The sequence below is a fragment of the Chiloscyllium punctatum genome, chromosome 31 (genome assembly GCF_047496795.1).
Source record: "Chiloscyllium punctatum isolate Juve2018m chromosome 31, sChiPun1.3, whole genome shotgun sequence".
Lineage (NCBI taxonomy): Eukaryota > Metazoa > Chordata > Chondrichthyes > Orectolobiformes > Hemiscylliidae > Chiloscyllium > Chiloscyllium punctatum.
The window spans coordinates 63,743,137-63,815,225 of NC_092769.1; the positions used below are offsets into that span (position 1 = coordinate 63,743,137).

The window sequence follows — 72,089 nt, forward strand, 5'->3', positions numbered from 1 at the left end:
ATGTTTTTGCTGGAAGGATTTGAGATCGGATTATGGTTTAGGGACGAGGTAACTGAACGAGGTCGGCAGCGGGAGGGGGGAAGGGCAGAGGCGTTCATGTAGATATTCGGAAAGCTGTTAAACCAAATCTGCAGCAGCACTTGCTGGATACACTGTAGGAATTCACCAAACATCCTGAGGTAATACCTTCCAAACTCTCAACTATTTCCATCCAGCAGGACAAGGGCAGCAGATACATGGGAATACCACCGTCTACAAGAAGCCCTCCGTGCCACTGGACACCCTGACTTGTTCCTTCACTGTCATCGGTCAAAATCCGGGAACTCCCTGCCATAAGGCATTATGGGTCCACCTAAACACATGGACTGCAGCAGTTCACTAAAAAAAGCAGCTCTCCACCACCTTCTCAAGGGCAACTAGGGACGGACAATAAATGCTGAACCAGCCAGCGATGCCCATGTCTCCTGAACCAATTTTTGAAAAGAAGATTTTAAAATATCACATATTGATGTGCTGGAGAAATCATGTTTGTTTTAAGCCAGATTACATCAGAACTGAGAAGAGTGGGCTATTAAACTCATGAGTACAATTTTATGAACGCCAGGTTTATTGCGTGCATTCTGATCTCTGTATGATGCAATCCCAACATGTATGGCCACAGTTATAGCCATCTCTCCTGTCAGGAACACGCTACTCAACTGGGTGTTGGTACAGTTAAACATGTATGGACCAATCGTCGGTTCAAGCTGACCCGTCAAAATGTAATCAGTTACATATATTTGTGACTCTACCTTAGAGGGATAATGAATTTCAGTAAACTTGGTTAACAGATTCTCGGGACCTTAGAACATCGAACTTTACTTATCATGCCTGGTACGTTCTCATCCAAATAACAAAAGCATTGGACCCTGCACCGATCCCTGAGACACTCCACTAGAACATAGAACATCACAGCGCAGTACAGGCCATTCGGCCTTCAATGTTGTGCCGACCTGTGAAACCAATCTGAAGCCCATCTAACCTACACTATTCCATTTTCATCCTTGTTGTGGGGAAAGGAGGAATCAACACAAAAATGAAAGAACTGTTCACAATATCAGTTCTCAGAATATGCAAATTACTTTACAGAGGATTTGATTTTCTGTATAATGCCATCCTACTGTTTCCATGACACTATCTCTTTTTGTTGTTGTTGGAACAGATCAGTGGAAAACAGAATAATAAAAATGCATTTGACATTTCTTCGCATAAGGATTAACAAAAGCAATCTCTTCTGCTGGAGTGAAGATGGAGAGATCCATCTGCTCCAGCAATGCTTTTCAATAAAGCGCCAGTCTGTTTCATTCCAGTTAGTAACTCACACTGTATAGCCAGATCCCCACAGCAGGCAAAAGCAAAATGCAGCGGGCATTGCAAATCTGAAATGCTGGAGAAACTCAGCCGGTGTGGCAGCATCTGCAGAGAGAGAAAGAGTTACATTTTTGAGCTAAGTATGATTCTTCTTAAGGCAGGTGACGAGCTGATTTTTAAAAGGTGTAATTTGACCCAGGAAGGGTCTCCCACTAACACCTTCCTTGCACTGAGGTGGGAACATGTACATGTTTACATGAGAATTCAGCCACCCTGTGAATGTCAATCAAAGCTTTGCCCACATCAGCTAAGGGGCAGAAGCACTGCTTGATAAACAGTGCACAGTTGGCACTGGTAGTCACTTTGAATCCAGCCAGGGCTACTCAGCTGCTTCCTGCATTACGGCCTTAGATTCATGGCCAAAAGATTCAAGCACTGGGGTCGAGTGACTACCCTCAACATCAAGGCAGCATTTGACCGAATGCGGCAACTAGTTTCTCTGTCAAAACTGAAGTCAGTGGAAATCAGACTCTACACTTGGAATCATGCCAAGCACAAAGGACAAAGGCTGTGGTTCTGGCCGGTCAATTATCTCAGCTCCAGGACATTAACTGCAGGAAACCCCTCACAGCATGGTCTGAGGCCTGAGTGTCTTCAGCTGCTTCAGCAATGACCTTCCTTCCTAATGTCAGAAAGGGAAGGTTCACTGATGGTTGCAAAATGTTCAGCCGCATTTACGACTCCTCAGAGACTGGAATACCCATATCCATGTGCAGAAAGACACGGATAATATCCACATGTAGGCTGATGAGTTGCAGTTCACATTTGCACCACGTGAGTGCTGGACAATGATCATCTCGGACAAAAGAGAGTCTAACTATTGCTCCTTGATATTCAATGACATTGCCATGAAGGGGATCCCCCCAGAATCTACATCCTGTGGGTTTCCAATGATCAGAAATGGAACTGGGCTAGCCATATAAACATTAAGGCTACAAGAGCAGGTTAAAGGCTGGGAATCCACATCAGGTAACCCACTTTAACAGGCACAAGTCAGGCGTGCGATGGAATACCCCCCATTTGCCTGGATGGGTGCAGCTCTAACAACATTTAAAAAACTTAACACCATCCAGGACACAGGATCCCTGTCGATTAGCACTTTATCAGTAAACATTAATTTCCTGCACCACCGACACATAGTGGCAGCAATGTGTATCATCTACACAATACACTGTACCAGCTCTGTAAGACTCCTTTGTCAACAGATTCCAAATTTAGAAGGACACAGGCAACAGACACATGTGACCATCATCACCTGGGTTAGGGATAGGGATAGGGTGAGAGATGGGGACAGGAATAGGGGTAGGGATAGAGGCAGGGATAGGGATGAGGTAGGGATAGGGAAAGGGTTAGGGTTAGAAATAGGAATAGGGATAGGGATAGGGACAGGGACAGGGATAAGAATAGGGATAGGGTTAGGGATAGGGTTAGGGTTAGGGATAGGGATAGGGTTAGAGGTAGGGGTAGGGATAAGGGTAGGGATAGGGATAGTGTTAGGAATAGGGATAGGGTTAGGGATAGGGATATGGATAGGGATAGGGTTAGGGTGAGGGATAGGGATAGGGTTAGGGTTAGGGTGAGGGATAGGGATAAGGATAGGGCTAGGGTTAGGGATAGGGATAGGGTTAGGATGAGGGATAGAGATAGGGATAGGGATAGGGTTATTGTTAGGGTTCCAGTTTGTGCCAGCTGTTGAAGATGACCACACTCCCATCTAAGCAGTCATAGCAAGAAATGCCGTGCTCGCCGTGGCCAATAAAACAACAGTGGAGAGAATTCAAATCATTTGGGTTGAGGAAATTATTCAATAAGTGGCTGCCTACCCTAATCCAATCACTCGAGCAGCCAGTAACATTATCAGTGACCAAGTAAATGCAGAGATCTGCTCAGCAGCCAGCTTTGCTCAACTACTGTCACTTACCAGGAGCACCAATGATAGCAATGACCAGATAATAGATCTTAGCAATGCTATAAAACGTCTCACGCATTTTCTGAGTGGAGTGATCCTTTCCTTTGTGCTTGCCAGCAACACTTAGTGTTGAACTCCAAGGAGACAGATTGCAAGTTCTATTCATTTGTACTCTGTCACATCCCAGTGGATATATTGAGGTTACGTCATCATTCCAAATAATTGGAAAAAAATAAACACATGACCTTGAGTCAACTCCTGCTGTCATAAAATGTATTTCCTTCGGATACTGAATTGGTAAACGTTTAAGAATGGTAAATTCTGAATGCATTGGAATCTAATGAGCACATTGTATAGAGATGGTTTACATGATTTAGTGCATAGTGGTCTGGATTTTAACTTTATTTATATAAAGTGGTCTCAAAATCCTTAAATTGCATGGCTATTAAGAAGAGCTTCTATGCCTGGAGGTGTTAACATTGCGGTCTCTAATTTGAAATAGCCTTTCCACCCATCCCCTTTCAGCCCCTCCTCCTCCCTTCCCTTCCACCCCCTGCCTCACTGGCTTCTCAATCTAGACGAAAGTGGGTACTGCAGATGCTGGAGATTAGAGTCAAGATTAGGGTGGTGCTGGAAAAGAACAGCAGGTCAGGCAGCATCCGAGGAGCAAGAAAATCAATGTTTCAGGCAAAAACCCTTCATTAGAAAGATTTTCTTGCTCCTCGGATGCTGCCTGACCTCTTGGCTTCTCTATCTCCCCACCCCAAATCTCATCCCTTACTCTCTTCCCCATCTCGTTGACCTGACCCACCTATCCATCTTTTATCCCACTTATCCACTCCACCCTTCCCACTGGCCTATCACATTAAGCCCCTGCATCGCGATCCCACCTCCCTTTCCCTAGCCCTACCCCCTCCTCGCTTTCTTTCTGAGCTCCCTTCCCCCTCCCCCATCCTGATGAAGCATTTTGACCTGAAATGTTGACTTCCCCACCTCCTGATGCCGCCTGGCTTGCTGTGTTTTTCCAGCTGGCTCTTTGTCTACCTCGAAATAACAATGATGTTGAGGTGCCAGTGTTGGACTGGGGTGGACAAAGCTAAAAATGACAAAACACCAGGTTATAGTCCAAATGGTTAATTTGGAAGTACTAGCTTTTGGAGCGATACTCCTTCATCGGGTAGCTGTGGAGCAGGATCATAGGACACATAGAATCATACAATCCCTACAGTGTGGAAACAGGCCCTTCAGCCCAACAAATCCACACTCTGAAGAGTAACCCACCCAGTCCCATTGCTTTACCCTATTACTCTACTTTCACCCCTGACTAATGCACCTAACCTACACATCCCTGAACACTACGGGCAATTTACCGCAGCCAATTTACCTAACCTGCACATCTTTGGATTGTGGGAGGAAACCGGAGCACCCGGAGGAAACCCGCGCAGACACGTGGAGAACGTGCAAACTCCACACAGACTGTCGCCCGAAGCTGGATTGGAACCCAGGTCCATGGCGCTGTGAGGCAGCAGTGCTAACCACTCAGCCACTGAGCAAAAGATTACACTGTAATGTTGTGTCATTTTTAGCTTTGAAATAACAAAGCAGTTAAGACCTGACTATGACTTTTAGTTCCGGTCCTAACTGCTTAGTTATTTTGAGTTGTTTTAGTTCTGTTAGGATTATAGTTTGAAAAGGACCAATTTAAGGCCGGAGTTTCATTTAAAACTGTGGCGTTCAGGTGCCGGTGTCAGACTGGGGGGTGGATGAAATCAGAAGTCACAAGGTACCTGACGAAGGAGTACCTGTTGGACTATAACACGGTATCATGTGACTCCTGACATTAAAGACTGGTTATGTAAGGTGTTGCTCGATATAATAAGATACACTTCTGTAATAGCAGAGCACGTGACTAGAGAAAGCGAGGACTGCAGATGCTGGAGATCAGAGTCGAGAGTGTGGTGCTGGAAAAGCACAGCAGGTCTGGCAACATCCGGGGAGCAGGAAAATTGCCTTTACGGGCATAATTCTGATGAAAGGCTTATGCCCGAACCGTCGATTCTCCTGCTCCTCGGATGCTGCCTGACCTGCTGTGCTTTTCCAGAGCACTTAGTAATACAAACTATATTCAAACAGAGTCAGATAGCTTAAAGAAGGGGGAAAAAACATGGTTGACAAATGTATTACATGAGAAAGCAGGACATATAAAGTGGATCCATTAGCTGTAATATAGACATGGATTTCAAAAAGGCATTTGAAAGAGATTATTGTGGTAGGTCTATGAAATGGGATTGCCTAACGAATAGAAGACAGACAGTTAGGATAAAGAGGCTCTTTCAGGATAGATTTCAGGGGTGTAAAATTATTTCCTACATATATGAATGACTTTGATAATAGAAATGAATTCATTGTTGCCACATTTGTGGGTGATGCAAATGGGAATGCAAGTACTGAGGATGACAGGTGGAGATTACAGAGGGATATAGACAGGTTAATAGTGGGCAAAATATCAGCTGATGAATATCGTGCAGTAAGATCTGAGGTGATGTATTTTGGAGGAAAGTTTAGAAGAGATGAATCATATTTACATTGGGCGAGACCACAGAAAGCTGAGGCAAAGAGGGATGAATCATAACAAAAATCGCATTCGTGCACAGTGGATTATGGGGAAGACAAGTTAAATGTTGGCTTTTATTTCACCCACGTGGACAGTCACATACTGACCCACACACATTGACCCATACACATTGACACACAGACACTGACCCATACACATTGTCACACACTGATCCACACAAACTGACCCATATGCACTGACCTACTCACAATGACACACTCATACTGACACACACATACACTGACCCATGTACACTGACCCACATACACTGGCGTACACACACACACTGACCCACTCACACTGACCCATATACGTTGACCCACACACACTGACCCACTCACAAACCCACACACATTGACACACACTGATCCACACACACTGACCCATATGCACTGACCCACTCACAATGACACACTCATACGGACACACACATACACTGACCCATGTACACTGACCCACACACACTGGTGTACACACACACACTCTGACCCACTCACACTGACCCATTCATACTGACCCACACACACACTGGCCAACTCACACTGACACACACACACACACACACTAACCCACACACACTGACACACTCACACTGACACACTCACACTGACCCACACACACACTGACCCACACACACTGACCCACACACACACTGACCCACACACACTGACCCACACACACTGACACACTCACACTGACCCACACACACACTGACCCACACACACTGACACACTCACACTGACCCACACACACACACACACACACACCCTGACCCACTCACACTGACCCACTCATACTGACCCACACACACTGACATGCACACACTGGCCAACTCACACTGACACACACACACACTAACCCACACACACTGACGCACACACTCTGACACACTCACACTGACCCACACACACACACACACACACACACACACACTGACCCACTCACACTGACCCACACACACACACACTGACCCATTCACACTGACCCACACATACTGACCCACTCACACAACTGACACAGTTAAAAATCACACAACACCAGGTTATAGTCCAACATGTTTATTTGTAAACACTAGCTTTCGAAGTGCTGCTCCTTCATCAGGTGGTTGTGGAGTATAAGATTGTGAGACACAGAATTTATAGCAACAGTTTACAGTGTGATGTAACTGAAATTATACAGTGAAAAATATCTTGATTGTTTGTTAAGTCTCTCATCTGTTAGAATGACCATGTTAGTTTCACTTCTTTCATATGTAAATTGCAAAACTTTTTTTAAACCTTACATTCTGAAGTGAACTTTAACAATTGGTGTCATCCCAGACAATGTATTGGGTATTAGCACCCCTCTGTGCCATAATGTTTAGAGTGATTCTAATCTAAAAAAATGAATTAACAGAATCTTACATGAATGCATGCAGTTTTTGAGCAAAGTACAATGTAACTGTGCAAGTACAAATTCACCCCACAAACTTATATGTGTATGTGTGTATGTGTGTGTGTATGTTTATGTGAGTGTCTGTGTGCGTGCGTGTGCATGTGTGTAGGAATGCCTGTGTGTGCGTGAGTGTGTGTGTGTGTGTGTGTGTGTAGTGCAATTGGGTCACCCATAATGTGACATGAACCAAAGGTCCCGGTTAAGGCCCTCCCGATGAGTACCGAACTTAGTTATCAGTCTATGCTCGGCCACATTTCACTGCTGCCTGCCCTGATGTCTGCCTTGGAGGATGGCCACCTGAAGGTCCGATGTAAAATGTCCTGGACCACTGAAGAGTTCTCCAACTGGGAGGGAACCCTCCTGTCTGATGATTGTTGTGCGGTGCCCATTCATCCGTTGTTGTAGCCTTTGCTCGGTTTTCTCAGGGCATCCTTGCCTGCAACGTATAAGATAGACAACGTTGGCTGAGTCACATGAGTACCTGCCATGTACAAGGTGGGAGGTGTTCCCAAGCGTAATAGTGGTATCTATATCCACAATCTGATACTTCTTGCAGCGACTACTGTGACAGGGTTGTATGGAGTTGTCCTGAAAGCCGGGCAGTTTGCTACGAACAATGATCTGTTTGAGGTTTGGCGGTTGTTTAAAGGCAAACAGTGGAGGTGTGGGGAAGGTCTTGGTGAGGTACTCATCCTCATTGATAATGTGTTGTAGGCTATGGAGAACATGGCATAGTTTTTCAGCTCCTGAGAATTAATGGACAATGAAGGGTATCCTGTTGGTTGCAGCACATGTCAGTCTCCTGAGGAGGTCATTACGGTTCCTTGTTGTGGCACGTCAGAACTGGCGGTCAATGAGTTGTGCATCGTACCCACATGCACTGACCCACACACACACATACACACTGACCCACTCACACTGATCCATACACACACTGACCCATGCACACTGACTCACTCACACTGACCCACACACATTGACCCACTCAGACTGATCCATACACACACACTGACCCACTCATACTGACCCACAAACACTGACCCATACACACTGATCCACTCACACTGACCCACACACACTGACCCACACACACACTGACCCACTCATACTGATCCACAAACACTGACCCATACACACTGATCCACTCACACTGACCCACACACACTGACCCACACACACACTGACTCACTAACACTGACCCACACACATTGACCCACTCAGACTGATCCATACACATACTGACCCACCCAGACTGACCCACACACACTGACCACTCACATTGATTCATACACACTGACATACTGAGACACATAAACTGACAGACAGACATACACTGCTACACACACACTGACCCAGTCACTGACCCATTCCCATTGACTCACACACTGACCCACTCACACTGGCCCACACGCACACTGACCCACTCACACTGGCCCACACGCACACTGACCCACTCACACTGGTCCATACACACACTGACCCACTCACACTGACACACACACACCGACCCACACAAACTGATCCACACACACACTGACCCACTCACACAGATCCATACAAACACTGACCCACTCACACTGACCCACTCACACTGACCCACACACACCGACCCACTCACACTGACCCACTCACACTGATCCAGACACACACTGACCCACTCACACACTGACCCACTCACACTGACCCACACACACTGACCCATTCACACTGATCCATACACACACTGACCCACACACACTGATTCACTCACAGTGACCCACTCACACTGACCCACACACACTGAACCACTCACACACTGACACACACACACTGAGACACACAAACTGACTGACTCTCACTGACTCTCACATACACACACACACACACACACACAAAACCACCCACACACACTGACCACACACAGTGACCCATACACAGTGACCAACACACAATGACTCACACATACTGACCCACATACACACTGACCTGCACACATACTGGTGAGATGACATTTTGGCTATAAGAGTTCATTTTGTCCTAGGTTTCTTGTAAAGTGAGGTTTTGAAGGAGAGGCACAGAACAGTCTCCACAGAAGCGCTGGACAAACAGTTTCTGAGGTTTGTTTTAAAATTTGGAAAGATAGTAGCGCCTGAATGTGATCAAACTCTCACAGAATGAGGATTTTTAGCATCTTTGCTTTTCAGTCACAGTTCCTGCTGAGATTTTGAAGAAGTGTTAGCTGTTTTTCCCCTCTGTTGGTGACATAAAAGCTGGAGGTTCTCTTCCTGCTGCTGGAAATCCATCTGAGACAATCTGATTTCGGAATTTGCCTTTTGCCACAGTTGTGTTTTTGGGGTGCTGCTATATTGGACCAATTACTGTCTGGTGACTAACAAATCTCTTATTATATTAAACATTTTAATAGTGTTCCAGAAAAGCCAATTCTTTTTTTCTCGTGCTTGTTTTGCTGTATTTTATCCAGAGTGTGTGTATAAAGTATATTTTGCTTCAAATCTGGCAGTTCGAGCCACCAAAAAGCAGCTGGAACACAGCACCTTTACAATAAGCAAAGTTTGGGGTCTAGACTATCATCACTTGTGGTCCGCACAAATTAGGTTCTTCAAGGGATCAAAATCTCTAAGTCCAAATTGGTCTCAATGGCAGCGAGTGGCAAGTGCTAGTGTATTTTATTTGGCTGTTGAATTCAGTTGGGTTACAACAAGGGGTAAACCCCTCTGCCAATTTAAACCAGCCACACAGAAAAGGTCCATCTCACGTAATCTGTTAAAGTTCAAGAGGCAAAGAACTATCCCACTATTGAAAATTAACAATTCTATTCTTTAAGTCCAACAGAGAATATTAAACCAACAACTATTTGCAACTCATTTCTCTCAAACCCATCTTTTACCTCCCACTCTACAAAACTGGTCCGATAAAATAAAAATCCCCAATTAAGATTTACAACAAAAAAAATCACATTTCAAAAAACCAGTCAGCTTTGTCAATTGTCCTTTGTAGCTTTTCCTCTGTAGATTTTTTCTCTCAGTCAGCTTCGATGTTCTGCTGCACAAACTTCTTACAGACAGGTACCTTTCAGAGAGCGCTTCAGTTAGCAGTCTATATTTGTGGCAGCTCTCCCCCTAACTGTTCAAACTGTCCAGTTTTATAATCCACAACATCGGATCATTTCATTGGTTTGATGTCATCCGAAACTGTGAAATTTAAATTCGATCAAATTTGGTATCTGGGGCGTATTTTAAACTGATTGGCCGAATTTGAACTTGTTTTTGTTATTTCATTCAAACAAGTGTTACATTTTTACTTTGTTCAGGACTCTCTGTGATTTGTCATTCCTTGCTAGTTTTTCAACTCTCTTAAAGGTACAGCACACACCCACACCTTCATAACAGTTGATTTAAACAGGGTTTAAGTCAAAGTTTCGAGGGGACGGTGGGGTGGCAAGGGTGGCGAGGTCACTTTGGGAACTCTGCAGAAAGTGAACACAGCAAAACTTTTGGAATTGGCAGGCAAACTGAATTTGTGGTTGTCTGGAGGAAAGGGAAGGGAATCGCGGCAATCTCGCAGTCATTATAATTACCCAGCATGCCATCTGAGTCATTGGAAATGGCTAAAATTCAATGGAAATGAAGCAGCTTTCCCATTAAAATGAAACCAAAAAGTTTGAATGCCGATTAAAATCAGCGGAAAAAGGATAAGAAAAGAATCGCTCCAGCAAAAGAAAGTGAGAGAGAAAGAAGGAAGAAAGGGAGAGAAGAAAGAAAAGGTCTTTGAAATGCCAAGGTTGGGACTGAGAACTCAAAAATCGACTTTAAACACTGGAGGCAGAGATGAAAAATAAGGGTTATGAAGAGGAGAGTAATGGAGAGTAATTCCATTGTACACAAAGGCTTGGTGGAGATCTGTTTAAATATGTCCAAGGTCACCAAAGTTAAATGAGAAGGATGTAGAAGCCGTTTTTTTAAAAATTTCATTTGAGCAAGTGGCTAAACAAATGGAATGGCCGGTGACCATGTGGGTATTGATTAGAGTGGTGCTGGAAAAGCACAGCAGATCAGGCAGCATCTGGGGAGCAGGAAAATCGATGTTTTGGGCAAAAGCCCTTCAACAGGAAAGCCCTTCTAATCTCGACTCTGATCTCCAGCATCTGCAGTCCTCACTTTTGACCATGTGAGTATTGTTGAGGCAAACAAAGTTAGTAGTTGGAGCTAGTAAGATGTGTGCATCACTATCAGAGGATGTACCTGGGCAGTGTAATGAGGAGAAAGTGCCATCTTAACTACATATGAGCTCGGAACCAAAAACTTTCAATGTTTCAGGAGAGATCCTAATCAAATGTAAATCGAGTTTGAAAGGATCAAACAAATTAATCTTGACAGGTGGATATAGGCAAGTAAGACCAAGCAAACGTCCCGTGCTCTTGCAGAGAGACAATTAGTTTAGAGGAGTTCAAAAAATCAGTTTCTGAAGTAGTGAGAACTTCATGTGGAAGAGCAGAGAGCTAAGAATGCGAGATTAGCAGTGGAAATGGCAAATGATTTTGAGTTGGTTCACAAATCATAGTTCGGCTTTCGATATCAAATTCAATCTGTGAGGGGTAGGAATTGAAGGAAAGCGAAATCCTCGGTTCGGAAGGGAAAATGACATCCCATTGAAGATAATAAAGATCATTTACCATGGGATAGAAAGGAAACCCATTAGGGGGGGATAAAGGACAAAAAAAACCTCAAATGTTTTCACTGTAATAAAGTCTGCCACAGGAAGTCGCAGGGATTGGTGGTTTAGAAAAAGCACAGGGAAGGCAGATGCAGGAAGACAGGAAAGGTCAGTCAGTTTTATTGAACTGGTAAAGGAAAGCGCAATGGAAGCTAAAACACTACAAAACATTACATAACCTGGTCAGGGACTTGGAGATAAGAAAGTGCCGGGTCTCTTTAAAAAAATTTGCGTGCGAGGGCAAGGCAGGAACAGAGACAGAAATTAATATTTTTAAGAGATTCAGGAGCAAGGCAAACTTTGATGAGGGGATACGCAATTCAGAAGGAGTGTTGCCAGAAGAGGTGGCTCTATATGGAAATCATAGTGACTAGGGCAGGGTCCCAATACACAAAGTGAAGTTGGAGAGTTCCGTGAAAAGTGGTAGTGATGGCCAGAGTAATAGAGAAATTCTTGGCTCTAATTTGTTCTTGGTAATGATATAGTTGGATCAAAAGTGGGAGCGTTGCCTCCTGAAAAGCGAATGGAAAAGCCAGCCACTGAGGTATTACATGACGTATATCTTGGGATTTGTCCTGACTGTGTGGTGACAAGGTTACGAAGCCACAAGTTGAAGCAGGAGGAGAATTAAAGTAAGGAAGTTGAAGTTCCAATATCAGAAACCATATCTGATCAGATGGTTGAGACAAAAAAAAAGGCAGGTGGATGAGCAAGTGGATGATTTTAGTTCAGAGAAATGAGCTGAAATACAAAAGAAAATTAAAAATTAAAACAGTTGTATCAAAAATCATATATGAGTGTATCCCAGAATGTTACTATCTTACTATTCTGATGAGGATATAGAAACAACCATATATTCAGGTAAATGAGAAATGGGCAGAAAGTTGTATTATTGGTGGACTACAGAAAGGAAGTGTTGTAGGTGAATTACTCAGGGGAATAGTAAAGAAAACTCAAGCCAAAACAGAGAAATATTTTATTGGCCTGCGGGAGGTTGTGGGTGAATTTTAATGTATGGGTCACATGTGTCAGCTAATTGGAAGCCCTCAGGCAGCAATAACACCAGCACTCCTAATACCCATTCCTGCATTTGAGGAATCTTTTACAAGGGTTTTAATTGATTGCATATGCCCCGTACCTAAAACAAAAAGTGGGAATCTGTATTAATTGACCATAATCCTCCGGACACCAGGTTTCCAGAGGCCATTCCATTATGCAGGATCACCACTAAGAGGATTGCAGAAGTGTTCCTCAAATATTTTACTGGATTTGGACTACCCACAGAAAATGGTCAAATTTCACATCAAATTTATTCAATAAACTTATTGATGGCTTAGGAATAAAACAATTCAAATCTCCTGCATAATATCCAGGATTCCAGGGAGTTTTAGAAAGGTGGCATCAAACTTTAAAGATCATGTGGAAGGCTTATCACCAAGATTATCCAGAGGATTGGGATAAAGGAATTCCGTTTGTACTGTTTGCAATTAGGGATGCATCAAATAAATCTCCCAAATTCAGTCCGTTTGAATTAGTTCTTGGGCATGAAGTGAGATGACCACTGATTGGTGAGTTCTAGTTCAGAGACCACATATTTGGACTTCGTGTCAAACTTTAGAGAAAAATAAAGCAGGTGATCAAATGGACCAATGGACTGAGGAGTGACAAATGGAGTTTAATTTAGATAAATGTGAGGGGCTGCAAATCAGGGCAGGACTTATACATTTCAATGGTAAGTTTCTGGAGATTGTTGCTGAACAAAAAGACCTTGGAGGGCAAGTTCATAGTTCCTTGAAACTGGATACACACTTGGATAGGATAGTGAAGAAGGTGTTTGGCATGCTTTCCTTTATTGGTCAGTGCATTGAGCAGAGGAGTTGGGAGGTCATGCTGTGGCTGTACAGGATATTGGTTACTTCTGGAATACTGCAATTCTGGTCTCCCTGCTATAAGAAGGAGAAACTTGAAAGGATTCACGAAGATGTTGCTAGGGTTGGAGGGTTTGAACAAAATGGAGAGGCTAAATAGGCTGAGGCTGTTTTCCCTGGAGTGTCAGAGGCTGAGGGGTGACCTTATAGAGGTTTATAAAATCATGAGGGGCATGGATAGGATAAATAGACAAAGTCTTTTCCTCAGGGTGGGAGGTGTCCAAAGCTGGAGGGCATAGGTTTAAGGTGAGAGAGGAAAGATACGAAAGGGACCTAAGGGGAAACTTCTTCACACAGAGGGTGGTGCATGGATGGAACCAATTTCTAGACAAAGTGGTGAAGGCTGGTACAATTACATGGTTTGAAAGGCATCTGCATGGGGACATGAATAGGAAGAGTTTAGAGGGAGATGAGCCAAATGCTGGCAAATGGGATTAGATTAATTAAGGATATCTGGTTGGCATGAATGAGTTGGACCAAATGGTCTGTTTCCATGCTGTACAACTTTATGACTCTATTAGTCTATGAGTTTGCCAGACAGCATTTGAAATTAGCACAGCATGTGATGGAACAGCAAGCAGACAAGAAATCATAAATCTGCAGTGTGCAAGTGTGATGCTGCTGCTCCTTTAATAAGGTTATGCTGTCCTTGGCTCTTTTTTCAGAGAGGTCATAAAAGAAGCGATTCCGAAAAGACTGGGGTTGAAGGGTTTTAGGGTCAGTTTGATTATAGCTAACAGATACTGCCTCAGAAAAAAGGCTTTCAAGTTTTAAAAAAAAACCTTGTATAATGAAAGGGGAGTGGGCAGTTCTCCCAGATCAGCTCTGCTCTGGTTTGGTTTGGTTTGGTTTGGTTTCTAACACTCTGACTGTTCACTGAACGCAGTCAGTCAGTTTTTGAGGCTGCTGCTAGTCCAAGAAACATCTACATGGTAGAAGATGTTCTATGCTGAATCCCTTCCATCTCTCTCTCTCTCTCTCTCTCCTTAAGACCCCGTGTTTGATTTTACCTTTTCTGCCACGCAGTGTTTATGGGGATTGTTGCAGGAATCTAGAACAGCCTCATTAAGTTGGGATAATCTGTTGGGTTTTCGGGAAGTTATTCGGTATTCTGTTCTCTTTTGTAATTTGGAAATCTTGTAATCAAATTCTGTTTTGTTTAAAGCTAAGTGGTCAGGACAGTTGCATCACTCCTGGAATATCTGCTTTACACTTACTTAAACCAACTCACAAAGTTTGTGTCTGGGCGACTTTCTTGAAATGTTTTAAGGTGGTTTGGCCTGGTCCATAACACTAACTGAGATAAAGTGTTAATCTCACTTCCAGTATGAATTTAACTTTTAAGGCAAGGTTTAGTGGATCATTTTGAATCAGAAGGAAATTGAGTGAGGTGAATTAGTTGATAAGAATGTCAGATAGAAAGAAATCTCACAGAATGTGTCATGTGAACAAGTTCAAACGTAATATTCATAGGGAAGGAAAGTAAAAGGAGAATGCGTTACCGGTTATAACACAGAGGGGTGAATCAAGTTCAGGTGATGCTAGTGAGACATTGCTCAAATTAAATTGGACAATAAGGAAGTTCTCAAACATTGGGATTAATTATTGTGTTGCCTTCTAGACGAACATTGAAATGACCTGCAAGAGTTATAAAAATGGCCATTCCTGAAGAAGGGCTTATGCCCGAAACGTCGATTCTCCTGCTCCTTTGATGCTGCCTGGCCTGCTGCGCTTTTCCAGCAACACATTTTTAAGCTCTGACCTCCAGCATCTGCAGTCCTCACTTTCTCCTGCAAGAGTTGTCACAATCTCATGTGGAGTTATGTGGGAATATGCCGGGAAGTGCTGATCTAATTACGTATGATTTTGATATAGGAAATGCTGTTACAATTGAGCAATACCCTTCTAGTCTTAACCCTCTAAATTTGGCACAGGTTCAAAAAGAGATTGCATGCATGTGTTATGATATGACAGTGGACTCCTCTGTTAATTGAACCAAATAGCCAGAAAACCTCACCTCACATCATAATCTGTTAAAATGTGAGTAACAGAGAACTCCCAAATTCCACAATTTAATGAAAATAATATCAATTTATTCTTTAACTCTAAAGGTGAACATTAAACAACTATTCACAACGCTATTCACAATGCTAACATTTCTCATAACTTATTATCTGCTTTCAACTCTATAACAATATACAGTTCCAATAAAACACTTATTTAAATTACATCAGTTTAGTTTCAAAACCACACAGCGACCGTTGTCTTTAGTGTCTGTCTTCTTCTGGCTAAAGATCTCTGTGGGTCATCTTCTTCCTTTCTATGGTGAAGACATTTCACATGAAAATGTATCTTTGATCGAAAGTGTTTCAATGCCTTGGATTTCTCTCAATGGCAGTTACTCTGTCTGATTTTCAAAATGCATGCCTTTTTTATATCCCCATCAGATTGTCTCATTGGTTCGATGTTGGCAAAACAGTAAATTCAAACTCAATTGGGTTTTGGTATCCTAGGGCACAGTTTAAACTAATTGGTTAAATTTGAATTGTTGTCAAAACAGCAACCAATTCAGATTTGAATTAGATTTGAATCCCTACAGTATGAAAGCAGGCTCTTCAGCCCAACAAGTCCACACTAACCCTCCAAAGAGTAACCCACCCAGACCCATTCCCCTCCCTATATTTACCCCTGATTAATACATCTGACACTATGGGAAATTTAGCATAGCCAATTCACCTGACCTGCACATCTTTGGACTGTGGGAGGAAACCAGAGCACCTGGAGGGAACCCACGCAGACGCACGGAGAATGTGCAAACTCCACACAGACAATCGCCTGATGCAGGGATTGAACCCTGGGTCCCTAGTGCTGTGAGGCAGCAGTGCTAATTTCACATCCAAATATTACATATTTTCAATTTTCCAGTACACTCTGAGACTGCTCTTGTAAGCTGTCCGTGCAGAACAGCATTCACTCTCTCTCAAATGTACAGTACATGCCTTCAACTTCATACTACATGCTCAAAGACAACATAATCAAAGTGATTATAATCCATACTAATGGTGCCAAAACCAGATGGCACCAAACAATTATGAGTGGACTACCACAATGTCACTGTAGTTAGAAAATCTGATGTATCTGTTATGGACCAAGCCAAACCCCTCAAAATATTTCAAGAAGGTAGCCAGACCCTAATTTTGCTAGTTGTTATTTAGCAGGTAGCACGTGGGTATTCCAGGAGAAATGCCTCTGGTCAAACCACTTCGTTTTAAACAAAACAGAATTTATTTACAGGTGTTTTTTACTGCCCCACAGAGTGAGGAATCAAATCCAGATGTTGTGGAGTTTGGTAAACCTCAAAATACAATAAACAATGAGGAACTTCTTCAGGAATGGAATAGGTTAGTAAACTATCAGTCTCAGGAGCAAAGGACGCAGTTGAAAGATTTGTTACAGCAATATGAGGACATATGCAGGAATAAGATTGGAAGGACTAATGCTATTGTGCATGAGGTAGATGTAGGGAATGCTGTTCCAATAAAACAACACCCCTATAGGCTTAATCCTTTCAAAGCTAGATCGGTCCAGAAGGAAGTGGAGGTGATGCTCACCGAACTGAGTCAGAGTGAGTGAAGGTTGTTGATCATCTTAGTTTGTGTGGACTGTTAGAAGGTCACCACTGTAACAAAATCAGATTCATACCCTATACCGAGATTGAAGGACTATATAGAGAAATTCGGACAAGCCAGTTACGTCACAAAGTTACCTTGGCAGGTACCTTTGTCAGACAAAGTGAAAGAAGTTTCAGCGTTTGTAACCCCAAATTGGCTATGTCAATTCAAAATGATGCCTTTTGGAATGAAAATCACACTAGCCACATTCCAAACACCCATGAACCGCGTTAACAAACTGTGCAGTCTCTCTGGATGATGTTGTTATCTATAGTGAGTCATGGAAAGATCACATGGTACAGTTGACAGAGTTATTTGAATAATTAAGAGAAACAAAGCTGGTAATAAACTTAAAGAAAACAGAATTCATGACGTCAGAGGTGATGTTCTTGGGACAAAACATCAATCACGGAAGGTTGACCCCCTCTTAGATTTTTGGAACAAGGCTGATTCCCAACTTTAGCAGCGTAGTGGCACAGCTAACAGATTTACTGAAGAAGAACATAAAGTTTCGGTCAACAGAACAATGCCAGAAGGCATTTGACAATTTAAAAGCAGTATTAACCACTGCACCAGTTATAGCTACACCAAACATTTTGAAACCATTTGAAGTTACAACCAATGCTAGTGACACAGGATTTGGAGCTATACTGCTACAGGAAGATGATGGTGGAATTGAACTGCCAATTGGCTACTTTTTAAAGAAACTCAACACCCACCAGAGAAAATACCCGAGCATCGAAAAAGAATTATTCAGTTTGGTACTAGCCTTATAACATTTTAATGTGTATGTCATGAACAATGTGCCGGAAACAGTTGCATACATGGATCACAATCCTCTTACATTCTTGGAATGATTTAAAGACGCGATTTTGAGACTATTTCATTGGAGTCTTGTGTTACAGACTTTTAATTTACACATCATACATGTTGCAGGTCATAAGAATGTGATAGCATTTGCATTATCACAGATTTGACAGATAAAGCACAGATAAGGTTGAACTGATACCAATGTTATATATCTCTGTGTGCAGAAATTAATATGAATTTGATTTCTGTCCTATGTATTTCATTGTAATGGATTAAGAATTAGAAAACAATGAAGCAAAGTTTTCATTGTGATGGTTCATTTTTTCTTAAGGGCATAGGTATTATTGAAGTTGAAGATGTGTACTGTACCTTTAAGAGAGTGAATGCTGTTTGCACCTGTCATGTGACTGACCAGCAGTCTCAGAGTGTACTGGAAAATTAAAAATTTGTAACATTTGGCTGTAAACTAGATGGTTTGACCACAATTTGAATTTAGCCAGTCAGTTGAACTTATGCCCCAGGATACTAAAACCCAATTGAGTTTGAATTTATTGTTTTTGCAAACCTCAGACCAATGAGACAATCCAAGGTTGGGGGTATAAAGAAGCAGACATTTTGAAAGTCAGACAGAGACCAAGGGACTCAAAACACTCTCGGTCAAAGGTGCCTTTTTCATGTGAAATACCTTCGCAGCAAAAGACAGAAGATGACCCAGGGAGATCTTCAGCCAGAGGAAGGAGAACACCAGAGATGACAGCCGCTGTGTGGTTTTGAAATTAAGTTGATGTTATTTTAATACAGGCTTTTAATGGAACAGTATTACTTTATAGAGTTTGAGGGAGGGAACAAGCAGTTAAGAGAAAGATGCTTAGAGTTGTAAACATTTGTTGTTTGATATTTATATTTACAGTAAAGAACAAATTTTTTTTTGTTCTTCAAATTGAGGAATTTGGGTAGTTCTCTGTCACTCACACTTTAACAGATTATGATGCGAAGTGAGCCTTTCTGGGTGTTTGGTATAGTTAGCAGAAGGATTCATCACCCTGTTGTAACAGTTTGGAGGGGATAACTAAAGAGTCATAGAGTCACACAACATGGAAACAGACCCTTCGGTCCACCTAGTCCAAGCTGACTCCCAAACTAAACTAATCCCATTTGTCTGTGTTTGACTCATATTCACCCAAACCTTACCTATTCGTGCACTGATTGAAATGTGTTTCACATGTTGTAACTGTACCTGCACCCACTACTTCCTCTGGCAGTTCATTTCACGTACAAACCACTCTCTGTGTAAAAATAAGTTGCCTCTCATCTCCTTTCCAAATCTTTCTCTGCTCACATTAAAAATATGCACCTGAGTTTTGAACTCTCCAACCCTAGAGAAAAGACTTTTCTTTTCACCTTACCTCTGCCCCTCGTGATTTTATAAACCTCTGAGGTCACCCCTCAACCTCCCATGCTCCAGTAATAAATATCCCATCCCATCCACCTAATCAAAGCTTCCAATCCTTGCAACGTCCTTGCAAATGTTTTTTTTCTGAACACTCTCCAATTTAATAATATCCTTCCTTTAAATGTTGCTGAAAGTGTGAAGATTATGTTTCCATGTATTGATTTTGCAACATGCTGCTGGTACAGTTGACTATTCCTGCATTGAAGGATGATATCCAATCAGTCCTGAGTTTTGACCACGTGGCTCCATGTGACTCAACAGCTTGTCTCAGGGCTTAGGTCTTTAAGCAGAAAATGTGCAGAATGTCCTGCACGCACCCTCGAGTGCAGGGTTTTAAGATTCTGAGGAAGTCTCAACCAGAGTAGAAAAAGGCAAATCATATATTGCGTTGACTTGCCAGAAGGTGTTCAGCAAGTTACATTACAGGGAGTTAAGTCTTCAGATAAGTGCTGTTGGTTATGAGGTAGTATGGTGACATGGGTGAACAATTGGCAGATTGGCAGGTAACAGCACGTGGGATGAGGGATTCCTTTTCAGATTGGTGAACAATGATGAGTTAGGTTCCACAAGGGTCAGCTTTGGGACAGCATCCATTTCAAATCCGTCTGAATGACTCGGTGGATGGAAGTTAACCCACTGTTGCCAAATTTGGAGTTGGCACAAAAACAGGTGGAAAGACAAATTCTGAGAGGTGTACCAAATGTGTGATATTTATATTTTAAGTAAGAGAGCAAAGGTTTGCCAAATGGAGTGTACTGTAGGAAAATGTGAAGTTGTTCATTTTGCAAATAAAAACAGTTGACCAGTGCATGAGTTGAATAGAGAAAGGACCCTGCAAAAACAAAGTGACTCAGTGTATAAGACTTTTATAAATGACTTGGATGAGGAAGTGGAAGGGTGGTTTAGTAAGGTTGGTGGAGTGGTGGTACATTGACAGGATGCAGAACTGGGCTGATAAGTGGCAGATGGAGTTCAACCTGGAAAAGAGTGAACTGATTCATTTTAGTATGTTGAATTTGAATTCACATAACAAGTTTAAAGGCAGGATTCTTGGTAGTGTGGAGGAGCAGAGGGATCTTGGGGTCAATGTCCATAGATCCAACAAAGTTGCCATCCAAGTTTGATAGGGTTGTTAAGAAGGCGTTGGTGTGTGGGCTTTCATTAGCAGGGGATTGAGTTTAAGAGCCATGATGTTATGCTACAGCTCTATAGACCCCTGGTTAGACCACACTTGGAATATTGTGTTCAGTTCTGGCTGCCACATTGTAGAGAGGAAGTGAAAGCTTTAGAGAGGATGCAGAGGAGATTTACAGGATACTGCCTGGATGGAGGGCATTGACTTATGAAGAAAGATTGAGGGAATTAGAGATTTTCTCATTGGAGTGAAGAATAATGAGAGGTGACTTGATAGAGGTGTACATGACGATGAGAGGTATAGTTATAGTGGATAGCCAGAGACATTTTCAGGGCAGAAATGGCTAACACAAGAGTTATAATTTTAACGTGATTGGAGGAAGGTTTAGGTGAGACGTCAGAGGTAGGTTCTTCACACAGAGAGTGGTGGGTGCATGGAATGAACTGCCAGCGGTGGTAGTAGAGTCAGATACATTAGGGACATTTAACAAACTCTTGGATAGACACATGGATGGCAGTAAAATGAAGGGTATGTGGGTTAGTTTGATCTTAGAGTAGGATAAAAGGTCGTTACAACATCGAGGGCTGAAGGACCTGTACTGTACTGTACTGTACTGTTCTATGTTCTATATTGTAAGACCATAAGACACAATTGCAGAATCAGGCTCTTCATCTCATTGAAGCTGCTACGTAATTATATCCCTTTGCTGGTATTGCTTAAACATGAAGAGATTGTCCTGTTTTCTGAAGTGGTTCACGAATTGGAACGATTCTTCAATTTTCACCTCAGCTAATGTTCAATCAGTTAATGCTTTCAGAGTTATTGATAGAAACTCCCACCCAGAATGGCAACTGTTCTTTCTGAACACTGGTTTCCTACCTTCTGCCCATACACATAACATCCCCTTAAGAGTCAAGAAACTATCTATCGCTGTATCACATACTTTCATGACTTGGACTTCATAGCATTCTGTGGCAATGAAATCTACAGGTTCATTGGCCAATGGGGCACTTGTGCACGAAACACAGAAAGTTAGGATGCAAGTGCAGCTGATGATCAGGAAGGCTGGTATGATTTTGCAAGGTTGCCCAGTGTCAATGATATGGGACAAAAGTTCAACACTGGGGTTGTGGAGGGTGTGGACAGCAAGCAGCAGTGATGGTGGGACAGGCTGGGGTGGTGTGGAGTGAGGGTGTTGGAAGCTATGTTGCTCTGTGATGTGAGATTAGTACGACCAGGTTGGCGGGGGGCAGGGGGGGAGGGAAGAGCGTTTTCACATTAACTGTATTGAATGATTTGTGTTACTCACAAATCCCTGCAACCAAAACTGTTCATGTGCATTTGTTTATTCAGTGGAATGTAACTAATATCGCTAGTCTTATCCTAAAGATGTCCGTGGAGACTTCTCTTTCATATATTAAGTGGCTGTGAGTGCATTTTGTATGAACACACAGAGAAAAAATACTTATCGGTGCAGATATTGGATTTTCTCACAAGAAATGGGATACCCCACAATTTTTCAGATTGATCTAATTTACTATCCAGTTCTGGCTGCTATCTGTATTCCAGGTGAGATCATGGTGCTGTCCAAGGTGAAAAGTGATGTGTGCTAACAAATGTAATCCATTCTCTCTTTGCTGGTATTGCTTAAATGTAAAGAGATTGTCCTATTCTCTGAGTGGTTCACGAATTGGAACGATTCTTCAATTTGCACTTCAGTTAACGCTCAATCAGTTAATGCTTTCAGAGTTATTGATAGAAACTCCCACCCAGAATGGCACTGAGAGCAGATCACCAGTGAAATAACAACTTCTTCAACTTGCCAGCATTAACATTGCTGTTATGCCTTTGTCAAGGTGATTTCTACAATTGTTTCTTTGCAAAATGATTTCATGTGTTACATTGCAGAGTCCTGCCTTGTTTACTTGTCATTACATCAGCTGTTTTTATGCATGTTAACCTATAACCTGGATGCTTAACTTGGTTAATGTGATTGGAGAATTGGCAATTTTCTTCTGTTGATGCACAATATACTTGTCATATTTTCTATTTTGCACTTTTCCCCTCCCCAAACGAACTAGCATTTGGTCCACTCATTAAATTTTGCATTCAGAGTTTTGTCCAGCCTTCTTTGATGCTTGGATAAAGATAGAAACTTTTCACCCAAAGTATTCATCCAGAGATTCAGCAATGAGTGGTACTGTTCTGGGCATGTCTGGTTAATTATACCAAATAGGAAATTTAACTTTGGATAGCTGTCCATTTTTTGCTGTTGTTGATCATTTCACATTGACACTGTCTGGAGAGTTAACGGTGTGATTTGGATTTTACTTGATACTGCAAATAAGATTGACAGTTTCAGCCTATAAATTTCAAGCGTGTTGAATGTTATTCTGTATAAACCATCACTTAATGTAGAGATGCATACAATCTAACAGGCTTAATTAGTGTTAGACACCCAACAGGTGAGTGTGAAAAGGTACATGGACACTATTTGTTTCATACATGCATTTATTTTATCTTATAATAACTTTACGCCTGCCTTGATTTTAAAAAATGAATTTAAATTACTGGCGTATTTTAATTTGCATTTTGTTATGTATTTTTCCTTTCCTATGGAAATACTTCATCCAATTATTCATTGTATTTCATTCATAATTCAAAATATGAGCATTCAGTACAATTTTGTTTATCAAGGTTCTTTGACATATTATCATAATAATTTACTGTAATAACTTTTCCTTTGCCTTGATCTCAAAAACAAAATTGAATGTAAATTTCAGACATATTTTAGTTTGCAATTGGTTATGTATTTTCCTTTTCCTCTACGAAGAGTTATTTCAATTATTCATTGTATTTAATTCATCAATCAAAATATAAGCATTCAGTACAATTTTCTACATTTAAAAGAAAGTATATAATGTTGTTTAAAAGAAAGTATATAATGTTGACGGGCTCGTGTTACATTCAGGGTCTTCTGTTTTTCACAGTTAACCTGATAGCAATTGCAATCCTTGTTCGAGGAAAGTGTGGTCTATCCAAGTGTATCACATGCTACCTGGTAGCCATGGCAGTGGCAGATCTAACAGTGGTTATCATCAACGTGATATTCCATAGGATGAATTACATGTATTGGCTAATTAGATTCCTTTCCTTGACTCCAGTATGTACTGTCAATCTTGTTGCATACATAGTAGCTGTAGATTGTTCGGTCTGGTTTACTCTTGCCTTCACATTTGACCGCTATGTAATGATTTGCTGTCAGAAGCTACAATCAAAATATTGCACGCAGAAAACAGCTGGCGTGGTTATCGCTATTATATGTGTGATGAGCTGTTTCAGGAGTATCCCATTCTACTATTTTATAGAGCCGGCTTTTATCATTGACGGCGTACCATGGCATTGTTTTCCACGCATGGATGATTTGGCTTCCTCTTTTCACAAGGTACATGAGTGGATTGATACCATCATTACCCCTTTATTGCCAATTGTGTTAATCCTGTTGTTCAATGCTTTGACCATCAGACACATTGTTGTGGCTAACAGATCCCGCACAGGCCTTCTGAGTAACAGCAGCAACCAGAAAGGTCCTGAAGGGAAGAATCGGAGAACATCCATGGTTTTGCTTTTCAGTATTTCTGCCAATTTCGTACTACTGTGGATGACATATGTTGTACATTCGGTAAACTGGCCAGTGATAAACTATTATTACACAGACAAATACCTCAGTAATCCGATGTACATCACCCAACAAGTTGGATTTATGCTGCAGCTTCTGGGTTGCTGCACAAACACGTGTATCTATGGAATTGCGCAGAAAAAGTTCAGAGAGGAGCTGAAGCATTTGGCAAAATGTTTGTTTACTCTGAATGGCAAATTGTGTCAATAACAAGTGCTTCACAGTTGACTTTGTAGTTCGTTTTACATTTGTGCTGAAGTTATTGTGGTGGATGGAGTGCATTCAAAGAGCTGATTTCCTTGAATGTCTCTTTGTAATGGTCAAATTGTAAAGATATCTCGTCAGTCAATGAACCATAAAATATATCAAACAGCATGCATTTGTTTTGAAATAACACAATGCAGATTGAGCTTGTACATTTTTTTAAATTTAAAGCTTCTCTCCCTCAGCTTAACATTTATTGAATGAATGCATTTTTTGTCACATGTATTTTACAGTGAAAAATACAGTGGAAGACTTCTATTGCTGAAATGATTGTGGAGCTATCTTGAATAGTTTAAGAATACCAGAAGGATGTATCTTAAAGAGGCTCCATAGTCCTCCTGCCACTGCTACACTGCCACCAGCAGCGATCTGATATGCCAGGGGGAGTCTGTGCAATCATCTTTGCTACGGACCTTGAAGAAATTGCCTTGAAGGGATTCCGTTTGGATGTTGCCACACACCTGGAACCCTCCGAAAATCTCCAGGGGATCCAGCTTCCTTCACTGCCAAATCCTAGCCACCCGACGCCTGGAGGACGAACATCTCAACTTCCGCCTTGGGACCCACGCAGGATCAATGCCGATTTCACCAGTTTCCTCATCTCCCCTCCCCCGACCTTGTCCCAGGTCCAACCCTCCAACGCGGCACCACGTTCCTGAACTGTCCTCCCTGTCCATCTTCCTTCCCACCTCTCGGCTCTACCCTCCGCTCCGACCTCTGACCATCATCCCCCCACTTCATTTTACCTCTCACATTCCTAGCCAACTTCCCCCCAAGCCACATCCCCCCACCTTCATTTACCTCTCACATTCCTAGCCAACTTCCCCCCAAGCCACATCCCCCACCTTCATTTACCTCTCACATTCCTAGCCAACTTCCCCCCAAGCCACATCCCCCACCTTCATTTACCTATCACATTCCTAGCCAACTTCCCCCCAAGCCACATCCCCCACCTTCATTTACCTATCACATTCCTAGCTAATTTCCCCCAAGCCACATCCCCCCACCTTCATTTACCTATGACATTCCTAGCTAACTTCCCCCCAAGCCACATCCCCCCTCCCATTTATCACTCAGCCCCTTGCCTCTCCCCACCCAGCACCACTCAACATTCCTGATAAAGAGCTTGTGCTCATCAACTCTCCTGCTCCTCGGATGCTGCCTGACAGACTGTCCTTTTCCAGCGCCACATTCCCGACTCTCATCTCCAGCAGCTGCTGTCGTCACTTTCTCCAATCATTCTGGATGACCAGGAAGTGGATGCAGGGGAAGCAGGGTGAAACTGTGGAGTTTGTGCAGTGACATGGGGAGGCCAGCAGAGAGCGGCATTGTATCATTTTAAACTCCAGAGGATCAGGGAGGGAGAGAGGGAGAGCATTCGGTTCATCACGTTTCGATTCATTCATTCAAAATGTGTCCCATTGCAGGCAGATTTGGTCGCGCAGATGCACACACCCAATTCAGAAAAACAGAGACACACCAGACACGCACACAGCACACAGAGCTAGACACAGAAATACATTCATTTCAATGGTATAGAGAGAGAGATGCACACAAAAGCACACATAGACAGACATACGAATGCGCATATACAGACAGAGTGACAACAGAAAGGCACTTAGACACAGAAACATATTCATACAAGCATGCGAACACAAACGAAGCCAAACAGACATTCACATACACATACTCTGACATACTGATCCTCAGTATATAGTCAGGGAAGCAGTTGATATGTTTTAACAATCTCATGTTCATTTGTATAATAAACTCACCCTTATTTGTGCAACCAATTCATGTCATCCTTTAATATCCATTTGTAAAATGCACTTTGTTCATTTGTAGAATTCTCAGATGTATAAAAGGCAGCTTGCTGACTTGACTTGGTTCATCTCAGTTCCACTCCCACCTTTTGGTGATCCGTGTGAAACTCCTGTCTTTTCTTGTGCGATGCACGAGTGTTCTCTGGTTGCTGAGTTTGTGTCTCATTCTCTAAACGAACCCGTGTAGTGACAGAGCTGTCTCTGTAGGGATTTCGGGTGTGGACCAGTGTGTGAGGTGAAGAGTTGGGGAGGTGAGGGACAGCCAGAGGCAGTCTGGACTAAACTATTCAGCTGCTGCTTTCCATCACACGTCCGCTCTTATTCACTCCCCGCCTCTAATCTCAAAAGGATATCTCTTGGTCGGCTCCATACTTGAGGGAGGTGTGCTCCAGGTAGAATGGGCTGGGAACTGACTGGATGAGCTGGGATTTGAGCACAGAGCGGTCTGTGAGTGACAGACCTGAGGGTATTTTAAACAGGTCGTAGTCACTCTAGTTCCTTTTGTCATATGAATGGAAGAGGTGTGTCAGAATGTATCTGTCTGTCTCTCTGTGTGTACATAGAACATAGAACAATACAGCGCAGAACAGGCCCTTCGGCCCTCGATGTTGCGCCAACCTGTGAACTATTCTCAGCTCGTCCCCCTACACTATCCCATCATCATCATCCATGTGCTTATCCAAGGATTGTTTAAATCTCCCAAATGTGGCCGAGTTGACTACATTGGCAGGTAGGGCATTCCACGCCCTGACCACTCTCTGGGTAAAGAACCTTCCTCTGGCATCTGTCTTAAATCTATCACCCCTCAATTTGTAGTTACGCCCCCTCGTACAATCTGACGTCATCATCCTAGGAAAAAAACATTCACTGTCTACTCTATCTAATCCTCTGATCATCTTGTATGTCTCTATCAAATCCCGTCTTAGCCGCCTTCTTTCCAATGAGAACAGACCTAAGTCTCTGCAAGACCTTCCCTCCAGACCTGGCAACATCCTGGTAAATCTCCTCTGTACCTTTCCAATGCTTCCACATCCTTCCGGAAATATGGCGACCAGAACTGTACACAATATTCCAAGTGCGGCCACTAGTGTTTTGTATAGTTGCAGCATGATATTGCGGCTCGGGAACTCAATCCCTTTACCAAAGAAACCTAACACACTCTGGTGTCTTCTTAACAGCACTATCCACCTGGATGGCAACTTTCAGGGATCTATGTACATGGACTCCAAGATCCCTCTGCACATCTACACTACCAAGAATTGTTCCATTGATCTGGTACTCTGCCTTCCTGTCATTCTTCCTAAAATGTATCACTTCACATTTAGCTGCATTGAACTCCATTTGCCACCTTTCAACCCAATTCTGCACTTTATCCAAGTCCCCTTGCAACCTGCAACATTTTTCCACACTGTCAACTACTTCACCAACTTTAGTGTCATTGGCAAATTTACTAATCCATCCACCTATGCCTGCGTCTAAGTCATTTATAACAATGGCAACCAAAACAGATCCTTGTGGCACACCACGAGTAACCGGACTCCAGGCTGAATATTTTCCATCAAACATCGCTCACTGCAATACCTCAGACAGCCAGTTTCTAATCCAAGCATGAGAGAGAGAGAAAGAAAGAATGTGTATTGTTGGAATCTCAATGCCTGTTTTGATCCTTTAACCTCCCCTCTACCCTGCAGCCAGACTGAAGCAGACTCCAGGAGTCAGCTCTGTCCCTCACAGGTGTTAACGACCAGACCAGAGCCCCTCAAAAGATTTCACAAAGGTAGCCCAAACCCTCACTTTGCTAGTTGTTTCAAGCAGGTGTAAGGTAGATATTCCAGGAGAGAATCAGCTGGTAAACCCACTTAGTTTTAAACAAGGCAACTTATTTTCAGATTACTGAATGAAACATTAACAAAATGAGAAAGAATACATGAACAAATTAACCTCTCCGAAAACCCCACAGATCATACCAGCTTAATGATGCTGTTCCATATGCTTGCAACAATTCCCATAAACACCCCTTGGCACAAGTGGTAAAATCAAACACAGAGTCTTACAGGAGAGATGTCAGAGAGAGTGTCTCAACCTGGACATGTCTCTTTGGGTCCAATAAAGGTTTCCCCTCACTACTGCTAAAACCCAAACCAAGCCAGAGAAAAGCTGAGCTGGGAGAACTGGCCACTCCCCCTTCATTGGACAAGTGGTTTTTTTACACTTGTAAGCCTTCTGCCTGAGGCAGTAGCTGTTATCCATTATCAAGTTGGTCCGAAAACCCTCCAACCTCAGACATTTTAGAGTCTGCGTCATTTACAACTGCTCTGACAAAAACAGCCAAGGACACCATAACCTTGTTAAAGGAGCAGCTTCGTCACAATCCAAACTGGAATGTACTGCAAGGAGGACCATCTGTTCACTAGCAAAATGGGTAACATGCACTTAACCGCAATCTGTGAAACCTTGTGCAGTCTTTTCATCTGAGCACAACCAGTGATTCCCTCCTTGGTGACTCCTTCTTAAGCCAATTTCCTTTTTCGGTAGGATTCATGATAATCATGTGAGTCAGGGGGACTTCTCGTGATATCGAGATACGTTCATGGTACTGCCCAATATAGTGAACCTGTTTTAGTGGGTACATGTGATTGTCTCCATGTCTGGGCATGAATAACACTGCCCCTGTATTCCATCCCACTTGATCGACCTGGTCAGTACGCAGTACTCTGCTGACAAAAGTTCAACTCCTTCTGTGTCCCAGGGCCATCTCTTCTTCAATCTATTCTCTTCATTGCGTATCACCCGATTGTGGTCTTGGTGCTGATACAATTTCAGCAGGTTAGCATGGCTCATTGACAACAGCCAGCTGGCATAGATTGTACAAATCTCCGCTATATGTCCTTCCTTTGATATATGAGCCAGTTGGTCAAAACGTGAATTGGCCATATCTTGTAGAGGCTTCAAAACTTTACTTGCATCTAACGTAACTTGCTCCCAACATTTCTAATCATCCCCTCATTTTTTGCCAATCGTTTCAAAAACTGTTTGGCTCAGTTCTGGCCATGTTCCCGTTGGGGCCTCAGTCAGACTAGCTTTAAGTGTCTAATTCATTCATTCTACCACACCTGAACTTTGGATTGGTATGGGAGATAAAATGTCAGACTCTTCCCTAACAGGGCATATACTTGCTTCAGTACCTTCTCTGTAAAACGTATCCCTCGATTAGGGTCGACCTGCAGGGGAGCTCCCCTCCCCCAGCCTGGGTATAATCGCTTCTGCCTGTATTCCTCATGAGTAATCTCTGTAGGTGGATGCTCTCACCAACTCTTTAACCTGTTCTTCCTGCTGCATGTGGCCTGCAGACGAAGAGGTGTATCCTGACTGAGCTCAGACCAATGCGCAGTTATGAGTATTACCAAAGGCAAAGCTTACTCCATGCTATGTAAACTCTTTGATCCCTCGCTCGTTTCAGTGCTGCTGTCAGGGCTTTTAATTCCACCACGTGGGTTCAGTACCTCTCAGAAGTCTGCATGCCTGCCACCTAAATCCCCCTTGATATCTGCAGCTTCACAAGCATGCAGGACATTCCCTTGATCCATCTACAAATATCTCCAACGCTCCATCTCTTTCTAATGGTTCCTCAGCAATCCTGCCATGCTCTCCATCATCAACTTCTCTCACTCATTCATGTTGGTAGAATCCTTACAGTTTGAAACAGGCCCTTCAGCCCAACAAGTCCACACTGACCCTCCGAAGAGTAACCCACCCAGACCCATTCCCTTACCCTACATTTACCCCTAACCAATGCATCCCTGAATACTATTGGCGATTTAGCATGGCCAGTTCACCTAATCTGCACATCCTTGGACTGTGAGAGAAATCCCACGCAGACACAAGGGGAATGTATAAACTCCACACAGACCGTCACCTGAGGCTGGAATCGAACCAGGGTCCCTGGCGCTGTGAGGCAGCAGTGCTAACTGCTGAGCCACCAGGCCGCCCCAATTCTTCACTGGATTTATGAAACTATCCTTCACATCTGCATTGAAATAACACAAATTGCCATTTATTTCCAAGGCTACCGAATTAAATAACTATTTTCTTTAATGATTTATATCTAGCCTCCCCTTGTTCCTTCTAACGCCTCTCAATCGACTCAATCCCAGTTACTTCACAGTCAGTTTCTTTAAGGAGTAGGTGTCATTGTGTTATGAAGCAAGATTCGTTTTCTATTTACTTGCTAGGTTAATTCGCGCATGCTATTTGTCAAGTAGGTGCATACAATTGAACCTCGTTCCTCAGTGCAATGTTTCTTCTCCTTTGTGCCAGTTTAAATTTGACTTGTCTCTGACTTCTTGCACACTTATGCGGTACACCAATTCCATGACACACATTCTTGACTCTCGTATGATTTTATCAAACAAAATTTGAGATTTCACGTCACTCTCCACAAGTGGTCTCAATGTTTGTGGTCAAGTCATTAAATTCAGTTCTCTTTTGAAAAGGGAAACATCGCAAAGGGAAAGCTATCAATGTAATGCTCCCGTCCATATTTCCCTTTCACTGGAATTGCATGTGAACGTCAATTGCTGTTGCAATCCATTTTTTGTGTCTTCTGCCAACATTTTCCACCCTTTCCAACTTCGTAATTCAACTATTACCATCCTGTCTAATCCCCGGAGAGATTTGCAGTCCAAAGAAACATAGTCTTGCAATATCTTAAAGCAAAAAATAAACATTGCCACTTGATTCAGGTTATTCATTCTTTCTGTGACATGACAATTTTTTAAAAAACATTTACTTGACAACCTGCTTGAGATATTTGATACATCAGAACGTAAACTTGTCCAAATTCAATGTTTCATTTGTTCCTCAAAAAACACTAACAAATTTTCCGTCCATAGCTTAAAACCAATAAGTTCTGACTATGCATTTCATTGCATTGCAGAATCCCTTCAGATTGCAGATATTTTTCCCTTTTAAATGATTTAGAGCCATAGAGTCAGGTAACTGTTCTGTTAACCGTTCTCCCTTAAATGTGTCAGAGTCATAGAGTCCTCCAGCATGGAGACAGGCTCTTTGGCCCAAACTGGTCCATGCCGACCAAAACATCCATCCAGATTAACTCCATTTCCCATATTCTTCTAAACCTTTCCTATCCATGTATTCGCCCAAATGCCTTTTAAATGTTGTTGATGTACTTGCCTCAACCACTTCCACTGGCAGCTCATTCCTTACACATACCCCTCTCTGTGTAAAAAGGTTGCCCTTCAGCTTCCTATTTATTCTTTTCCCGCTAACCTTAAACTGGTGACCTCTAGTCCTTGATTCGCCAACCCTGGGAAAAAGACTGAGTACATTTACCCTAGCCATGCCTCTCTTGCTTATACACTTCATTAAGGATCCCCCCCTCCCCCCACCTCATTCTCCTATACTCTAAAGTTAAAATGTCCTGGCCTGCCAACCTTTCCCAATAACTCAGACCATTGAGTCCTGACAACACCCTTGTAAATTTCTCCTGAACTCTTTCCAGTTTAATAACAACCTTCCAATAGCAAGGTGACCAAAACTGAACACAATGCTCCAACTGCGGCCTCACCAATGACCTGTACAACTGCAACATTACTTCCCGACTTCTACACTCAATGCCCTGAGTGATGAAGGCCCGTGTGCCAAAAGCCTTCTTCACTGCCCTGTCTACCTGGGACTCCCCTTTCAGAGAACCGTACACCTGAACTGCAAAGACCTTCTGTTCCACTACACTCATTAAGGCCCTACCATTCACCATGAAACTCCTACCTCGATTTGACTTGCCAAAATGCAAGACCTCACACTTATCTATACTAAACTTCATTTGCCATTTCTCGGCCCACTTCCCCAGCTGATCAAGGTCCTGCTGCAATTCCTGTTAACCTGATACACTGCTTGAGGAAACTTTCCTGTACACACTTTACAAATTCCACCCTATCTAAGCCTTTAATGCTCTGGCTCAGTATATGTTTGGAAATTTAAAATCCTCAACTGTGATAACCCTTTTCCTCCTCCAAGTCTCCCGAGTCTCCCTGCATATCTGCTTTGTTCATAGACTCTGAATGCCAGACAAGTTGAATCTTAATACAACTTCGACTTTATTAATGCTCAGGTTTAAATGATTCTGAAATGCCCAATATTCAATATATGTCATGTTTCCAGAGTAGTTCTCCAGTACTGAGATGCAATGTCCACAAGTGGCCGAGTGACGGAGGGTGGAGAGTGTGTTGTGCTGGAAAAGCACAGCAGGTCAGGCAGCATCTGAGGAGCAGGACAATCGACGTTTCGGGCAGGAGCCCTTCATCAGGAACCTGCTGTGCTTTTCCAGCACCACACACTCTCCACTCTGATCTCCAGCATCTACAGTCCTCACTTTCTCCTAGATGATTGAGGGTGACTCGTCCGTCGCTGTATTGTGATGTTCAAAATCTGCGGTCAAGTTCAGAAATTTGAAGCGATTGACAAAAGCTTTCTGCATCTTCAGTTACTTAAAAAACAAAATGGTTTCCATCCCCATCCCTCCCACTTCAATCAGAATGGATTAGCGTTAGTTTACTCCTAATCTGAAGGAGTCAGAGTCGGATGTAATTCTGTCAGCAGCCCATTTCACCTACAAAAAGATAAAAGCCATGTGTTATCATCCAATTCATTAAATTATATATTTCTTTCAAACTCTTTTATTTCAAATTTCTCACATTTTAAAACATATTATCAGACAACTTTGTTCAAAGAAAATTACTTTTCCAAAATTCCAATTTCCCTATTTCTTAAAGAACCATTTCACACCACTAGATGGTTAAATGAAATTCGCTACAGTGTGGAAACAGTCCCTTTGGCCCGACAAGTCCACACCGACGCTCCAAAGAGTAACCCACCCAGACCTACCCATATTCATGCACCATGAAAAGACATAAGCCCCAACAGGAAAGGATGAGCCCCAAATCAGGTCAAATAAGGTCTGAGGAGAGTCTGCACCGGGATGGCTTGAGCCCTACAACATTATGCCGAGGGTGGAAAAGCACACTGAGGGAGGCATAGGAAGGGATCCGGAAGAGATTGTGTTTAAGGACAACAGGAAAGTAAAATGGGACCTGGAAGGGTCATTGGATTCATGCACCGAATATCAAGGGCAATTTAGCATGGCCAATTCACCTGACTTGCACATCTTTGGTTTGTAGGAGGAAACCAGAGCACCCCGAGGAAATCCACGCAGACACGAGGAGAATGTGCAAACTCTGCACAGTCACCCGAGGCTAGAATTACACCAGGGTCTCTGGCGCTGTAAGACAGCTGTGCTAACCACTGCGCAAATCTTGTCATCTGCAATTGAAGATTCGCCCATGCTCAAAATAGTACTTGGAAGTTCACTCTGGCCAGGAAATGTAATTCCAAATGTGATAATTCAATCATAAAGACTCTGAAATTAGACATTTACCCAGGACTCTTTCCTCAAACTCAACACAGTATAGATAGTGCATTAATTTGAGGAAGGAGGAAATAAATTATGTCTTTTGACTTGATTTTCTTTTTGAATTAACTTTAGTAAACTGTAACCCATTTAAAGAGGAAAATGTTTACCATGATTAGTATATAACAAATTCTAAATCAAAATGTCATAGCAGGGTTTGCATTTACATGATCACGGCTAGCTCCTTAAAGTGACATCACCTTTCGCCATACATGTTCCAAACTGACACCGACACACCAAACTTTCACAGCATCTGGCCTTCGCAAAATGCAAACTGGACTCAAATTACCCCCAGGTCTCGAAATCAGGGAATAAAAACACACAAATCACACAAGTCAACATTGAACAAACAACAAACAAAGATACTGTACAAATAAACCAGACCACAAACAGTTAACACTTAGTTCAGGGACCATAGCACAGAAAGTTGGTCTCTCTCTCTCCCTCTGTCTTTGTAAATTCTTTCTTGTTTTCTTCCAACTTTAGTTTCAACTTGGTGCTCGAACTGCTAATATCAAGGCTTTGTCTTCTTCGTAATTTTTTTTTCTCTTTTTTAGCCACCCTCTTTACAAACGAGGTGTCTTTGAATTGAATTGAATTGAATTTATTGTCACCTGTACCGAGGCACATTGAAAAGCTTTGTCTTGCGAGCAATCCAGGCAGATCACAGAGTTAAGTAGCATAAATAAGTAAATAGTGAGGTTCCAATCAACTTTAAATGTTTGGTCAATTTGTTCAATAGCATTTGCCTCTCTGCTGGGGTTAAAGGTTTTAAGTTAGCTTCCTCCCTCTCCTGTCGACTCCCCTTGCCTCTCCAACTTTTAACTACTGCCCACAAAAGAGCCGCAGGCATGGGTCTTTCTGATTCAGAGGGTGTCATTATTGTCCCTATGTCTGGATGCATATGCTTCATCATCTAAGCTGTTCCATTCAACATCATCTTCCTTGCCACCATGTCGATACAACAGGGCACAAGGTGCCTTTCCTACAGCGGCCTCCATCCCAGCTTTTTGGCCGTGGACTCTCACATCTGCGAGCCGCCACCCTCACTGTTCCCATTTCTGACAAGGCTTGGCAGAATTACAACCACCTTCTCATATTTATCTTTTCCTTGTCCCTTCCACGGAGTTTTCTGCTCTGATCTCGGAGCGTCTGGATTACGCCCCTTTCTGACCATCTTCATGATCAGCTCCTGATTGCGATCCAGCGTACTTTCTACCAATGACCCTTCCGGGTCCCATTTTACTTTCCCGTTGTCCTTAAACACAATCTCTTCCGGATCCCTTCCTATGCCTCCCTCAGTGTGCTTTTCCACCCTCGGCATAATGTTGTAGGGCTCAAGCCATCCCGGTGCAGACTCTCCTCAGACCTTATTTGACCTGATTTGGGACTCATCCTTTCCTGTTGGGGATTATGTCTTTTCACGTATCTGTCGTGCTGTGGGGTTTAATGCTCCCTGGACTGGATTCTCTCTTCAGGCCTTACCCATCCTGCCCTGGAGTGATTAGTTCTATTGATTGTCTCCTGAACACAGCACAACTCCCTTCTCCCTCTCAGTTCTCTTTGTACTGCAACTTACAGCTGGGATCAACTATGGTGTTTTCACTCTTCCTAAACATACTCACCAAATTAGGGTACTGATAATGGACCAGTACAGCATCCTTCTCACGGCGCCAATAGTTGTGGGGAGAAATATCAAGAAGGGTCTTAAGTCCTGTGTGCCTTAGCACACACAATTTGTGTTCAGAGGTGTGCGACCAGAAATGTGGGAAAGGCCAGAAACCACCCTGAATCTGGCTTTCACATGGAGCCAGGAGGCCCTCTTAATCATAGTTCACATCTGAAGATCAATGACGCTCTGAGTTGCCCAGCGAAATGCAATACCTTTCATGTTACAGTAATTACATGCAACATTGATGTCATTGTTAGCCACATCTCCCCAATAGATACATTCAATCCAGTAAACACATAATCAATGATGGATAGCTCTACAGACAGCCCAAGGTCCTCCCATAATATCATGATGTCTAACAGGTATCTCCATCATGTCCTTAGGACCTTACAATGCTTCTGACAGGTTTATTATTTCCCAGACAGCTGACAGCTGTCTACCAATAGTCTAAATAGTTGCTTTTCATTAACAGCGCTTCCAAATTCTGTACTAACTTTAGAATGGCAGATTAGGAAGGATATTAATTTCTACCACTTCAACCTTTCTCATTTCAACCTGAGAGATCAAGCAAAACTCCTTCAGACTTCCAGCAGCAGATCAGGCCCTCTGCTATTTACAGGATGCAAGTGGGTTTTAAACTGAAGCTTCATTTCAATTTTTTTTTTGACTGTTTCCCCTCTAAACATTTCCATTACCTTTTCTTAATAAAAGCATCGATTGGAATTCCACTGATGAGGGTGAAATTCAACCATTTTGAATCTTTACCAAGCTATTAAGCGAAACATGCTTAGATTCCACAAGGAACGAGGCGACATAACCATATCTTCACTCTGTATTTTGTTATCTGGCTTTGTCACTCCTCCCTTGATCTATGGATATAACAGCCTGTTCGAATTATCTGCACTTGCAACTTAAGTTTCGATTATTCATCTTTCTCCAATCGTGTCCTCTCCTACGCCAATGTGTTTGTTTTTGGAGGTCCTCTTTGAACCTCTTTCCCAGACACCTGACAGCTGCCTACCAATAGCCTAAATAGTTGCTTTTCATTAACAGCGCTTCCAAATTCTGTACTAACTTTAGTATGGCAGATTAGGAAGAATATTAATTTCTACCACTTCAACCTTTATCTTCCCTAATAATTAGGCCTCTTAATTTGCCTATAAACATTCACTCATGGAATGTAACTAACTTTTTCACACTAATTTGTTGCTTGCCTTGTCTTCTATGTTTTACTAAATAAAAAAACTTGAGGCTGTGGCCTTACAGAAGTCCCCCTTGTTCGAGCGTTGATATGTTCAGAATTACCTATTTACAGAAACCTGATTAACTTCCTGAATGTTTCTTTCTGTGGAGAATCTCATCTTATCCACCATAGCTATACAGAGATGGTAAATCTAGTTGTGAACATCTACTGTACATAACGACTAAACCATTTCGACCATTTTGTGTTAGCTAAAACAGCCCAAGTGGCCATCTTGTTAACTTCATCATGGGCCATTTCATTACCCTAGCAACAGACTATGGATCAACCACCTCACTGTTCCCTTAGCAACGCCTGGAAGCCTCAATCCCTATAACTTCACTGTTCCCCTAACAACGGTCTTCTGCCACACACCCCCCCCCACCCCACTCGATTCCCCGAGCAACAGCAAGTTGTCTGACGTACACTCTGTTTCCCTAGCAATGTTCTGTTACCCTACCCACCTGTTCCCTGGCCCCACACTGTGGCTCCCTCAGCAATGGCTTGTGTACCACTCCCGCTCTGTTCCCTACCAATAGCCAGTGGTCCCTCACGTTTCCCCTAGTAATGGCCTTGTCCCCTAGTCCAACAATGACCCAGATCCTGAGTGAAAGCATGCAGACCCATTCTCATTCTGCTCCTTTAGCAACAGGCCTTGGCCTAACCTCCAAGCTACTCCCTAAACAATGGCTTGCTGCATCATTCTCGGTCTGTTCTCTTAACAATTGGCTATGTCCCAACACCACACTTGTCCCCAACTACGCCCTTGAACCCACAGGCCACACTTTTCCCCTAGCAATGACCTTGAACCCCAACCACTACATTATTCCTCGAGCAACGCCATTGAATCCACCTGCCATACAGTTCCCCTAGCAATGACCTTGCACCCACCTGCCCCATTAATCCCCCAGCAACGCCCTTCAATCCAACTACCACACTCTTCCCCCGCAATGACCTTGAACCCAACCGCCACAATGTTCCCCTAGAAAGGGTCTTGAACTCACCTACCACACTGTTCACCCAGCAATGACCTAGTAACGGATGAATGGACCTAACACCTTCAATATATTATCTGGGCCAACATGACACCAATTGTTAACCTTTACTTGAGTATGTAACATTCAAAATATGCATTTTTAAAAAATGATAATTCTAAAAGATGAGAGACTTAACAAACAACCCAGGTCTTTTTCAATACATAATTTCAGTTTCCTCACACTGTAAATTTTTGCTATAAATTCAGTGTGTTACAATCTTATTCTCCACAACCACCTGATGAAGGAGCTGCGTTCCCAAAGCTAGTGCTTCCAAATGTACCTGTTAGACTAAAACCTGATGTTGTGTGATTTTTTTCTTTGTACACCCCAGTCCAACACCGCTGTCTCCAAATCGTGACTTAATATTCTGGACATCTCACTGAATTTTGATCATGTGTCTCTTTCTAAATGCATCATCTGTTTTGATTTCAAGAAATCTTGACAGAGGTGCAATTAGAACAAAATAATAAACTTTTACTTCAATCCTAAATTGATCTTTAGTGAAAATTCTGCAGTCCAATGTTTGAAAGGTTCCATTGATTAACCTCTCCTGATTTATCCTAATTTGGGATCAGCAGTGTCCCTTTTCAAAGGGATCATCTGTTGTCCTACCTTTTATTCCAAAACGTCTTGACACCGACGTAATTACAACAACTTTTTATGGGTCTAGGGAGTGTTGATTAAGCAGCCCACATAGCCAATGTAAAAACACAACTAAGGAATGCAGGGAATATACACATCAATATTATACTTCATTTCCATCGTCAGGCATTTCAATGATAACGCAACTTTGCTCTTAAACAAAACCGAGTGCCTTCCCGTTCGCACTTTGGACATCGCAGAGATCCCGCCAATACGGTAAACTTCCAGTAGTTTAGGTGCAGAACTGCTTCCAGTTTATCTAAGTTCATAAGATGCCAATTAAAACAAAGTTTGCTGAACAAGAAAGCAATGAACTCTTACTTAACTGATTTTTGGTGGAAATTCTACAGTCCAATGTCTGAAAGGTTCTACTGATTAACATCTCCAATTGAAAATTGTTGATTCATAATTTGCTGGCTTGCACGCAATACACACGTGGCACTTCCATTAAGAAAACTTTTTAAAACTTTTGGAGGTGCACCAATAAATTCACTATTGATCAAAATTGAGATTTATGCAGTTTGGAAGTCGATGAGTTCAACTAATTACGATAATTTTTGCTTATTTCAACTGAGCTTTATAAACCCTCTTGAGCTTAATACTCGAGATATTTCGCAGATTTTGGATGTGGCTGTCTGTGTCTACATGTGAAATATGAAGTTGAAGACATGTACTGTGCCTTTAAGACAGGGTGAAAGTTCTTTACACAGAGAGCCTCAAGGCACCTGACATGTGACTGACTAGCAGTCTCAGTGTGTGCTGGAAAATTGACCATCTGTAACAGTTAGCTATGAAAGAAATACCTGAGCTTTGGTTGCTGTTTTGACAACCATTTGAATTTAGCCAAGCAGTTCAATTATGCCCTAGGATACTAATACCCAATCGAATATGAATTTATTGTTTTTACCAACCTTGAACCAATGAGACAATCCGATGTTAGGGTATAAAGAAGCAGACATTTTGAAAGTTAGCTAGAGAGATCAACAGCCCTCGCCAGAGTAGCTGTCAGCAACACACTCTCTAGAGGATATCTTTTCATATGAAACATCTTTGCAGCTGAAGACAGCAGACAGCAGACCAGGGAGATCTGCAGATGAAAGAAGGAGGACACCAGAGATGACAGCCACTGTGTGGTTTTGAAATTAAGTTGATGTACTTCTAATTCAGGCAGTTATTAGAATAGTGTTATGTTATTGAGTTGGAGGCAGATGACAAACGGTTAGGTGAAAGGAGGCTTGGAACTGTAAATATCTTTGTTTAATGTTCACTTGGAGAGTAAAAGAATAAATTAGTTGTTTTCTTTAAATAGTAGAATTTGGAAGTTCTCTGTCACTCATACTTTAACAGATTATGAGGCAAGGTGAGCTTTTCTGGCTGTTTGGTTTAATTAGCAGGAGAGCTCACTGCTGTTTCATAACAGTTTGGGAGCTTGGGTCTCTCATTTGAACTGGTTTAGATGGATCCAGTCTGAGATTTGGATAGATTTGAACAGATTTGGGATAGAAAGGATTCCCAGCAGATTTAAGCACTTTTTGATTAGCATCCAAGATCTTTAAATAAAACATAGCTGAGACAATTTGTTTAATTTTGGTTATTTGTGGTTGGTTCAGGTAAAATGGATAGAAATGCCAGAGAGGTTCTGGGGTTTGGAGGTGATAAATAATTTATCAGGAAAGTTGAAAAAGATTGAGAAAGGCCATATTTTTTTAGACTTAGCAAATAGAATTGGATTTGACCAAGGACAAAAGTAAAGCTGAAATTGTAAGGGAGTTAGTCTCGGACTTCAGTGCGTCAGAGAAACAGACAAGTGCAGTCGAGTTAGAAAAACTGACATTACAATTGAGGAAAACTGAATTAGAAGATAAAGATGGAGAAAGAGAGAGAGGGAACGGAAAGGGAGAGATGGTACTCAGCTGAGCAAAGAGAAAGAGAAGAAAGAGGAAGGCAGAGAGAGTTTGAACTTCAGAAGTTGTGAATTAGTCAGGAAAGGCAAGTTAACAGGATGGAAATGAAGAGAGAAGGTAGTGATACAGCATATACCAATGTATCAAACTCTGTCACATTTTCAAAAGAAAGATGTTGAAGCCTTCTTTATTTCATTTTAAATTAACCGAGGCAGATGGAGTGGTCAGAGGACTTGTGGGTAATGCTACTTCAGACTAGTGAGGTATTTGCAGTGCTATCAGCCGAGGGGTCAAGAGATTATGCAGAAGTCAAGCAGGCTATTTTAAGTGCTATGAATCAGTACCAGAAGCATAAAGACAGCGGTTCAGAAACATAAAGAACCAACCAGTCAGTCTTTTGTTGAGTTCAAAAGAATTAAATAGAGTTATTTTGATAGTTGGGTGCGGGCCTTAAAAATAGATAAGATCTATGAGACTGGAAGAGACATTATTCTGTTGGAGCAGTCATAGAGTCATAGAGATTAAAAATTCACTTCCAGAGATTATAAGAATTCATGTGAATGAATAGAAAGTTCAGGAAGTGAGAAGAGCTGCAGAGCTGGCAGATGAATATACATTGGCGCATAAGACAAAGTTTAGCTTCCAGCAAGAATTTCATCCTGTGAGGGATAAAGAATGGGAGAAGGGGAGATCCTTCACTACAAAACAAAGAGTAGAGGACACTGGTAATAGATTATCACAGATTAAAAAAGAAGATCAAGAGGGTGGAAAGGAAGTGAAAGGACTCAGGTGTTTCTACTGTGGTGAGGTGGGACATGTAAAGTTCCAGTGCTGGTTGTTAATGAAAGGCGCTGTGGGGAAGGATGTGGGGAAAGAAGCCAAGCCAGTGGCATTAGTTAAAGTGGGAAAGGAAACCCCAAGAAAAGTTGAGGAACTGCAGGAGAGTGCATGCCTAGGCAGGGGCTGAGTATTGAGTTAGTGCCTAATCTCTACAAAGAATTGACCTCTGTGTGTAAAGTTTACTCAGAAAGAACAGGGGAAGAAGGACAGGATAGATTTTTGAGAAACAGGATATAATTTTGAGAGATACAGGATCTAATAGTCTCTAACAGTGAGACGTGAACATATTTGCACTCTTCCTGGCCTGTTACCCACGAATGTGGTTTACGTGGGATAGGTGGATAGAAATGGAGCATTCCTCTGGATAAGCTCAACTCAAGACTAGGGAAGTAACAGTTGGAGTGATTGGCAGAGTGACAGTTCCACAAATCCACTTTGTTTTTGGGAACGGTTTAACAGGATCCAAGGTGGGAGTGACATCTCTAGTTGTGGAGAAGCCAAAGGCAGACTAGGGAACAGAGGAATTAAAAGAAAAGTACCCTGGAATTTTTTCCAGACTGTGTCATTACAAGATCCTGCTGTCATAAGTCACAGCACAAAGAAACACAAAAGAGAAAGTTGAAGGAGTTGTGGTTCAGTTAGCGGACACCCTGTTTGATGTAATGGTTCAGGAAAAAAAACCTGAACAGGCAGAGGGTCAGACAGAAGTGTGTAGACCTGGAAGGCTAATGGGCGTACAACAAGAAGATGAGATAATAAAGGATAAAAATGTTGATGCACACTCAGAAAAGGAGTCAGAATATATTCCTGAAGGTTATTATCTGCAAGATAAAAACCTAAGATGAAAATGGAGACCACGGAAGGTTAATACAGAGGAGAGATGGGCACTCGATTGTATTGCCGGTAGCAGAAGGTTAGGAGGTGTTACGCATAGAAAATGAACTAGCAGTAGGGGGTCACCTAGGTGTACAGAAGACTCACACTGAGGAACAAAAACATTTCTGTTGGTTTGGAATGTGCAAAGATGTGGTTAACTTCTGCTGTACCTGTCAAACATGCCAAATGGTAGGTAAGCCACAGGCGGTAATAAAACCAGCCCCTTTGTTGCCAATTCCAATTTTCGAAGAACTTTTCACATGGTTTATCAATGATTGTGTAGGTCCCCTCCTGAAAAATAAATGTGGGAACCAGTATTTGTTAACTATAATGGATGTGTCTACCAGATTTCCAGAGGCAATTCCATTACGGAGTATCAAGGCAAAAAGAGTGGTTGATAGCTTTCGTCACGAGGTATGGGTTCCCTAGAGAGATTCAGTCTGACCAAGGTTATAATTTTACTGCTAGGCTGTTTGAGGAAGTTATGCATAGCTTAGGCAAACACCACTTTAAATCAAATGCATATCATCCTGAACCCCAGGCAGCTTTGAAAGATAGCGTCAGAACCTGAAGACCATATTGAGAGCATACTGTCAGGATTACCTGAATGATTGGGATAAAGGTATCCCATTTATATTGTTTGCCATTAGAGATGCCTGACATGAATCTACTCAGTTTACTCCCTTTGAGTTAATATTCGAACATGAAATGAGAGACCTTTGAAATTAATTACAAAGGAACTGACAGGATTGAAGTCAGAGACCTCACTCTTCGATTATTTATCAGAGGTGAGGGAGAGATTAAATCAGGTTGATGAGTTAGCTAAACAGCACCTAAAAAGGGAACAGCATAGAATGAAGCAGGTTGCAGATAAAACTCTGAAATTCAGGCATTTTCCCAATGGGATGATATATTAGTATTGTTACCAATGGTAGGAGATTCCTTCAAAGCCAGGTTTAGTGGTTCCTATCAAATCGAGAAAAAGTTGAATCAAGTGAACTACATGGTAAAGATTCCGGACAGGAAAAATCTGTATCAGGTATGTCATGAAAATATGTTGAAACCTTGTTATCATAGAGAGAAGGAACTGGAGAAACAGATTTTTTTTATTGCCCCACAGAGTGAGGAATCAAATCCAGATGCCGTGGAGTTTACATTAGATTAGATTACTTACAGTGTGGAAACAGGCCCTTCGGCCCAACAAGTCCACACCGACCCGCCGAAGCGCAACCCACCCAGACCCATTCCCCTACATTTACCCCTTCACCTAACACTACGGGCAATTTAACTTGGCCAATTCACCTAACCTGCACATTTTTGGACTGTGGGAGGAAACCCACGCAGACAAGTGGAGAACGTGCAAACTCCACACAGAGAGTCGCCTGAGGTGGGAATGGAACCCGGGTCTCTGGCACTGTGAGGCAGCAATGCTAACCACTGTGCCACCGTGCCGCCCATTGTGCCACCGTGCCGCCCACAATCATTGCCTCAAAATACGTTAAACAATAAGGATGTCACTGAGGGATGTGGAGGGTGTGGATGGCAAACAACAGGGATTGTGGGAAAGGCTGGGGAGGTGTGGAGTGAGGGTGGTGGAAGCTGTTGTTGCTCTGCGATGTGAGATGAGTACGACCAGGTTGGGGGGTGAGCGTTTTCACACACACTGTACTGAATGAGTTGTGTTACTCACAGATCCCTGCAACCAAAACTGTTCATGTGCATTTGTTTATTCAGTGGATTGTAACTAATATTACTGATCTTACCCTAAAGAAGTCCTTGGAGATTTCTCTTTCATATAAGTAAGCGACTCTGAGTGTGTTTTGTACGAACACACACAGAAGAAAAAAATACTTATCAGTGCAGATATTGAAGTTTCTCACAAGAAATGGGATACCCTACAATTTTTCAGGTTGATCTAATTTACTATCCAGTTCTGGCTGCTATCAGTATTCCAGGTGAGATCATGGACCAGTGCTGTCCAAGTCGAAAAGTGATGTGTGCTAACAAATGTAAACCATTCTCCCTTTGCTGGTATTGCTTAAATGTAAAGAGATTGTCCTGTTTTCCGAAGTGGTTCACGAATTGGAACGATTCTTCAACTTGCACCTCAGCTAACGTTCAATCAGTTAATGCTTTCAGAGTTATTGATAGAAACTCCCACCCAGAATGGCGCTGACATCAGATCAGAAATGAAATAACAACTTCTTCAACTTGCCAGCATTAACATTGCTGCTATGCCTTTGCCAAGGTGATTTCTACAATTGTTTCTTTGCAAAATGATTTCATGTGTTACATTGCAGAGTCTTGCCTTGTCTGCTTGTCTTGGCATCTGCTGTTTTTATGCATGCTATCCTATAACCTGGATGCTTAATTTGGTTAACATGAATGGAAAATTGGTGATTTTCTTCTGTTGATGCGTGATATAGTCGTCATATTTTCTATTTTGCACTTTTCCCTGTCAGACTAACTAGCGTTTTGATCCACTCATTAAATTGTACATCCAGAGTTTTGCCCAGGCTTCTTTGATGTTTAGATAAAGGTGTAAAGTTTTGACCCAAAGTATTCATTTAGAAATTCAGCAATAAGTGGTTCTGTTCTAGAAATGTCTGTTTAATTATACTGAACGGGAAATTTAACTTTGGATAGCTGTCCGTCCTTTGCTGTTGCTGATCACTTTAGATTGACACTTTCTGGAGAGTTAACGGGGTGACTTGGATTTTACTTGATACTGCAAATCGGATTGACAGTTTCAGCCTCTCAATTTCAAGCGTGTTGAATGTTATTCTGTATAAACCATCACTGAATGTGGAGAGTGCATACAGTCTAAAAAGATAATAATGCTTAGTTAGTGTTAGACACCCAACAGGTGAGTGTGAAAAGGTACCTGGACTCTATTTGCTTTATACATGCATTTTTCCAGGCAAGTTGCCATAGTATTTAACTATAATAACTTTTCATCTGCCTTGATCTCAAAAAAATTGAATTTACATTACTGACATAAATTAGTTTGCAATTGGTCATGTATTGTTCTTTTCCCATAGAAGGAGTTATTTTAATTATTCATTGTAATTAATGCATTCATTAAAATATGAGCATTTAGTGCAATTTTCTATAAAAAGATGTTGTTTAAAAGAAAGTATATAATTTCGACTATCTCGTGTTACATTCAAGGTCTTCTGTTTTCCACAGTTAACCTGATAGCAATTGTGATCCTTGTTCGAGGAAAGTGTGGTCTATCCAAGTGCATCACATGCTACCTGGTAGCCATGGCAGTGGCAGATCTAACAGTGGTTATCGTTGATGTGATATTCCATCGGATTAATTACATGTATTGGCTAATTAGATTCCTTTCCTTGACTCCAGTATGTACTGTCAATCTTGTTGCATACATAGTAGCTGTAGATTGTTCTGTCTGGTTTACTGTTGCCTTCACATTTGATCGCTATGTAATGATTTGCTGTCAGAAGATACAATCAAAATATTGCACACAGAAAACAGCTGGTGTGGTTATCGCTATTGTATGCGTGGCGAGCTGTGTCCGGAGTATTCCATTCTACTATTTTATAGAGCCGGCTTTTATCATTGACAGCGTACCATGGCATTGTTTTCCACGCATGGATGATTTCACTTCTTCTTTTCGGAAGGTATACGAGTGGATTGATACCATCATTACCCCTTTATTGCCAATTGTGTTAATCCTGTTGTTCAATGCTTTGACCATCAGACACATTGTTGTGGCTAACAGATCCCGCACAGGCCTTCTGAGTAACAGCAGCAACCAGAACGGTCCTGAAGGGAAGAATCGGAGAACATCCATGGTTTTGCTTTTCAGTATTTCTGCCAATTTCGTACTACTGTGGATGACATATGTTGTACATTCGGTAAACTGGCCAGTGATAAACTATTATTACACAGACAAATACCTCAGTAATCCAATGTACATCACCCAACAAGTTGGATTTATGCTGCAGCTTCTGGGTTCCTGCACAAACACGTGTATCTATGGAATTGCGCAGAAAAAGTTCAGAGAGGAGCTGAAGCATTTGGCAAAATGTTTGTTTACTCTGAATGGTAAATTGTGTCAATAACAAGTGCTTCATAGTTGACTTTGTAGTTCGTTTTGCATTTGTGCTGAAGTTATTGTGGTGGATGGAGTGCATTCAAAGAGCTGATTTCCTTGAATGTCTCTTTGTAATGGTCAAATTGTAAAGATATCTCATCAGTCAATGAACCATAAAATATATCAAACGGCATGCATTTATCTTGAAATAACACGATGCAGATTGAGCTTGTTCTTTTTTTTAATTTAAAGCTTCTGTCCCTCAGCATACCTCTTGTTGAATGAATGAATGCATTTTTGTCATGTGTATTTTACAGTGAAAAATACAGTGGTAGACTTCCATTGTTGAAATGATTGTGGAGCTATCTTGAATAGTTTGAGAATACCAGAAAGATATATCTTAAAGAGACTCCATAGTCTTCCTGCCACTGCTACACTGCCACCAGCAGAGATCTGATATGCCAGGAGGAATCCTCATTGCAACAGACCTTGAAGGAATTGCTCCGGGATTCGAAGATCCCGTTTGGAAGTTGCCACACACATCTAACCCTCCTTGGGGTCCGGCTTCCTTCACAACCAAATCCTGGCCACCCGACGCCTGGAGGACGAACACCTCAACTTCCACCTTGGGACCCCCCACCCACCCACACGGGTTCAATGCCGATTTCACCAGTTTCCTCTTCTTCCTTCCCCCAACCTTATCCCAGATCCAACCTTCCAACTCGGCACATCCTTCCTGAACTGTCCTACCTGTCCATCCTCCTTCCCACTTCTGTGCTGCACCCTCTACTCTGACCTATCACCATTACCTATCCCTTTCATCTACCTATCGCATTCCTAGCCACCTTCTCCCCCCCAGCCCCACCCCCTCCCATTTATCTCTCAGCCCCTTGACCTTTCCCCCCCACCCCCCAACCCCTCCACATTCCTGATGAAGAGCTTATGCTCAAAACGTTGATTCTCCTGCTTCTTGGATGCTGCCCGACTGGCTATGCTTTTCCAGTGCCACACTCCAGACTCTAATCTCCATCATCTGCAGTCCTCACTTTCTCCAATCACTCGAGATGACCAGGAAGCGGATGCAGGGGGAATGGGGAGAAACTGTGGAGTTTGTGCAGTGACATGGAGAGGCCAGCAGAGAGTGGTATTGTATTTAAATTAAACTCCGGGGGATCAGGGAAGGAGAGAGGGAGAGGACTCAACTCGTCACGTTTTGATTTGTTCATTCAACGTGTGCCCCATTGCTGGCAGAACTGGTCACACAGAGGCACACTGCAATACAGAAAAACAGCGACACACCCCAGACCCAGACACACAGCACACAGAGATAGACACAGAAATGCATTCATTTCAAAGAGAGAGAGAGAAGTGCATACAGAAGCACACATAGACAGACATAAGAACACACATATACAGACAGAGAGACAACAGAAAGACACATAGTCACAGAAACATACTCATACAAACACATGAACGGACACACAACACGCAGAGCCATACAGACATTTACAGACACATACAGAAAGAAACATACCCTCTGACATAATGCTCCTCAGTATATAGTCAGGAACGTAGTTGATATGTTTTAACAATCTCATGTTCATTTGTATAAAAACCTCACACTTATTCATGCAATAGTTCCATGTAATCATTTGATGTCCATTTGTAAACGGCATTTTGTTTATTTGTAAAATTCTCAGGCGAGTCAAAGGCAACTTGCTGACTTGACTTTGTTCATCTCAGGTCAACTCCCACCTTTTGTTGATCTGTTTGAAAATCCTGTCTTTTCTTGTGCGATACATGTGTGTTCTGTGGTTGCTGAGTTTGTGTCCCATTCTCTAAATGAACCTGTGGGCAGTGGCAGCGCTGTCTCTGTCTGGACTTGGGGTCTGGACCAGTGTGTGAGGTGCAGAGTTGGGGGGGAGGAGAGGGACAGCCTGAGGCAGTCTGGACTAAACTATTCAGCTGTTGCTTTTCATCACATTTCCTTTCTCATTCACTCCCTGCCTCTAATCTCAAAAAGCTGTCTCTTAGTGGGCTCCATACTTGGGGGAGGTGTGCTCCAGGTAGAAAGAGCTGGGGGCTGATTGGATGAGCTGGGATTTGAGCAGAGCGCGGTGTTTGAATGACAGACCTGTTCGATCCTTTAACCTCCCCCTTACCCTGCAGCCCAACCAAAGCAGACCCCAGGAGTCAGGTCTGTCACTCACAGGTGTTAAGGTCCAGGCCAGAGCCCCTCAAAACACTTCATTAGTTGTTTCATGTAGGTCTAAGGTTGATATTTCAAGAGAGAACCAGCTGGTAAAACCACTTAGTTTTAACCAAGGCATTTTTAACATAAGATTCCTGAATGAAACACAAACAAAAGAAAACAGAATACCGAACAAATTAACCTCTCCCAAAACCCCAGCTTAATGATGCTGTTCCAAATACTCGCAACAATTCCCATAAACACCCCTTGGCACAAAAGGTAAAGTCAACACAGTGTCGTACAGAAGAGATGCCAGAGAGAGAGTCCCAGCCTGGACATGCCTCTTTGGGCCCAGCAGCTTTATTCCCCTCACTGCTACTAAAACCCAAACCAAGCCCAGAGAAATGCTGAGCTGAGAGAATTGGCCACTCCCCTTTCATTGGACGAGTGTTCTTTTTTAAAAAAAAACTTGTAAGCTTTCTGCCTGAGGCAGTATCTATTAGCTATTACAAAATTGGCCCTAAGACCCTTCAACCCTCGACTTTTTGGAGTCTGTGTCATCTATGACCGCTCTGACAAAAACAGCCAAGGGCACCATAACCTTGTTAAAGGACCAGCTTCATCACATTCCAAGCGGGAACGTACTGCAAGGAGGACCGTCCATTCACTGGAGAAATGGGTAACGTGCACTTCCCATCCATCACAAAACCACAATCTGTAAAACCTTGTACTGTCATTTCATCTGAGCATAACCAGTGATGCCCTTCTTGGTGACTCCTTATTAAGCCAATTCGTTTGTTCAGTAGCATTCGTGATAATTATGTGAGTCAGAGGGTCTTTTTGTGACATCAAGCTCCTTTCATGGTACTGCCCAATATAGTGAACCTGTTTTAGTGAATACATGTGATTGTCTCCATGTCTGGGCATGTATACCACTGTCCCTGTATTCCATCCCACTTGATCGACCTTCTCAGTACCCCATACTCTGCTGACAAAAGTGTCCCAGGGCCATCTTTTCTCCAATCTATTCTCTTCATTGCTTATCACCCGATTGTGGTCTTGGTGCTGATCCAATTTCAGCAGGTTAGTACTGCTCATTGACAGCAGCCAGCTGGCATAGATTGTGTACATCTCTGCTATATATCCTTCCTTGGATGTATGAGCCAGTTCGTAAAAAAATTCAAATCGGCCATATCTTGTAGAGGCTTCAAAGCGTTAATTATAACTAAAGTAACCTGCTCCTACCGTTTCTAATCATCCCCTCCTTTTTGCCAGTCGTATCAAAAATTGTTTGACGCAATTCTGGCTGTATCAGGGCCTTAGTCAGACTTGCTTTAAGTGTCTAATTCATTCATTCTGAACTTTGGAGTGGTGTGGGAGATAAAATGTCAGTCTAATCCCTAACACTTGCTTCAGCACCTTCTCTGTAAAATGAATCCCTCGATCACAGTTGACCTGCAGGGGGACTCCCTTCCCCCCCTCTTCGGTATAATCTCTTCTGTCTGTATTCCTCCTGAGCAATTCCTGCAGGGGAATGCTCTCACCAACTCTTTTACCTGTTCTTCCTGGCTGCATGTGGCCTGCAGACGAGGAGGTGTATCCTAACTGAGCTCAGATCAATGCACAGTTATGAACAATACCAAAGGCAAAACTTACTACCAGCATACGTGTTAACTCTCTGATCCCTAGCTAGTTTCAGTGCTACTGTCAGGGCTTTTAATTCTACCACGTGGGTTCAGTACCTCTCAGGAGTCTGCATGCCTGCCACATGTATCTCCCTTGACATCTACAGTCACTCAAGTATACAGGACATTCCCTTTGGTACTTCTTGGATCCATCTACAAATAACTCCAACACTCTGTCTCTTTCTATTGGTCCCTCAGCAATCCTGCCATGCTCTCCACCATCAACTTCTCTCACACCTTCATGTTCATAGAATGCTTAGAGTGTGGAAACAGACCCTTTGGTACAACAGGTCCACACTGACCCTCCACTGAGTAACCCACCCAGGCCCATTCCCCTTCCCCTACATTCACCCCTGACTCATGCATCTAGCCTACACATCCCTGAACACTATGGGCAATTTAACTTAGCCAATTCATAAAACTGCGCGTCTTTAGACTGTGGGAGGAAACCCATGCAGACACTAGAAGCTCCACACAGACAGTCACCTAAGGCTGGAATCGAACACAGGTCCCCGGTACTGTGAGGTAGCAGTACTAACCACTGAGCCACCATGCAACCCCAATCCTTCACCCTGAATCCTGACAGATTTACGAAACCATCCTTTACATGTGCATGTTTACCTGAAGGGAGTAACACTTATTGTCATTTATTTCCACGGCTGGCGAATTCAATAATTATTTTCCTTTCATTATTTAAATCTAACTTCCCTTTGCTCCTTCTAATTCCTCTCACCCGACTGGATCCCAATTGTTTCACAGTCAGTTTCTCTGAGGAGTAGGTGTTGTGAATTAAGACTTTTTTTTCAATTTACTTGCTACATTAACAATTTCGCACATGCTTTTGTCAAGTAGGTACATGTGATTGAAACTCGTTCTTCAGTGCAATATTTTCTCTTCTTTGTACGAGTATAAATTTGACTCGTCTCTGACCTCCTTGCACACTTATGTGGTACGCCAATTCCCTGCCACACATTCTTGATTCTTGTTTGACCTTATCAAAACAAAATTTGAGATTTCACGGAACTCTCCACAAGTGGTCTCATTGGTGGTGGCTAAGTCATTAAATGGAATTCTCTTAAAAAAAGATATAAGTGTCACGAAGAGAAGGCTATCAATTTAATGCTCTCGTCCATATTTCCCTTTCACTGGAATGCATGTTAACTTCAATTGCTGCTGCAACCCATTTTTTTTCTGACAGCATTTGCCACCTTTTCCAAACTAGCAATTCCATATGACCATACTGTCTAATCCCTGGAGACTTTTGCAGTCCAATGAAACATATTCTTGTAGTATCTTAAAACAAAAAATAAACATTTTTGTTTGATCCAGGTTACTCGTTCTTTCTCTGAGGACTTTCGAAAACCACTGTTTGACAACCTGCTCAAGATATTTGATACATCTGTACGCAAACTTCTCCAAATCCAATGTTTTATTTATTCCTCAAAAAACACTAACAAATTCTCCTTCCATGCATTAGATTACTTACATTGTGGAAACAGGCCCTTCAGCCCAATAAGTCCACACAGACCCTCCGAAGAGCAACCCGTCCAGACCCATTCCCCTTCACCTAACACTACAGGCAATTTAGCATGGCCAATTCACCTAACCTGCACATCTTTGGACTGTGGGAGGAAACCGGAGCACCCGGAGGAAACCCACGCAGACACGGGGAGAATGTGCAAACTCCACACAGACAGTTGCCTGAGGCGGGAATTGAATCCGGGTCTCTGGCGCTGTCAGACAGCAGTTGCTAACTACTGTGCTACCGTTCCGCCCCTAAAACCACTAAGCTCTGTCCATGCATTTCACTGCATTGCACAATCCCTTTAAATTTCAGATATTTTTTTCCCCTTTAAATGACTTCAAGCCATAGTGTCAGGTAACTGTTCTGTTAACTGTTCCCCTTCAGAGTCATAGAGTCCTACAGCACGGAGACAGGCTCTTCGACCAGAACTGGTCCATGCCGACCAATACATCCATTCACACTAACTCCATTTCCCTGCATTTGGCCATGTCCTTCTAAATCTTTCCTATCCATGTATTTGTCCAAATGCCTTTTAAATGTTGTTGATGTACCTGCCTCAACCATGACCATGACCAGCTCAATCCATATGCATACCACCCTCTGTGTAAAACAGTTGCCCTTCAGCTTCCTATTTATTCTTTCCCCTCTCACCTTAAACTGATGCTCTGTAGTCCTCGATTCCCCAACCCTGGGGAAAAGACAGAGCGCATTCACCCTATCCATGCCTCTCATGATCTTATACACTTCATTAAGGGCCCCCCCCCCCTTCACTCTCCTATACTCTAAAGTTAAAAAGTCCTAGCTTGTCCAACCTCTCCCAATGACTCAGACCCTTGAGTTCTGGCAACATCCTCGTAAATTTCTCCTGCACTCTTTCCAGTTTAATAACATCCTTCCCATAGCAAGGTGACCAAAACTGAACACAATACTCCAAGTGCCGCCTCACCAATGTCCTGTACAACTGTAACATAACTTCCCAACTTCTTTACTCAATGCTTAACTGATGAAGGCCCGTGTCCGAAAAGCATTTGTCACTGCCCTGTCTACCTGGGACTCCACTTCCAGAGAACCTTGCACCTGAACTCCAAAGTCCCGCTGTTCCACTGCACTCATTAAGGCCCAACCATTCACCATGAAACTCCTACCTTGATTTGACTTTCGAAAATGCAAGACCTCACACTTACCTGTATTAAATCCATTTGCCATTTCTCGGCCCACTTTCCCAACTGATCAAGGTCCTGCTGCAATTCCTAATAACCTTCCTCTACATACTGCTTGAGGAAACTTTCCTGAATGCACTTAACAAATTCCACCCTATCCAAGCCATTAATGCATGGGGCCATTCTATGTTAGGAAAATTAAAATCTCTGACTATCGTAACCCTATTGCTCCTGCTAGTCTCCTGAGTCTCCCAGCATATCTGTTTTGCTCACAGATTTCGAATGCAAGAAGGGGTGAAACTTAATCTAATTTCTCCATAATTAATGCCCAAGCTTTAGTGATTTTTAAATGCCAAATATTCAATATATGTGTTGTTTTCATAGTGGTTCTCCAACACTGAGGTGCAATGTGCATAAGTGGCATGATGATTGATGGTAGAGAGTGTGTGATGCTGGAAAAGCACAGCAGGTCAGGCAGCATCCGAAGAACAGGAGAATCAATGTTTCAGGCATAAGCCATTCATCAGGAACCTGCTGTGCTTTTCCAGCACCACACACTCTCGACTCTGATCTTCCAGCACCTGCAGTCCTCCTTTTTTTAGATTACATTCCCTACAGTGTGGAAACAGGCCCTTCGGCCCAGCCAGTCCACACCAACCCTCCGCAGAGTAACCCACCCAGACCCATTACCCTCTGGCTAATGCACCCAACACTACAGGCAATTGAGCATGGCCAATTCACCTGACCTGCACATCTTTGGATTGTGGGAGGAAACCGGAGCACCCGGAGGAAACCCACGCAGACACGGGGAGGATGTGCAACTCCACACACAGACAGTCACCCGAGGCTGGAACCGAACCTGGAACCCTGGCGCTGTGAGGCAGCAGTGCTAACCACTGAGCCACCGTGCTGATTCGCCATGATGATTGAGGGTGACTCATCCATCGCTGTATTGTGATATTAAAGATCTGCAGTCAAGTTCAGAAATTTGAAGCTATTGACAAAAGCCTTCTGCATCTTCAGTTACCTGAAAAACAAAACAGTATCCATCCATCCATCCCTCCTACTTCAAGCAGAATGGATTAGTGATAGTTTACTACTAATCTGAAGGAGTGAGACTTAGACCCTAGAAATATGTCAGCAGCCCCTTTCACCTTTACAAAGATAAAAGCCATGTGTTATCATCCATTTCCAAACAGAAGGAAAGTCTATGCTCTTCATTAAATTATATATTTCTTTCAAACTCTTTTATTTCAAATTTCTCACATTTTAAAACATCCCATCAGACAACTTAGTTCCAAGCAAATTACTTCTCCAAAATTCCACTTTCCCTCTTTCTTAAAGTACCATTTCACACAAATTGATGTTTAAATGGGCAAATCTTATCATCCGGAATGAAAGGGTCACCCAAGGTCAAAGTAGTATTTGGAAGTTCACTCTGGCCAGGAAATGTAATTCCAAATGTGATAATTCAATCATAAAGACTCTGACATTAAATATTTACCCAGGACTCTTTCCTCAAACTAAACACAGTACAGGCAGTGCATGTTTGAGAGAGGAAGAAATAAGTTACGCCTTTTGACTTAATTTTCTTTCTCAATTAACTTTAATCAACTGTAACCCATTCCAAGAGGAATGTTTTTACCATGCTTAATGCTTAATGAAACAAATTCTAAATCTGGGGCTGTGGCGTTACAAAAGTGCCTCATACTCGAGTGTTTGTATGTTTAGAACTGCCTATTTACAGAAACCTAATTAACTTCCCAAATGTTTATTTCTGTGGAGAATCTCGTCTAATCTGGTATATCTATATGGAGATCGCAAATCTAGCTATGAACATCTACTGTACGTAACTATTAAACTCTCACGACCATTTTGTATTAGATAAAAAGCCCAAGCGTCCATCTTGTTAAACTTATCATGGGTTGCTACATTACCCTCCTCTGCTCCTCTAGTCCCAGGCTGCAGACCCACCACTTCACTATTCACCTAACAATGACCTGCTCCCACACCCCCACTCGTTTCCCCCAGCAACAGCCAATTGTCTGACACACACTCTGTTCTCCTAGCAACGGTCTGTTACCCTACCCATCTGTTCCCCTAACCCTACACGATGGCTCCTTCAGCAATGGCCTGTGTACCACTCCCACTCTGTTCCCTACCAATGGCCAGTGGTCCCTCACGCTTCCCCTAGTAATGGCCAGTGGTCCAACAATGACTCAGTTCCTGAGTGAAGACATGCACACCCATTCCCAGTCTGCTCCCTTAACGACAGGCATGGGCTAACCCCCAAACTGCTCCCCAAACAATGGCTTGAAGCACCATTCCCGGTCTGTTCCTTTAACAATTGGCTATATCCCACCACCCCACTTGTCCACAACAATGCCCTTGAACCCATATGCCACACACTGTTCCTCTAGCAATGCCCTTGAATCCAACTGCTATACTGTTCCCCAAGCAACACCTTTGAACCCACCTGCCACACTGTTCCCCTACGAATGCCTTTGAACCCACTTGCCACACTGTTCCCCTAGCAATGCCCTTGAACCCACCTGCCTCACTGTTCCTCTAAAGTGTCCTTGAATGCACCCGACACACTGTTCCCCTAGCAATGCCCTTGAACCCAACTATCACACTGTTCCCCTAGCAATGCCCTTGAACCCAACTATCACACTGTTCCCCTAGCAATGCCCTTGAATCCAACTACCACACTATTCCCCTAGCAACGCCCTTGAACCGACCTGCCACACTGTTCCCTTATAAATGCCTTTGAACCCACCTGCCACATTGTTCCCTTTGCAGTCCAACATCCACTCTGCTGCCCGAGCAGTGACCTGGGAACTCAACTGAAAACTGCCCTCCGAACAACAGACATTGGTCTCACATTCACACTATACTCTTAGAAATGCACGACTGCCCCCCAAACTCCTTAGTTTCCGCTAGCAATGGCCTCTGGTCCCATTCCCACACGTTTTCCCTGGCAACAGCCTGTTGACCTATTGCCTTACTTTGGGGCAGCACGGTGGCTCAGTGGTGAGCACTGCTGCCTCACAGCACCAGGGACTTGGGTTCAATCCCACCCTCAGGCAACTGTCTGTGTGGAGTTTGCACATTTTCCCTGTGTCTGTGTGGGTTTCCTTCGGGTGCTCTGATTTCTTCCCACAGTGTAAAGATGTGCAGATTAGGTGGATTGGCCATGCCAATTTGGACATAGTGTCCAGGATGTGCAGACTTAGCCCTGGGAAATGCAGCGTTACTGGGATAGGTTAGTGGAGTGGGTCTGGGTGTGGTGCTGTTCGGAGGATCGTCAAATGGCCTGAAGCCCATTTGTCCTATACTACTCCATTTTCATCCATATGTTTATCCAATGACCACTTAAATGCCCTTGAAGTTGGCAAATCTACTATTATTGCAAGCAGCATATCCTCCTACTCCACCTATAAGTGTAAAATCACTTTTACTTGAAGGTTCAAAGAGTAGAGAGTGCTTTACTTTCAGTGTTAAAGAGGAGAGGTTGAACAAGGCCTTGGTATTTGAAAAGAGCTAGAACAGGGACAGCTCTGCTTTGCATCTAGCCCCGTGTTGGACTTGTCCTGGAGTGTTTGGTGGGGACAGTGCAGAATGAGCTTTATGTTGTATTTAATCCCATGCTGTGCTGCGCTTCAGTGTTTGATAGGGACAAAGTGCAGAGTAAGCTGTACTCTGCACCTAACGCTGTGCTGTTGCTGTGCAGTATTGGTTGTGATTTAATCAATATCTATCATGCTCACAATGGCCTATGGATTTGACAAGGGTTAGGGCTGGAGGATCTTTACTTTGTAACTAACCCTGTACTGTACCTGTCCTGGGAGTGTATGTTGGGGACAGTGATTTTATCAATAGTAAACTCTATGCTGAACATAGCCGGTGTAATTGACGAGGACCAGTGTCGGAGGATCTTTATTCTGTATGTAACCTTGTGTGGTACCTGTCCTGGATTGTTTGATGGGAACAATCCAGAGTGATCTTTCCGTATCTGTGGAGAGAAATGGAGTTAATGCTTTTGGTCCAGTGATCTATCTTCAGAAGGGTTCAGAACGTTAACTCTGTTTTCTCTCCACAGATGCTGACTGACCTGCAGAGATCTTCCAGTAATATCAGTTTTTGTTTCTGATTTTCAACACCTGCAGTTCTTTTATTTTTTTTTAACAGAGTGTCCGTTATTCCATATCTAACCCTGTAGTGTACCTGTTCTGGCAGTGTTAGATGGGGACAGTGCAGATTGCACTTTGCTCTGTATCTAAACCTCTGCTATACCTGTCCTAGCAGAGACGGATGGGGATGTGTGGTGTTATTTGAATGAATACCCAACCCCATGTTGAACATGTCCTGGGAATTTGAAAATGGCTATTACAGTGAGAGCTTTACTCTGCATCTCACCCCATGTTCTGCCTGTCCTTCCATGCTGTGCTGTGCCTGTCCTGTTTGATGGAGGAGATTGCAGAGTCAGCTTTATTCTGTATCTAGCCCTGTGCTGTACCCATTCTGAGGTTTCTTGATGGATACAGTGTGGAGGAAGATTTATTTCCAGTATCTAACACCATAATGTCCCTGCCCTGTCCATGTTTTGATCGAGGGAACATCAAGAGAACTTTACTATAAGTTTACTTTCTCTTTAAAACAGTAGAAGATGCATCACAATGTATTGAATCCCTTGCCTCTCCATCATGGGAGTGTTTAATAGCAAAATGTTGAAGGAGCTTTACTTTCATTTTAATAGTGTAGAGGTTGATTTAGTCTCTATCTACCCTCTGCTATACCTGACCCGACAATGTTTGGTGGAGACAGTGAGTGGTATGATTAAATGAATATCTAACTCTATATTGAACATACCCTGGGAATTTGAAACAGGTTAGTGCAGAGAGAACTTTACATTGTAACTAAACCCATACTGCATCTGTTCTGGACTGTTGATGTGCACACTGATAAGGGAGGTTTATTTTCCATTTAGTTTTCCTTTGAAAGGGGGAGATTGACTCTGTATCTAAACATGTGCTGTTCCTGATGTGGGAGTGTTTAATAGAGAACAGCGTAGATGGAATTTCAATTTGTGTCTCATCCCATTTTATACCTGTCCTGAGACTGTTTGATGGAAACAGTGTCGAGGGAAGTTTGCTCTGTATCTAACCCTATGTTGTACCTGTACTGGGAATGTGCGATGCAGACACTACAGAGTGAGCTTTATTTGACATCTAATCCTACATTATAACTGTCTTTCACGGTGTTTGATGGAGATAGTACAGACTGAGTTCTAATCTGGATCTGATGCTGTGATTAACTTGCCCTAATAATGTTTGATGTAGGATAGATTAGGTGGTGTTTCAATTTGGATCTTATCCTGTGCTGTACCTGTCCTGGGAAGTATTTTATTAATTACTCAGAAGAGGGCGTTGCTGGCCAGGCCTGCATTTATTGCCCATCCCTAATTACCCAGAGGGCAGTTAAAAAGTCAACCACATTTTGGGCGGCAGGGTGGCACAGTGGTTAGCACTGCTGCCTCACAACACGGGAGATCTGGGTTCAATTCCCGCCTCAGGCAACTGACTGTGTGGAGTTTGCACATTCTCCCTGTGTCTTGCGTGGGTTTCCTCCGGGTGCTCCGGTTTCCTCCCACCGTCCAATGATGTGCAGGTCAGGTGAATTGGCCATGCTAAATTGCCCACAGTGTTAGGTAAGGGGTAAATGTAGGGGTATGGGTGGGTTGCGCTTCGGCGGGTCGGTGTGGACTTGTTGGGCCGAAGGGCCTGTTTCCACACTGTAAGTAATCTAATCTAATTGTTGTGGTTCTGGAGTCACATGTCGGCCAAACCAGGTAAGGATGGCAGTTTCCTTCCCTAAAGGGCATTAATGAAACAGGTGGGTTTTTCCAACAATTGACAATGGATTCATGGTCATTGTTAGAGTCTTCTTTCCAGATTTTTGTTGAATTCAAAAAACTGCTGTGGTGGGATTTGAACCTGGGTTCCCAGAACATTACCTAGGTCACTGGGTTAACACTCCAGTGATACCCCCATTCAGCCATCACCTCCCCTCCACATTCAATGGGGACAGTGTGGAGGCTAATTCAATCAACATCTAATCCCATTGTGAATGGGGCCTGGAAATTTGAAAAATGCTAGTGTAGTGGGATCTTTGCTCTGTATCTAGCCCCATGCTGTACCTGTCCTTCACTGGTTAATGGGGACAGTGTGGCAACTGATTCAATGAATATCTAACACCATACTGAACATGGTTTGGACATTTTAAAGGGCTAATGCAGACATAGCTTTATTCTGAATGACAGGAACAGGAAATGACATCGCCACGGGAAACAACATCACCACAGGATATGGTGTCACCGATCCAAGGAAACCTAAACACATAAATAAAAAGTGGGCAACACCACCAGTGCTTCATCCAGAGGTTCACTGATGATGTTACCTAGTATGGTGATGAAATGTCTGAAACTGAATCTTCCAGCTAAGTGAGCAATACAATTTCCAGCTTAATTCTGTATGGAAACCCGTACTGTCCATCTCATGGAGTGATGATAGGGACATTGTAGAATGAGCATTATTCTATATCTAACTCTTTGCTGCACCTTTCCCATTTTCTAAATGAGTGCAGCCTCACTCCTCATCCACTGATGCTCAGTAGCAGCCATGTGCACCGTTTACATGGTAATCTGCAGAAATTCTCCAAGGCTCCTTACTTTTATGAAGTTGAGTGTGTGTACTGTACCTTTAAGAGAGAGTGAATGCTATTCTGCACTGAGAGCTTACAAGCGCCTGTCATATGACTCAGAGTGTATTGGAAAATTGAAAATATGTAACATTTGTCTGTGAAATAGAGTTGGTTTTGACAACAATTTGAATTTAACCAATCAGTTAAAATTATGCCACAGCATTCTAAAACCCAATCGGGTTTGAATTTATTGTTTTGCCAACCTTGAACCAATGAGACAATCCAATGTTGGGGGTATGAAAAAGGCAGGCATTTTGAAAGTCAGACAGAGTAATCACCATTGAGAAAGACCCAAGACATTGAAATACTCTCTACTAAAGGTTCATTTTCATATGAAACATATTCACAGTAAAGAAAAGAAGACAGTCCAGGGAGATCTTCAGCTGAAAGAAGAAAGACACGGAAGACGTCAGCCACTGTGTAATTTTGAAATTAAATTGATGTAATTTTAATAAGTGTTTTGTTGGAACGGTATTGTTATAGAGTTGGAGGCAGAGAATAAGCAGTTAAGAGACAGGTGGCTTAGAGTTGTGAATAGTTGTTGTTGAATGTTCACTTTTAGAGTTAAAGAATAAATTGATATTATTTTCTTTAAATAGTGCAATTTGGGAGTTCTCTGTCACTCGTATTTTAACGGGTTATGAGGCGAGGTGAGCTTTTCTGGGCATTTGGTTTAATTAACAGAGAAGTTCATTGCCATGTCATAGAACTTACACAGCACCTATTAAACTCACGGCCATCTAATAAAGCAGGGCAATAGATGCATGGCAACACCACCATGTTCCAATTCTGTTCCAAGACACCCACCATCCTGATTTTAAAATATGTCGCCACTCGTTCAGCATCACTGTTTCAAGAACCTCTCTAATCACATTGCAAGTCTTCTTTTGGCACAAGGACAATAACAGTACAAGAAGGCAATTCACCAACACCTTTTCAAGAGAACTGAGGGAATGGACAACGAAAACTGGCCTAACCATTGATATCCACACCCCTTGAATTAAATTAGATTTAAAAACATTGTCCAGACATGTCTAATGTTGAACACGGAGTTTCAGGTTTTGTGAGTACAGACTGGTCGGGTCCAGTCAGTACCTTACTTATAGCTGAAGGGATATGCTGTCCCAAATCATCTAACTGTCTTTCAGGGGCATTGCCTACATACCTAGCACCACACAGACACTGACATTCATATACCACACTACTTATTTATAATTACAACAGAAGATTTTAAAATGTACTCGTTACTGGACTGTAGAACATTTGGACATAGTTATAGCATTGCCATAAAAATGATTATGAGGGAATATTAGCATACAATACTTATACAAGGGAAAAATAATTGTACATTTTCAAAGTCCATGCATGTAACAATAGATTAGTGATCTTGGATGCAGTAAACAGACTCATCGTTTCAAAGTCCTTCATTATATTCTAGTCATAAACTTGAACAAAAATATGTGGATTTGTACTTATTGGACAATCAAAAAGTAGGGATTTGGGACCTTCAGTAATGAGACTTTTCTGTTCATGGTTAGAACAATGTGGAAACTATTTACAAAAACATCTCTATCTCAAGTCACACAAGGATGATGCAGGTCATCAATATAGCTGCACAATTCTGTTTGAATGTGAAAATTGTGGAGTTGACGTACACTGAATATGGTTTATGAGGGATTCAGTGCAAGAGGCCGTCTGCTGCAGGAATCCATCACTTTTGTAACACCTACATTCAGAAGCTGATCCAAGGTGTAGAATTATGGAGATTAAGTGAGATGACCTTGCGAGACTAGGTTGTTGGCTGGTCATTTGTGTGAATGTTAAACTGCATTTGGATCAGCACTGAATCCTGTGCTAGCCCATTGGCTAGTCTTCCCTATACAATTTCTTATTGTTGAAAACGTCTCCAATTGTTCTTTTGTGAGAGATACGTGAATAAATGTCCAGGTCCAGTTTTAAAGCTATCTGGATGGCTTTAGGAGATGACCAGAGTTTCGGAGGTAATGGTGAGGCCACTAGCACTGGGTCTGAATTCAGCCTTTTTAGAAATTACTTTCAACAGCTTTGCTGACTGCAAGATGATGTATTCACTGATCTGAACGTGAATCAGTTGTTTATTACAGTCACTGAATTGCGCAATAATTAGGTGTGTATTCTGATGATTTAATTATTGTTCACTTCAGTTATCTTCAAGTGAAAAACAAAGGTGCTCAGTTTACTTTACAGCGTGTAAGAAGTAACGTGATGTTGACTCTTTATTGTAAAAAATATAAAAGTGACCTGTGAGATATTTCTCTCAGACTAATCAAAGCACCATTCAGATGTTGTCTGTCACGTATCATTCTGTCATTCTGTCAGAATGACTATTTCCAGACCACACCATCACCACTGACAGAACAAAGCTCGGCAGAGGTGGCAGTTCCTTGGTATACAGTCAATATAGTACTCAACATTGATGCCAGATACTGCAATGTCTCATCACATCAGATTAAACAATGGCAAGGAATCCTACTGCTGGTTACCATGTACCATATCGTCTGAATCATGAACGCAGTGTTCTTAGACACGGCAGTGAAACCTTCTGTTAATTAAGCCAAACGCACAAGAAGCCTCACCTAGCCTCATAATCTGTTAAAATATGAGTGACAGAGAACTCCCAAATTCCACTGTTTAAATAAAAGAATATCAATTTACTCTTTAATTCTGAAAGTGAACATTAAACAACTACTCACAACTCTCTCTCTCACACCCTCTCCTTCTCTTCTGCCCCCCACCTCCCCCCCCCCCCCCCCCCCCCCCAACCCGGCAGTTACTCTATCTGACTTGCAACATGCCTGCTTGTTTAATACCCCCAACGTCGGATTGTCTCATTGGTTCGAGGTTGGCCAAACTGTAAATTCAAAGTTGATTGGATTTTAGTATCCTGAGGCATAATTTAAACCAATTGGTTAAATTAGAATTGTTGTCAAAACAGCAATCAACTCAGGTAACCACTTCATACCCAAATGTTCCATATATAGGAACCTCGATTATCTGGTATTCGATTATCCGAGTATCGGATTATCCAGCAAGATCGCAAGGTCCTGATGCCTGGCTAAATTATGTTATCCAGCATTCGATTATCCAGAATTCCATTAAGCGAACAAAATACTTCCCACCCGTGTCCTTCGAATAATCGAGGTTCCTTTGTATTTTCAATTTACAGTACACTGTGACACTGCTAGTTAGTCATATGACAGGCACTTGTAAGCGCACAGTTCAGAATAGCATTCACTTTCTCTTAAAGGTACAGTATGCACCTTCAACTTTAGAACAGTATGGAGGGTGGGAAGGCCAGAGAATGTACTCTGGGTGGGTAATTTCAATATTCATCGCCAAGAGAGGATCCACAGCACCACAGAAGACAATGGGACCGCCAAGGGACAGGGGGCGGAACCACCAGGGGCCGGTGGGACGGGTCCACACCAGGATTGAGGGAGTCAATACAACAGAAAAAATATGCTTAATGACACCATCACCAATCCACCTACTGCAGATATATCTCTCCACTTCATATATGTGTAAGAGTGGCCACTGCACAGTTCTTGTGGGGAGGAAGTACCAAGTTCACATTTTTGAGACCTTCCCACATGTAGTGCGACACTTCCCCTGAACGAAACAGGACAGGCTTCAAACAGATTGAGAAATTCACAACAAGGCGCAGTGGGCCAGCGACAGGAGCAGAATCACACTCTGCACGGCTCATGCAATCTGCAAGCTCATGGCCTGGCGTATCGCCCACTCGACAGCAGCCATCAAGCCAACAACTCACCCAGGTTCAATGAAGAGTGCAGAAGGACATGCTGGGAGCAGCACCCTACGTATGAGGGGATAACCTACCCATATGGTCTTCAACTACAAAGCAGGACAACCCTGTACGCTGAACAGTGTAAGCAGCAAGTGATAGACAGGGCTGAGTGATCTCACAACCAATGGATCAGATCTATCTTTGCAATTTAGTCGTACAAGGTGGTGAACAATAAAGCAGGATGAGAAAGCTACTCTCTAACAACTGGATCCTCTGTGATGGGGGAGCCTAGCGTGCCAGGACAACAATAAGCCTGAAACATTTGCAGAAGTGCCAAGCAGATGATCCATTTTAGCCTCCTCTGGTAGACCCAGATGCCAACATTCAGACAATTTGATTCGCACTCGTTGTTTAGAAATGGCTGTGGAGACACTGGAAACTGCCATGGCCTTGGGCCCCGACAACATAACTCCAGAATTTGTCACATCCCTAGCCAAATAGCTCCAGTACAGCAACAAAATTGACCATCCACCAACGAGATGGTTAGTTCCCCAAGTGCACAAAAAGCAGGGCACTTTCATTCCAACCAATCACCGACCCATCAGTGCACAGTCAACCACGTAAACGAGACAGAAGGTGTCAGCATTAATGTGATAAATCAATCCTTGGGCGATACTGGTAATCAGCAATAACTTGCTCAATGATGTTCAGTTAGGGTTCCAGCAGGGTCCCGCAGCTTCTGATTTTATCACAAGCTTAGTTTAACGAGAGTGGAACTCCAGAATGGAAGTGAGAGTAATTACATAATGGATGGTTTCAATAAAGACACTTAAGCTGAAACAAGTAAAATTCTAAGGGGTAAAAACAATGACAGCAGATGCTGGAAACCAGATTCTGGATTAGTGGTGCTGGAAGAGCACAGCAGTTCAGGCAACATCCAAGTAGCTTTGAAATCGACGTTTCAGGCAAAAGCCCTTCATCAGGAATAAATAGGGCTTTTACCTGATACGTCGATTGCGAAGCTATTTGGATGCTGCCTGAACTGCTGTGCTCTTCCAGCACCACTAGTCCAGAAGTAAAATTCTAAGGCTTTTTTGAACATCAAACATCAGACATCATGGTCAAAAGCCATACTTGCAATATTTCCTCTGTGCAATGACGTCCCATACGAATGCATATCCACTTACTGTCCTCTGTCAGGATGCAGTAAGGCCGTACGTGCAAATAGCATTTTGATTGAATCAAGGAGTTTGGCCTTGGATACAGTTTGAAAATCCATTTCATCATTAGCATCAAGGTAACGTTTGACAGAGTCTGACACTAGCATCCCGAGTAAAATTACAGTAAATGGAAATCTAGGGAAATCTCTTCGCTGACTGGACTAATCACTAGCAAAAAAAAAGGTTCCTGTTAGTCTCAGTAATTCAAACACCAGGATATCTCTGCTGGCATTCCTCAGCACAGAAAGTACCAGAGGCCTAAAAGTCTTCATCTGCTTTAATAATCTTCCCTCTGCCCTCAGTTCAGATGAGGGAATATTCACTGATTATACGGCTTCCCAGGTACCGAAACAATCCACGTTCAAGTGCAACAAAACCTGGGAAATATCCAGGCTTGGGTTGACAAGAGATAAGCAACATTCAGGCAATGAAGGACAAAATTCCATTTGCCTTCTTAATTACCTGTTGTACCTGCAGGCCAACCTCCTGTGATTCATGCACAAGGGCACCAGGTGCTGCAACTTTTTCCCATTCTTTTTTACTGTTACTCCTACCAAAATGGATGACTTCACATTTATTAACATTGTGTTCCATCTGCCAGACCTTTGCATCAAAAAGCCCTACCAAAACTGTCACCATAGTGTGGATAAATGTGAAGTTGTTCAATATGGAAGCAGCAGCAAAAGAGCCAGTCATTATTTATGTGGAGAAAACTGTAGAGAGGTGCGGTACGAAGGGACTTGGGGTGTTCCACATGAAACGCAGAGAGCTAGCACATAGCTACAGGAGACAATCAGGAAGACAAATAGAATATTGGCCCTTAGTTCAAGGCAATTGGAGTATAAGAGTAGGGAAGACTTATTGTAACAGCATAATGTGCTGGTGAGGCGGCATCTGGAGGATTGTGAGCAGTTTTAGTTCCTTCATTTCAGGAAACACGTTAAATCAGTGGAGGCAGTTCACAGAAGGTCCACGTGGATGACCCCTGACATGGAGGGATAGTCTAATGAGAAAACAACAGTTTGAGACTCTGCTCACTGGCATTTGGAAGACGAACACATGATTTCCTTGCAATATCAAGGGGCTGGAGAGGGGAAATGCTGAGAGGATGTTTCCCCTCATGTGAGCCTCTTGAACAAGACCACAGAGTCTCGGAATGCATGGAGAGTAATTTCAGCCTGGGATGAGGAGGATCTCAGATGTTTGTGTGGCTCCTTTACACAGAGAGAGCTGTGGGGGCAGTGTCCTTGTGCATACTGAAGGCTGAGATGGATTCTTGAGCAGTAGGGAAATCCAGGGTTATGGGAAAAGAGCAGGGAAGTGGATGTCAGGAATAATTGGATTAGCAATTTCTATTCGTTCATGGGATGTTGGTGTCACTGGCTGACCAGCTATTATTGCCTGTCCCTAACTGCTTTTTGAGAAAGTGGTGGTGAGCTGTCTCTTGAACCACTGCATTCCAGCTGCTGTGGGTTGACCCACAATGCCCTCAGAGAGGGAATTCTAGGATTTTAACCCAGCGACAGTGAAGGAACGCCAATATATTTCCAGGTCAGATCGTTTAGAGGCTCTTGAAGGTGGTGGTGTTCCTGTGCATCTGCTGCACTTGTCCTTCTCAGTGGAAGTATTCGTGGGCTTGGAATGTGCTAAGGATCTCTGGTGAATTTTCACAGTGTTTCATGTAGTTGATACACACTGTTGGTCCATTGGTGGTGGAGGGAGTGCGTTTTGTGGATGTGGTATCAATCGAGCAGCTGCCCTTGTCTTGAATGGTGTTGAGCTTCTTAAGAGACATGGGAGCTGCATGCATCCAGGCAAGTGGATAATATTCCATCACACTCCTGACTTGTGCCTTATAGATAATGGAGAGTCAGGAGGTGAGACGTTTGCTCCAGTATTCCTAGACTCTGGACCTGTTCTTGCAGCCACTGTGATGAGTCCTGTTGAGTTTCTGGTCAATGGTAAGCCCCAGAATATTGATAATGGGGAATTCAGTGACGGTCACACCACTGAATGTCAAGGAGCAGTGGTTAAATTGACTCTTAACTGAGATAGTTAATGTTGACAATTATGTGGCACAATTGTCGGCCCAAGCCTGAATATTTTCCAGATGGCGTTGCATTTGAAGATGGAAAAAGGCTTGAGAAGCAGAACATCCTACTTTGTCCCTCATTCTTATGGTATTTTGGAATAAGGGAAACTCTCCAGAAATTTGTTAGAGTGCTTTGATGCAGTGACCTGGAAGGTTGACGAGGGCAGGGCGGTAGACGTAGTCTATTTGGACTTCAGTAAGGCCTTTGATGAGGTTCCACATAGTAGGCTGTCTGGAAGGTGAGATCACATGGAATCCAAGGGAGGCTGGCAAACTGGATACACAATTGGTTTGATGGTAGGAAGCAGAGGGTAATAGTGGCAGGATGTTTGTCGGTCAGGAGGCCTGTGACTATAGAGTGCCTCAGGGATCAGTGCTGGGTCCATTGCTGTTTGTTATTGATATCAATGATTTGGATGAGAATGTGCAAGGCATGATTAGTAAGTTTGCAGATGACACTAAAATAGGTGGTTTTGTGAGGAAAATTATCAGAATCCGCAGCAGGACATTGATCAGCTGGGGAAGTGGGCGGAGAAATGGCAAGTAGAGTTTAATATTTGCATTTTAGCAAGTCAAATCAAGGTTGAAGTTTCATGGTAAATGATAGGGCCTTAAGGAGTCTTGTGGAAGAGAAGAAGTCTTGTGGAAAAGAAGGATCTTGGAGTTCAGGTGCACAGTTCACTGAAAGTGAAGTCTCAAAAAGACAAGGCAGTGAAGGAGGCTCTTGGCACATTGGCCTTCATCAGTCAGAGCAGTGAGAATAGAAGTTGGGGAGTTATGTTGCAGTTGTACAGGACATTGGTGAGGCTGCATTTTGCAGTATTGTGTTCAGTTTTGGTCACCTTGCAATACGAAGGATTTTATTAAGCTGGAAAGAGTGCAGAAGAAATTTACAAGGATGTTGCCAGGAGTCAAGTTTTATGGGGAGAGGTTGGACAAGCATTTTTCTTTAGAGCGTAGGAGACTGAGGGGGATCTTATAGAAGTGCATATGATCATGACAGGCATGGATAGGGTGAATGCACTTAGTCTTTTTTCCCAGGGTTGGGGAATCGAGGACTAGTGGGCATCAGTTTAAGGTTAGAGGGGAAAGAATAAAAGGGAACCTGAGGGGCAACATTTTTATACAGAGGGTGGTACACATATAGAATGAGCTGCCAGCGGAAGTGGTTGAGGTGGGTACCTTAACAACATTTAATAGGCATTTTGACAAATACATGGATAGGAAAGGGTTAGAAGGATATGGGCCAAGTGCAGGGAAATAGGGATAGCATGAATGGACATTTCGGTTGTCATGGACGGGTTTGGGCCGAAGGGCCTGTGTCCATGCTGTAGGACTCCATGACGGTATGAGTGTATGGCCAACCGGAAGATGGTTATTACACTACTTAGTACCTGAACATTAACTGTATAAGTCCTGCCTTTGTTTGTTTTACCAAAATAAAATATATCACATTTATCCAAATTAAACTCCACCTGCTACTCCTCTGCCCCTTGACCCAAAACTCACAGTGGTTAGCACTGCTGCTTCACAGCACCAGGGACCCGGGTTCAATTCCCGCCTCGGGCAACTGTCTGTGTGGAGTTTGCACATTCTCCCCGTGTCTGTGTGGGTTTCCTCCGGGTGCTCCGGTTTCCTCCCACAATCCAAAGAGGTGCAGGTCAGGTGAATTGGCAATGCTAAATTGCCCGTAGTGTTAGGTAAAGGGGTAAATGTGGGGGAATGGGTGGGTTGCGCTTCGGCGGGTCAGTGTGGACGTGTTGGGCCGAAGGACCTGTTTCCACACTGTAACTAATCTAATCTTTGTAATCTTAGATAACCTTCTTCATTTTTCACTATACCACCAAAACCAATTTTGGTGTCATCCACCAACCTACTAACCATGCCTCCCATATTCTCATCCAAAGAATTTATATAAATGACAAGCAAAAGTGGACCCTGCAACAAGCCCTGTGTAACACTGCAGTTCACAGGTCTCCAGTCCGAAAAACAAGCCTCCACCTCCACCTCTGACTCCTACCATCAAGCCAATTTTGTCTCCAATTTGTATCCAATCTGAATACCATGTAATCTGATTTACTAATTAGTCTACCCAGCAGAACCTTATCAAAGGCTTTACTATCGTCCAAGGAAACAAAATTGACCACTCTGCCCTCATCCACTTTCTTGGTTCTTCCTCAAAAAGCTCAAATAAGTTTGTGAGACATGACACCCCTCACACAAAACCTGTCTATTGTTAATCATTCCTTGCCTCTCAGAATACATTTAAATTCTTTATCTGCTTCATCAATGACCTTCTTCCCAATGTAAGTTCAGGAGCTGGGATATTTACTGATGACAGCACAATGTTGAGCAGCATTTGTGAAGTAATATATACTAAAGCAGTTCACATCCCAATGCAATTAAATCTCGACAATTTGCAGGCTTGGGTTAACAAGCGACAAGTAACATTCATACCACACAAACAGTGGGGAATCTCATTATCACCGTTCAACATCCAAAGGTATTATCGACATTAACTCCTTTGCTGTTAACATTCTGGGTTCATCCAAGATCATATAAATGCTTTGGTTACAGCCGCAGATCAGAAGCTAGGAATCTTGCGGCTAATACCTTTTCGTAGAAAGATCATAGAATGCCTACAGTGTGGAAACGGGCCATTTGGCCCAACAAGTCCATACTGACCCTCTGAAGAGTAACCCACCTAGACCCAGTCCCCTACCCTATTACTCTACATTTACCCCTGACTAATGTACCAACCTATACTTGCAAGAACACTATGGGCAATTTAGCGTGGCCAATTCACCTAACCTGCACATCCTTCCTCCTGTCCACTATCTACAAGACTCGGGTCAGAGGTGTGGTGGAATACTCATTACTTCACTGAACGAATGCAGCTCCAACAGTATTCAAACAGTTTGGCATAATCAAAGACCAAACAACCCACTTGATTGGTGCCCATCCACGCTCATTCACTCCCTCTAGCAACAGTTGTGTGTACCATGATATTCCTCAGTAGCCCGTTCCATACTCATGGCTCAACCATCTGGAAGGAAAAGAGCAGCATTTTGGTAATAGTGATCATAATTTAGTTGAGATTAACATGATTATTGAAAACCAACAAAGATAGACCAAGTGGTATAGTTTTGATTTGAGTAAGTCCAAGTTTAATAAGCTGAGAAGAGATGTAATTAAAGTGAACTGGAAACAACAATGAGAAGATAAATCAGAATCAGATAGTGGCAGATATTCTGAGGGAAGATTAAAATGGTTCTGACAAAATGTCCTCTCACCAAGTTAAAAGGCTCAGGCTTTTAAATCCAGAGATCCCTGGAAGTCCAGGAGCATGCAAGTGGAAAAAGAAAGCTTATGTCAGACTGTGGCAACTTAATACTACAGAAAACCGAGAGGAGTGTGGATTGAGGAGGGATGCAATCGAAAAGGAAATTGGAAAGAAAACAGAGTATGGGAAATGATGCTGCCAAGAAACATCAAGGCAATCTTCAGCAGATATTTTATCAATACAGAGAAAGGAAAAGAAGTGAAGTAAGGATCATAAAAGACAAGGAACGTTAATGTGTAGATTTGCACATGGTTCTTCCTTTGGACTGAAACTTAAAGGGGCCTCAACTGAAACTTAAAGGAACTGGGGAGAATCTCCTGAGAAGTCCAGGAGGCCCTTCTCGATGTTGCGAGCAGATAATTGCATTTAGGAACATGAGATCTGGGCATCGAGACCGGGTGGGAAGGATGGTACGGCTCAGGAACCTGGGATGACAAGAGAAATTGTGAATTGTGTCAGAAAGCAAAAGGAGGCGTATGTAAGATTCAGAAAAACTGAAGGTGGACAGAGCCCTTAAAAAAACGCAATGAAAGCAAGATAATAGGAAACAGGGAGTTAAGAGGACAAAAGGGAGCCATGAGGTGTCTTTGGCAAAGAGAATTATGGAAAATCCCAAGCCGATTTAAACAATATAAGGAGAAAGAGTGTAGCCAGGGCAAAGAAGATAGTTTATGAGTGGAGTTGGATGAAGTGGGTGAAATCCTTAATGAATACTTTGTACTGGTATTCAAAAGATGAACGATGTGATGGGCAGTGAGTCTAGAGAGGGATATATTGATATTCTAGAGCATTTCAATGGAAAAAGATAGAGGATATACTGGGTGTTTTGAAAAGCATGAGGATTGACAAGTCCCCAGGACACAAAGAGATCAATCCCAGAATATTGAGGGAATAAGATTGGCGAAGTACCAGAAGTGAAGGGGACTGTCAGAGAATACAGCAGAAAATAGGCAGATTGGAGAGTTGGGCACAGAAATGGCAGATGGAGTTCAATCCGGGCAGATGTGAGGTGTTGCATTTTGGAAGATCCAATTCAAGAGCAAACTATACAGTAAATGGAAAAGTCCTGGGGGAAAGTCACTAAGGAAAGGGACCTTGTTATGAATGAGAACTTTGAGGAGCTGGGATACAGGCTTGAACAGATCAAGATTGATGAAGTTAATGTGCTGGAAATTTTGGAAAACGTTAAGATTGATAAGTCCCCAGGGCCAGACCAGATTTATCCGAGGCTGCTCGGGGAAGGGAGAAAGGAGATTGCTAAGCCACTGGCGAAAATCTTTTCCTCCTCACTCTCCATGGGAGTTGTACCGGAGGATTGGAAGGAGGCGAATGTTGTTCCTCTTTTCAAGAGGGTAATAGGGAAATTCCTGGCAATTACAGACTAGTCAGATTTACGTCTGTGGTCAGCAAAGTTTTGGAAAGAATTCTGAGGGATAGGATTTATGACTATTTGGCAAAGCATAACGTGATTAAAGGCAGTCAGCATGGCTTTGTGAGGGGTAGGTCATGCCTCACAAATCTTATTGAGTTCTTTGAGGAGGTGATGAGACAGGTCGACAAAGGTCGAGCAGGGATATGACGTATATGGACTTCAACAAGGCAGTAGATAAGGTTCCCTGTGGTAGGCACATTCATATAGTCAGGAAGTATGGGATACAGGGAGATTTGGCTATCTGGATTCAGAATTGGTTGGCTGACAGAAAGCAAAGAGTGGTTGTAGATGG

The 72,089-nt window shown here is 42.7% G+C and overlaps 2 protein-coding genes across 2 annotated transcripts in view; one reads left to right on the forward strand and one right to left on the reverse strand.

Moving 5' to 3' along the window:
- Nucleotides 1–3,398, reverse strand: part of LOC140456897 (probable G-protein coupled receptor 139) — a 5,769-nt gene extending 2,371 nt beyond the window's left edge. Inside the window, exon 1 of the mRNA XM_072550807.1 lies at nucleotides 3,332–3,398. Within this exon, the coding sequence (XP_072406908.1) occupies nucleotides 3,332–3,398 (67 nt within the window). The remainder of the gene's footprint in view (nucleotides 1–3,331) is intronic.
- A 20,623-nt stretch (nucleotides 3,399–24,021) lies between these two features.
- On the forward strand, nucleotides 24,022–24,966 carry LOC140457164 (probable G-protein coupled receptor 139). Its single transcript, XM_072551226.1, has one exon. It carries the CDS (start codon nucleotides 24,022–24,024, stop codon nucleotides 24,964–24,966), a length of 945 nt encoding a protein of 314 aa, XP_072407327.1.
- The last annotated feature ends 47,123 nt before the right edge of the window (nucleotides 24,967–72,089 follow it).

Bases quoted from the DNA above. Each gene is read 5' to 3' on its own strand.
- LOC140457164 (XM_072551226.1), top strand. From the start codon at position 24,022: ATGTTGACGGGCTCGTGTTACATTCAGGGTCTTCTGTTTTTCACAGTT.